At 41.6% G+C, this 72,089-nt stretch overlaps 1 pseudogene; it reads left to right on the top strand.

Annotated features, from left to right (window-relative positions):
- Nucleotides 1-39,901: 39,901 nt before the first annotated feature.
- On the top strand, nt 39,902-67,907 carry LOC133799795 (monocopper oxidase-like protein SKS2; annotated as a pseudogene).
- The last annotated feature ends 4,182 nt before the right edge of the window (nt 67,908-72,089 follow it).

The raw sequence follows: 72,089 nt of genomic DNA, 5'->3' as shown, positions 1-72,089 counted from the left end.
GACTTATATATCCTAGTACGAATATAAGCTATTATTGTTGACCTGCTATCACAAGAGAAAAATTGAATAGTAAGATTTGTGTTAATAAGAATTAAAGAGGATGGTTGATGAAATTGATTGCTCTAGTTCTTAATCCATTGAATTTTCTTAACGTTGTTTATTTTGTGTTCTTGAAGTTAATTTCAGGTTTTTGTGCTATAATTTTAGTTAATTCTTGTGACTCAATTATCGTAAGCCAAATTGAAATAGGAATTAAGTTTTGGTACTTAATATACAGTCCTAGTGGGAACGATCTCACTTATTCTTTATTACTTGTTACGATTATGTGCACTTGCGTATCGATTTTACACAACACTTGGCATATATCAAACAAGGAATGGATGAGTCTCTAAAGAATTGTATATAGAGATTCATGAGTGAAGCCCATTTAGCAACTGCTGTAGGAGACGAGGGGAAGATGGTTGCCATATCCTCTGGAATCACTTACCAGAGCCCTTTGTGGGATAGTATTCATAGAAATCTAATTTCAACACTTCAACAATTTGTTGACCAAGCGGACAAGTATATGAAATTTGATGATGCAATCGAGAAAGAGGAGAATTGCATAAATAATCCGAGCAGATCAGCTGACCCTCCTAAGAATGGTGGAAACGGTCAAAATGTGGAAAGAAACGTGGGAATAACGGGTCTGACCACCATGAAGAAAAGAGGGCTAAGGCAAGTTTAAATGAAAAGCCAACCAAGTATGAGCCTCAGATCACTAATTACACCACTCTCTCGGCCGATTGGGCGGAAATATATCTTGCTAGTCATGAAGAGGTTCCCTTCGAGAAACCTCCACCCATCAGGAAAGAGATGAGTAAGAGACACATGAATAAGTTTTGTCATTTCCATGGAGATTATGGTCACGATATGAATGAATGCAATCACCTCAAAGGCGAGATAGAATTTCTTCTCCGGTTGAGACAGTTAAAAAAGTACCGGGCGGAGAAACCCAAGGAGTAGGAGGCAACAACAATCCTGGGTTCAAACGACAGAGATCTCCACCCTTGCAACATGACTTGTGGATTTTACCTTAAACACTATATGTGGAGGTCCACACTTGGCTGGGGATAGTAACAAAGAAAGGGAGAGGTATGGCCAGACGCTTAGACATGAGCTGGAGTGCTAGGATGAGATTGGGTGAACGGAGCTTGATCAAGAACCACTGGAATGGCGAGCGTCTATGGATATATTATCACTAAATATCGCTTTCAGAATGGTAGCTTAACTTCAAGTTGTTTAACTTGTTATTTAAGTTTGGTTTATGATGTGGTTATTTGCTAACCAGTCATTTATTTTTAGAACAATTTTTGTTGTTTAAGACTCGTTATTAGACACGTTTTGTCCTTTTTTAATTTACGAGTAATAAAAGAGACTACGCGCAGCGTGGTCAATTCTTGCTACTAATAGACATGCGTGTTAATTTTTTGGATAGTGTTCAACTGGTCAATAAAATTAGATAGTGTTCAACTGCTCGGTACGTTCAAGCAGTGCTCAACTGCTCGAATATTTTCCATATATTCTATGTGTTTCACGAGTAATTAACTGCTCGAACAGATTCAGTCAAGTAGCAAGTGACCAAGGATCTTTCAACCCTCGATCACTTGGGGGGCACATGGGTTATACTAGTGTATAATTTAACACATGCAATAAGAGCACGAGTTAAGATATCAGTTTTTAGGCTGACATGTAAATTTTTGAAGTAAAAAAAGGCCATTAAGCTAACTTGTTTGACAAAGCTTAAGTAACTTGGAATTTTTCAAAATTTCAAGTTAGAAGCAAATATTTGTGTGACAATAAATATTATGCTCATAAAATGTTAGAGAAATAAGGGTGTGAGAAAGTACACGTAGTAGGGACTTATGAAATGTCTAGAATTTCTATGTTAGAAAACTAAGTACTCATGCGAAAATATAAGGCATACATCAGAGTGACTTTACTATTCACAAAAAACTTAAAATATTTTAAGTCTAAAAAGACTTAGAATGTTTCAAGTTAACAAAGAAAAGTAAAGTATAAATGCCAACAGCTTGGCCGTATGAGAAAAATATCAAAGCTGTTAAGCGACAATTGTCCTCACAGAAATATAAGAAAAAAGAGTAAACTACTGGCCAGGTACAAAGTTTAGCTAGTCATGTGCAAAGTTTTCCTGGTCGGGAGAGCAGATACAACTTCCTTGGTCGACTGAGCATGTATCAATGGTCGAGTAGGAAACTCTGTTGTTGAATAGGAATCTCTCAGGTCGGCTAAGAGTGTCTACTGTTCGGGTAAACTAGTCTCTTGCTGGTCAACACCATCGTCAACATCCAGGACCTCCTCTGGTCAGAATGATAGAGCAAGAGAGGCAGACACAGTGTTAGCTGGAAGAGCTACCTCCTCAGCGACCTTGGCTTCGTATTTGGCGAGTTCTTCGCCCTTGGATTCTTCAAAGAGAAATTCGAGGTTGAGAGCCTTGTTTGACTTCCCAATCTGATAGAAGCAGTTGAAGCAGATTTGTTCATAACAAGCCAGATCAGTTTCCTTCTTATGTTTCAGCTCTTCATTCTCTTGAGTCTTCTTCTTTAGCTGGTCAGTAAATGTATTATTGGTCTGGACTTGCTTGTTGTTCTCATCAACCAACTCCTTCAATGATCAATCTTAGTCAGCAATTGTTTTCTCAGCCTGTTCAACTTTTTCTTGGAGATCTTTCTCAGACTTAGTCAGACTTTCAATCTTTGCATGGGCTTCCACCAATTGATCATTCAAAGATCTTGACCAGCTCCTTATAGTTGAATGCTCGACGTTGAGCATGACTATTAGTGATGAGTCCCTGGAGTAAACCAAATAGAAAATGTGTCCAAAGCAAAAATATTCACTACACAGTGAAAACATTTCTTTGAGAAGAAAAATCAACTTACCCTAGATAAAGACATATTTTGAGAAAAAATAGTCATTTTGGGACATTGAAATAGATCATTTTGAATGTCAAAGGACTATGGCCTAAGGTGATGGCTGAGCATTCAGGTGTGCGTCCGAGCAGTTGGGCGCATGTCCGAGCAGACGAGCTGCGTGTCCTAGCAGCTTGAGAAGCACGCCGAGGGGATGCGTATCCAAGGAACTGGAGTGTCCAAGGAGACGCGTGTCCGAGCTGCTCGAGTAGCACGCTGAGGGGATGCACGTCCGAGAGGATGTGTGTCTGAGGAACTGTAGTGTTCGAGGAGATGCGCGCTCGAAGAGCTGGCACGTATGAGGAGTTGTTGTCCAAGGAGCTTTTTCCAGAAGAGCTTGCATTCCCCCGAGCTGGGCACGTTCAAAGAGCTGCTGTCGGAGGAGCTAGGCATGTCTAAAGGAGCTGGGCATGTCATAGGTGCAGGTAGGCGCGTGTTCCAAGCGGCTAATACTGTCTAAGTAATCCAATTACTCAAGTGGCTAGGAGGTATCCAAGTAGCTTGTAGATGTTTTGAAGGGCCAAGGTGATGTCCGATAGGCTAAGAATGTATCCGACCAGTTAACCATTTCTGAGGAAGTCAAGACAACTAAGTGGTTGGGGTGCATAGGCCGAGCAGCTTGGTGGGTTCCGAAGAACCAAGGCAGCCGAGAAGACCCGATCTGCTAATAGAGTCTGAGCTGCTAGGGCCCGAGGAAGCAAATCACCCGAGGGGCTAGTTGGGTACCGAGGAGCTATTTGGGTTCCAAGGCACAAGGGTTCTGAGGGCCAAAAGGAATCCGATCGATTAGGAATGGTAAAAGAAACAAGTTTGATGGGAAAAAGGGTATGGAGCATAGCGTGATGTATAAACATATTTTCTTAATCTTGGACTATGCAAATAAGATCAAGAAGGGAACATCAAGGGTTTCAAAAAGTTTCAAGAAAACTTCAAAGTTCATACAAACCCTTGAACCCGAAAGTGTGATGGAAGATGGGAAACTGATAACTACCATTTTCATGGACTGAAAAGTTCAATTGTGTGATTGCTTGAAAAAGCGGGAGAATATAGAAGGACATTTTTGGATTTTTAAGACACAATAATTATTAAATTTACTTCAGATCCTTCCAAGCAGTTAGAAGAAAAGTTTATCATATGAGAAAATCATATAACAAACTTGGGGGACAAATGTTATCCCCAAAATTTCGTTCAATGACGTGGCAATCGAATGGACAAGTGGCAGGGCATAGTCAATAAATTACACATTAATAGTATAAAAATGTGTTATTTAAAGAGGTGAAAAGGTTGAGAATTGACCTGAGGAGTTGTGATATTACTGGTCAGAAATAAGTTTAGCCGATCGGTGGTGTGCCAAGCCCGACAAGTGGTGTGATTTGCCATGCCCGACCAGTGGTGTGCCATGCCCGACCGGTGGTGTGCCATGCCTGACCAGTGGTGTGATTTGCCAAGCCCAACCAGTGGTGTGTCATGCTCTAACAGCAATGTGCCATGCCCGATCAGTGGTGTGCCATGCCCGACCGGTGGTGTGTCATGCCCGACCAGTGGTGTAAGTGCCATGCCTAACCAGCAGTGTGCCATGCCCGACTGGTGATATGCCATCAAGACCAGTGGTGTGATTTGACATGCCCAAACGGTGGTGTGCCATGCCCGACCAACAGTGTGCCATGCCCGACCAGTGGTGTGCCGTGCCCGACCAGTGGTGTGCCATGCCCGACTAGTAGTGTGATTCGGCCAACTGGTGAGTTGTCTTGGACGACCAGTCACTTCGGGGAATGGATTTGGTCGATTGACAGATCAGAATCTTAGTAAAAGCTTCAACCTGAATGCTCGTAACTATCGCACAAGTCTCTAATATATCCCAAAATAATTACTATATTGTTGTAATTTGAATTTATTTATTTATATTTTATTAATTAAAGTTGGTTGGAACAACCAAGGACCCCGTCAAACGGAATATTTCTCATGTACGATCCATGAGCCTATAAATAAATGGCTCATGGCATCATTGAGGGGGATCGATTGCTGAGAGACAAAAGAAATAAGGGGCATAGGAAACTTCTATGAAAGAGCTTTAGAATGCATCAGAGCAGAGGATGAACGTGACCGACTGAGGATATGCGCCTGAAAGGGAATACCAGGTAAACCTCCACTTTTGGTATGATGAATCACAAAAGTTACCCTAGTTAACCTCTCAACATAGTTGTGAGTCCTCCACTCAGAGGTAGCTACGAATTAAAGGGGTTACCTTGATCCCCTGGTACGAAGTAGGCACATTGTTGCCATCAATATCTATGTACTCTACTCATTTTTAATGAATATGTTTCTTATTGACGTGTCACCTTCCTCATTTACACAAGCACATATCTGCCCCTTGTGTACCCATCGCCAATTGAAATTAAAAACGCAGATTAGCAAAACGTTCAAAGTGCCCAACGAGATAAATCTCGCCAACCACTTGGGGGGCAGAGTATATAGCAAAGAAAGAAAATAAAACAAATATATATATATATACTTAAAGAAGAAAACCTTGCAAGGAACCTCTCGAGTTCATGAGGGTTAGCTACCCTTATGGATATCAAGGGAGCCAAAAGATCCTACGGGGATAACCTCACAACAAAGGCTAAACACCCCTGTGAGGGGTATGGTCTCAATAAGGACATCCGGTGATAAACTTGGAGAACTTCTTGGGTTCATAAGGATTAGCTACCCTCATGGATGTCAAGGGAGCCAAAAGGTCTCACGAGGATAATTCCCTAATAAGGGTTAACACCTCCACGAGGGGTAAAGCCTCAAGGGGGACACACATCAATAAGCCTAGACCAACCACCAAGCCGTCTAGACAAAAGGGTCGTAAAAGATACACTTGTGAAAAGAAGTCACATAGTTTCGTGAGAATAACCCCCTAATAAAGGTTGATACCTCCATGAGGGGAAAGGCCTCAGGGAGTTAATCCACCAATAAGCCTAGAGCGGCCACCAAGCTGTCTAGCCAAAAGGGGGTCCTAAAAGAGACCCTTGCTAAAATAGTACTATGCATAACCACCAATAATGTGTTACTAAAGTCAACTATCAGGTTAAGATTAAAATATTTTGATCATAAACGGTTAATTTTCATTAAACAAATGTTTGGTACATAGGATCTCAAAAAAACAAGGTATAAGTGATAATTTACATCCCTCAAAAGTTTAATACAATCAAAAGCCAATATAATGGCAAAATACAAGTTTTAGGGCTCTGTCCCTGTACATTCCCTCGGCCGCGGTGGACGAGCTACTGACTATGTACACCTCGCCCCTAGAGCTCTCCAATTCATGGTTAGTCAAGTTTTCCTTTGCCTTTACCTGCACCACGTAGCACCCGTGAGCCAACGCCCAGCAAGAAAACCATAAACACCAAGCACATATAACAGTAATAGTATAAAATCAATCTTTAAACAGTTATTCAGAAATCAAATAGATTATAAACATCAAGCTAATAATAGTAAACATGTATTTTCAAGAATATATTTTAACTAGTGATACAAATGCCCAGGGTCGGCAGCCTTAGGCTGAGCCCTTTATTTACTAAGCTGCTCGCTTAGGCCGAGTCCATAGTTTATTTAGCTGATCCAGACTCACAGTGGCAGAGCCGCGTCCGATGCACTAAACGTCAACCCCGACTCCCGTAGGCCATATTTTCACATTTCACATAATAAGAATAATAAAGTACAAAACACATATATCCAGATACAGGGAACCATAGTCCTAGACACAACCGCATGGGTGCAGATTTCTTACCTCGGATCCCGAGTGGGGAATGCAGAACGACCCTGAGCACGATCCTCACTCCTGAGCCTTGGCTATAACCCTAGTCACAGTACCCATGGGTAACCATCAATTTTTAATCCAAATAAATACTTAGGGAATAAATAATAGCCTCCACGACCTTGAATTCTAGTAAACTAGGTAGTAGAATTCGTCCTGAGCGCCTAGGTTTGAACTACCGAACCTTAAGCCCCATTTCCCCTTAATTCCCCATTTAGGGCCATGGCCCACCCCTTGGACAGAGGCCCAATCCTCCTTGACGGGGGTCACGGGCCGCAACCTGACCTCCTCCGAGTCACGGCACGCCTGGCGAATATACTCTGCCAACCTCAAAAACACACACGGGTTGCAATGCTTGAAGAACAGGGCTGGGACCCGAGCCCCTAAACCCATAAAAATTACCTTTTCTCAGCATTTTAGCCCAGCTAATTCCTAATAATTCAACCCTAATCACACTCTTGAACCCACACCAAGCCTAGCAATGAGTCTAGGACCCTTAGTCATGTATCTTAAGCATAATATATCCTAGAAAACTTTATTGAAACCACCAATCCAACCAAAAATAATTCACCACTAAAGGACCTAAGCCAATTGATCATAACACCCAAAATCTTACCTCAATGGCAGCTAAATCCTCAACTTCAAACCTTACTTTCTCGAGCTTAAATTCCCATGTTTTCCTGCTGAATTTCAGCAAAAATTCTCAGCTTGGTCTCCTTCTACTTCCTCAAATTCACTTGGGTTTTCTAGAGAGAGTGAGAGTGAGAACGTGAATGAGAGAGAAAGGGTTAGTTTTGAGAGACTTCTAGGATATTCTGATTACTCTTAGAGCCTTAGCTAACCTCACCCACAATTTAGAGAATGCCTAAAAATGCCCCCTAGTTAGCACATCCCTTCCTATTAGCTCCAAAGGCATAATGGTCATTTATTTTGATGCCCGCTAACTCCTTGAGTCATCCTACAAATTTCTAATTAATCCCGTCGTGTCCAAATAATTACCAAATACTTATTCATTACTCAATAATGCCAAAAATTTCTCTAAATTCCCAAAAATACCCCTGGCTCCCTCGAGCCGGGTATTTATACCCCGTTGTGATTATTTCGCTAATCCACTCACTAGGACAGCCTCGAGCCCTACACTGCAAATATATCCACATAATAATGTGGTCTCAACCATATATCCCATAAAATCACATTTATGTCCTTAACAGGCAGAAATTAAAAGTATGCTCTTATAAATAGAAAACAGCCCACGTGTATATTTAATACTCATAAACATGAAAATGGCATACTCACATAATCATATTAATCAGACATGCCACATAGTCACGTATTTAACAAATTAAACATACATATAAACCAATTATGACCTCCCGGCACGCTAATCAAGACACTAAGCCCTATTAGGAATTTTGGGTCATTACAACTATCTCCTCCTACTGAGAATTTCGTCCTCAAAATTTACCTAAATAACTAGGGCTACTGATCCCGCATAGTTGACTCAAGCTCCCAGGTTGGTTCCTCAACCTTTCTATTCCTCCATAACACTTTGACTAAAGGAATCGTCTTCTTCCGTAGAACATTGTATTTCCTGTCTAGGACCTAAACCGGTTTCTCCTCATTTGAAAAATCTGTCTGTAATTCCAAATCCTCATGCTTCAGCACATGAGTCATATCTGAGACGTACTTCTAAAGCATATAAATGTGGAATACGTCGTGAACCCCAGATAAAGATGGCGGTAGTACCAATCTATAGGGCACCTGTCCGATCCTCTCTAAGATCTCAAAAGTTCCAATGAATCTAGGGCTCAGCTTGCCCTTTTTACCAAACCTCCTCAGCCCTTGCAGTGGTGACACTCACAAAAACACGTGGTCCCATACCTGGAACTTCACGTCCCTACGCTTAGGATCAACATAGCTTTTTTGTCTGCTCTGCGAAGCGAGCATTTGAGCTCGAATCTTCTCAATACCTTTGTTAACTGATGTTTTAACCAATGACGTGGAGTCACCAAAACGATAAAGATTTATAAGCTGAATGCAAGAAATAAACAACACAAAGATTTGTACGGCTTCAACCCCAGAAATTGGTAATGACGTACATACACTTAGTGTTTTTATTGATGTACTCTGAAACCTGCGATCAGCAAACTAGGGTTCATTGAGTTTCACAAGCTCCAAAAAGGGATACAAAAGTCGTGTATAAAAAACACTAATTCTCTTTGAATACAAATTATTGCCTATTTATAGGCTCAAGGATGTACATACGGGCCGATGGGCCGTGTTTAAACTATGTTACAAGCACATTTGAATAATAATAGAAATCATAATCTTTACACATAAATAGAGTCAAATATCTCATAAATATCTGACTTATAACTGTATTTGAACTTTGGCTTCCTTATTACGATCGGACCATTTCGCATATGTCAACACATTTTCTATCGTACTGGTCACCATCTTTCTTCAATCCATTGAGCAACTTCTATTTTAATGAGATCAACATTTAATTAACTTACTCGACTAACAATCCATCTGACCTGTCACATCTGTCAGTACTTACTTTTTTGAAAAGGCAAGTAATCATGACCTTAACAGTTTTCCATAAATGTTTTGATGGTTAATGTATCAAAACCCTACTCCCGTCATTACCTTCTATTACTGCTCCGAGCATCAGAATGCCTCTTCGCCTTTCTTCATTTTTTACCCAAACCTTCTCTCTCTAGAACAACTTAGAAAAACCTTCAAGAAAATCCAGAGACTCTAGTGCAATTCGAGACATCTTCGAGCAACTCCAAGAAAAACTTCCATGATTTCTCATACAATCCGTACTTCAAGTAAGTTTTCTAATCCATCATCTTATCTTTGTAGAAATTTTCATGTATTCTGGTCTTGATTGACGAGTTTCCGTAACTGAGTTTCTACTAGTCTTGAGAAATTTTTTGGTAATGGGTTTAGGCAAACATACATAGAATAAGTATTCTAGAATAGGGATTTTAGGCAGTATAAAATACTAGACAATGCTTAAAAATAAATGTGGGGTATAGGTACACTGATTTTGGGTCTAAAATCGATGTGAAAATTCAATTTTGAGTATTTCAGAAAAACTGGGGTTTTCCCGCCTGTTTTCGAAGTTGAAAAGTTTTTTCAAAAAAAACTTTTCACATTCACTTTTTAATTTGTTTTTCCAACCTACGCTCATGTTTATTGTGTTTTTGTTAGGATGCTACTAGTCGTATAAAAGCTTACCTTTTATACACGAGAAACGTTATCCTTGCTTTTCACTTTCTTCTATCTGTTTGTCGTAGATTCTCAATTCCTCTTTGCTCTTCTCAGATATTCATGCATGATCCTTGGGGAGATGAGAGACCAATAGACAATGATCTTCTCGCTTTGCTATTCTAGGATCAAGAACCACCTTCTTTGTCTTTTTCTAAGCCTTCGGCTTCACACCCAAACCCTGCGGCCAACTCTTCTCTCAATCCATCACAGAACCAATCGAACATGGGTCGTATCAAATACATTGCTCGTAGAAAAAAGAAAACCACAGATTCACCTTCCAACCAACCTACAACTAATGCCAAGGGTCCTTCAAGCGATCCTCAACCTTTAAAATTTTCACCACCAGATATCTAGCCCAAAGCTCATCCCCGTGATGGCCCTTGAGCAGAGGTAGAATGGTACATTGCCCGTCCTACCATCATATCGACCAGGATGGTGGTAAAATGTCCCAAGAAGTATGGGCTTCCTAGGATTAATTTATATAAACCTACACCCAACCAGAGGGAAAATGTGCTTGGAGGCACCTACAGTGAATGGTCAAGGTATCACATAGAAGTAGAGTCAATCTTGCCCTTGCATGACTTTTTCCGAGGGGTGGCCAATTATTTCGAGGTCGCCCCTTTCCAAATAACACCCAATGGATATAGAGTACTTTCAGCACTCTTTATCATATACAACAACAAAAAATGGTCTGTGCTTACTCCGCATGAGATCAACTACCTGTTCGATCTTAAATCCAACCCCAATCAGAACAACACGGGGTTCTTCCATTTTTTACCACCAGGAATCTGCTCAGACATTCCTGAGTGATATTACCCACAAGTCTGATCTTGGAAGGTACTTCCCAGAGTACTTTCTTATAATCGACTTGATTGCCGACAACATGGCCTTCACATGAGAAGGTAAACTTTCAAACTCCGGTCAACATTTATCAATTATTTTTTTGTGTTTCCTTGTCCTTAGTTGTTTTGTGATGCATCTAGGCCCACGGTACTGACTAGACCCCACTCTAGAAATGGAGATAAGAGCCATAAATCTGGCAAGCATGACAAATATAGAAAAAAGTTTCAAGGAGCTGGTCACGGGGAGCAATTTAAGGCTGGTCGGCCTTTTAGAACCTCAACAAGAAGTGAGGGAATCCACCGCGGGAAGTACCACTAGAGAGGGCACTGAAGGACAAGAAATCCTCAAGCAGCAGCAAGATGTGTCACAACCCCAAAGGTGACAACCAACGGGAGTGACCATTCGAGAACCATCCCCTTGTACTCGAGCAGCTAATACCCCTACCCAACATGGGAGGGGAAAACAAAAACTATCAGAATACATTGGTCTTATACTCGAATCTGCAGGCGAGAACGGTATAGATTTCTCACTTCTAAATAACTTGCCCATCACTTGTCATTTATTTGATAGGGATGGAAACTTTAAATTTGTGACCAATAGTTTTAGTTTGGACTTCTTCGAGGCAGATAGTGAGTGTAGCAGTAGTTCTTTAGATTATGTAGCGACCAATAATAATAATTTGGGTATACTACTTAGAATTTCTCTTTATTTTGTTCCTTTATTGTGCCAAAATATTTCTTGACATATCTGCTCGTTTGTTCTTGTTTTGTAGTCATGCCATCCGATGATGCCTTTGATATCTATGCTTCCATAGATGCTCCACTGAGCATGAAGAAGTCGACCATAAAAAACCATTAAGAAGGCAGTGGGGAGCCTTCAAGAAAAAGAGCTCGACTAGAGGACCCTCCAAATCCCATTCCTTCTAAATTAGCTACTCCTCCTCCTCCTCCTCTTCCTCCTCCTTACACTAATCCTTCCATCGACCAGTCAGGAAGATCATTGGCTGCAGAATCGCTGAGCAATGATTTTAGATCAACAAATGACAAAATTTAGAGATTGTCTAAGCACCATCGCAGCCAGGAGGCCTTTTTCAGTCTCCCTTCATTGAAACAAAGCCAGGTCTTTGCTCACAAGCTCAATGAAATCCTTAGTGTATAAGTCTTTTTTGTATCGTGTTTTAGTCAAAAAAACATTTCCTTCGATGATATCTAAAAGCTTCACTCTTCCACTGTTCACAGGGTATCTTGACCACGAGCAATGGCTGGCGTTGCACTGAGGTGGTCGTTACAAAACATGCTGAGGAGATCATGGCATGGGAGGCCAAGGATAAAATGGCTGCCGTGGAGATCAAGACATGGGAGGCCAAGGTTAAGGTGGCTGAAGACAAAGTCACCAATTTAACCGAGGAGTTGAAGAGGAGCCAAGAAGATCTGGCCAAAGCCGTTGCTGCCAAGGAGAAGTTTAAGGAAGCCTCCGAGACTAACTACAAGGAAGCGGCCAAGCTCCAAGAGGATCTGGAGGCAAGAACGAAGGTGGCCACTGGTCTAGAGGAGCGAGTCAAGCTGCTTGAGGAGAAAAACTCTCGAAACATATTTTGGAAGAATAATCCCAAGGCAAACATTGACTATCTTCCCGAGGAGGTAAAACAAGCTAAAATTGCCAAGTGTGCTGCTCGAATAGAGGAGGAGAGAAATGCTCAAAATTCCTCGGATTCTCCTGAAATTTCCTTAGCGACAAGCATCGATGGTGCTAAAGAAGAACTTTGACCTTCAATCAACGAACAGCCTCAATAGGACACTCCTTTTGCTGCACAGTAAAATTTTTATTTATGTAATTAAAACATACGAACAGTTCACAACGATAAGACAATTAGCTAGATAATGTAGCTTTAATTTCCTTTTAACATTTTTAATAAAATCCGAGCAGCATTTACTCACAGTGTAAAGACATTTCATTGTGATATTATAATATATTCTCATTGCTATTATAACATCTCCTCATATGACCGAACTTAGCATAACATTTTATTAAGATTTCACAAAATTAACTAAATTTTTTGAAAAATACAAAGTGTCATAGTATGATTTCCCTTATTTTGCTCGTGTGTTTACATATGTCTATGTTGATATGCTTTGCTTGCTTAGTATCTTATATGCCCTCCAAGTGATCGAGGAGCTTAAGGTTCTCGTTCACTTGTCATGACCAATACCTACTCGAACATTACTGCTCACGTACTTATAAACAATCAATGATAATATAGCAACAGAACACACGTATTGAGCAAATACTTGTAATAAATACAATAATTGGAAAGAAATACTGGCTGCGCACAATTCCATTTATTTCTTGTAACGAAATGGACAAAATCGTGTCTGTACGAGTGATAAAAAATTGATCTTACAGTTATAAGCGACCAACCATCTAACTGGCCAGCCCTTGTTCACAAACTTGTAAAAAGTAAAATTAATACAAGCGTACCCTTTAAAAGGAATTGTTAACCGGTAATGCTTGCGTAGGTGTTCTCCTTTTCAATAGTGAAGAACGAGATCTCCATTTAAGCGAGCAAGTTTGTATGTGCCTAGTTGGAGGATTTCATCAACCTGATATGGCCCTTCCCTGTTCGGTTTGAGTACTCCAACAACCTAGTTGTGAGTGTTGAGAAAAACCCTTCTAAGTACAATATCTCCCACATCAAAATTTCTTTCCCATACTTTAGAGTTAAAATATCGAACGACCTTCTTTTGGTAAGTTGGAACTCGAAGTTGAGCCTGCTCACGCCTTTCATTGACCAAGTCGAAAGACTCCTTTCTATGCGATGGTGGATCTAACTCAATGGGTAACATTGCTTCATACCCATAGGCCAAGGAAAATGATGTATGGCCTATTGCTGTTCGGTGAGATGTTCTATATGACCAAAGTACTTCTGGCAATTTATCTGGCCACACTCCCTTTGCTTCTTCGAGTCTTTTCTTTAGTGTGTCTGTTGGCTTGTGGATGAGCAACTGGCAAAAAAATCATCGTGATACCATGTCGTTCGCATAAATCGGTGAAAAGGTCGCTGTCGAATTGTGTACCATTATCTGAGACAATTTTTTTGGCAATACTTTCTTGGTCGTGATTGTTGCGAGTGGCTCAACTTCGACCCACTTAGTAAAATATTCGACAACAACTACTACATACTTGACATTCCCTTTTCCTGTAGGAAAATAACCGATTAGGTCAATTCCCCAAACTGCGAATGGCCATGGGCTTTGAATCTGTTTAAGATCGTTTGGGGCTACTCGTGGTATCATGGAAAATCGTTGGCACTTATCACACTTCTTAATGAATTCCATTGAATCTTCGATCATGGTAGGCCAGAAATATCCTTGTTGGAGAATCTTCTTTGACAAACTTTGCCCCCCAGCATGATATCCACAGAAACCTTCGTGTACTTCTTGCATCAATTCCTTAGCGTTTTCCTTAGAGACACATCGTAATAAAGGCATTGAGTATCCTTGTCTATATAAGACTCCATCGATCAAAATAAACTGACTGATTGTCTTTGAAGCATGCTTGCCTTATTCTTATCTCGCTGGTAATAATCCTTGTTCGAGATATTGTATGATGGGAGTCATCAATGTGCCGGACACTATTATTATTAGCGAGGATTCTTCCGCTTGAATGCTTGGTGTCAATAAATGTTCGACCGGTACTATGCCCAAAGCATAAGCATCTTTGGCGCTTGCTAATTTTGCTAAGGCATTGGCATTTGAATTATGATCGCACGGTACTTGCTAGAGAGTATAGTTTTCAAAATGTGCTAGTAAATCATTCGCCTTGTTTAACTAAGCAACCATATTGAGACCCCTAGCCTGATGTTCCCCAATAATCTGATTAACTACTAGCTGGGAGTCACTATATATTTCTAGTGACTTTATGTTAATATCCTTGGCTAGTCTTAATCCTATGAGCAGAGCCTCATACTCGTCTTCATTGTTAGAGGTCGTAAAGTTGAATCTGCTGGCACAGTGAAACCAATGTCCCTCGGGTGTGATTAAGATTAGCCCTTCCCCTACATTGTTCTGATTGGATGAATCGTCTACGAACAGCTTCCAGGCAGGGGTTTGATTTTGATTATCGGTCTCTATCATTAGTTCGCTAGTAGGGACTTCGGTAAATTCTGCAACAAAATCCGCTATGGCTTGTCCCTTTATTGCTGCACATGGTGCATAGGAAATTTCAAACTGCCCCAACTCAACTGCCCATTTTAGTAGTTGACTAGCGGCTTCTGGTGTTTGTAAGACTAGTCGTAGCGGCTAGTCGGTAAGCACTATTATGGGGTGAGCCTGAAAGTAGGGTAATCGTTTTCTAGACGCCAATATCAAGCAATAAGCCAATTTCTCTATGGGCGGACATTGTAGCTCTTCTCCTACTAGCCTTTTCCTTATGTAATATACTGCTTTTTGAATGTCTTATTCCTCTCTGATTAAAACAACACTAGCAGCATACTCTGTTATGGCTAAGTAGATTTACAAAGTCTCTCTTTTGACCAACTTGGACAAAATAGGCGGTTGCGACATGTGGGATTTGAGCGCTTGAATAGCCTGTTCGTACTCCTCTGTGCATTCAAATTATTTGTTTCCTTTGAGAGATTAAAAAATGGGACACACTTGTCCGTTGACTTAGATATGAATCTACTTAGGGCAGCGATTCTTCTCGTCAGGCTTTGTACGTCTTTAACTTTGGCAGGTGACTGCATCTCGATCAGTGCTTGAATTTTTTCGGGATTAACTTTGATTCCTCCTGAGTTTACTATGAATCCTAAAAATTTCCAAGATCCAACACCAAAGGAAGACTTTAGAGGATTCAACTTCATCTAATATTTGTTCAAGATGTTGAAGCATTCCTTCAGTTCCTTGATGTGTTCTCCGGCCTTTCTCGACTTGACCAACATATCATTGACGTAGACTTCCATGTTATTGCCGCTCAACTCTTTGAACATGTGGTTGACTATTGCTGTTAAGTCACACCAGCATTTTTCAAACCGGAGGACATTACTTTATAGCATTAAAGTCCCATATCTATTCGAAAGTTAGTGTGATCTTCATCTGGTGGATGCATACTAATTTTATTATAACTGGAGTATGCATCCATGAATGATAAAACTTCATGTCCTGATGTAGCATTGACCACCTGGTCGATTTTTTGAAGTGGGAAACAATCTTTCGGGTAGGCTTTATTAAGGTCTATGAAATCCACGCACGTCCTCCACTTACCATTTGGCTTAGGAACTAGTACGGGATTAGAGACCGAAGATGGATAAAATGCTACCCTGATGAATCCATTTTTCTCCAGCTTCTTGACTTCTTCTTTTATAGCTTTAGATATATCTTTGTCGAGCAGCCTTCCTTTTTATTGTACAGGTGAATGATTTTTGTCTATATTCAAGACATGGATGATCAACGCTGGATCTATTCCAACCATATCATTATGCGACCAGGCACAGACCTCTTGGTGTCTCTTCAAAAACTCCACCAATTTGATTTTGATCGTTGTCTCTAAGTTTTTACTGACTTTCACAATCCTAGTTGGATCTTTCTCTTCAAGTTGGACCTCCTCGAGGTCCTCCATAGTCCCAATGTTTTCTTCGAAATCCCCAAAGCAAGGATCTAAGTCCCTATCCTCACTTTGGGCAACACCCTATTGGGTGACTTGTTCACCTGATTGGCCTTGCGTTTCATTTACTACCAGCAACCTTTTTTCGGCTCCACTTCCTCATTCGCCTTTTCTTGCCTTTGTGATTTAGGAATTGTAGCATTATCTAGCTTCTAGTTGGTTTCCTGAAATTCACCCAACTCCTGCATCAGTTGGAAACTTCATGGAAAGATGTCAGACAAAAGTTAAGGCTCACAGATCGACGAGTATGGGTCTTCCGATCACAACATTATATGCAGACGAACAATCAACTACTATAAAACTATCGATTAATGTCCTATTCACAGGTGCAGTTGCTACTATGATTGTCAGTCTGATGATCCTGTTAGTAATAGCCCTTCACTAGATAAACAATAGATGGTTTGGTTGCATGGTTATAAATCTTGCACTGATAATTTCATTCTTTCTAGTGAAGACTTATACAAAATATTGACTGAGCTTCCTGTATCTACCAACACTCATTTTACCCTCATGTTGGCGATCTGAACATATACGACCAGAGAATCTATGTGGGGAAATCAGACATGCTGTACGTCCAGCTCAGAGAAAGTTATTAATTCTTCCTCTGTTCGAGCTTTTTCTGGAGTTCGCTCCTCGACATTCAAAATTTCAATGTCCTGATCGTGACGCAGGGTTGTAGCATATCTCTCACTCACCTTACCACTGTCATTTGCTATATGTTGTCCTCCGAAGATGGACAACAATGTTCTAGCGACCAAAGCTAGCTGTAAAGGAGGCGAACATTGGCATACAAGCGCCTGCTCCTTGCCTCCATAAGTCTCTTGCTGAGAACCTCCACCAGCTCATACATATCTCCTCAAATGTCCTTGTTGAATAAGGAACTCGATCTTGTCCTTCAGCTGGTTACACTCGTTGGTATCATGGTCATAGTCGTTGTGAATACAAAAAAACATGGTCGTATCCCTTTTGGATATGTATTTTCTGATCAAGGCTTGTCACCTAAAGGGAACGGTGGTATGACTGGCCTGATACACTTCAGCTTGGCTATCGACTAGGATAGTGTAATTGGTGAACCTTGGTTCACATCTGTTTTGTTTGTGGCGCTTGCTATCAGATGTCGCTGGTTCACTGTTCGCCTTTTTCCCCCCTTCTTACCGTTACCTTTATCGTTGTCCTTGGGCTTACCAAACCCATTGGAGACTTTGGTTTGGTCTTCTTTCTTACACTGGTCATCCTTTGGAGACTTTCCTTCATTGGAAATGGCTCCTCGAGTTTGATATATTTGTCTGCTTAATCTAGAAATTCTTGAGTGCTCTTGACTCCATTTTTTCGCAGACTACTCCAAAGGGGAGAATGAAATCACACTCCAGCTATGCGTGCCATCATCTTTCCCTCGTCTCCAATAGTTTTGGCCCAAGTATTGAACTACTGGATACACTCCTTGAGAGTTTCTACTTCCTTCTGTCGAATGTCGACTAGTTTATTAGCCTCTGTTGGATGTATTCGACTAGCATAGAACTATCCATAAAACTCCTTCATGAACATCTCCCAGGAAACTATACTGGGCGGAGGGAACTTGAAATACCATTCCTGAGCAGATTCAGACAAAGTGGTAGGAAAAATCCTACACCGAGCATCTTTTGACACCTTCTGGATGTCCATTTGTATCTGAAACTTGTTCATGTGAGATACTGGATCTTCCCCTTTTGTGAAGTTGGGTAGAATTGGAATTTTGAATTTTCTTGGAACTTCTGCCACAACAATTCTATTAATAAATGGGATGCCCTTCCTTCTATCAAACTCTATGTGGGACATTTTATTCCCAACTAGCTACTTCACGACCTAATTCAAGGAATCTATCTAAGCCTGTACATCATCTGGTATTGCTGGAGCGGTTGGGGCTAGGGGGAAGTACTCATCATATCTTTCTCTTCGGTTATTGAGCACATCCCTTAGATCTTCATCCCTATGTCTTTGCTCGCTTGCACCTAGTCGATAAAAGACATTGGGTTGTTTAGGCTGCCCGCCAGCATTTTTGCTTTTCGGTCGGTTCTCCAATGGCAGAGGATTTTGCTGTTCGCCTCTCTCCTGCTGCTGCTGACCATGGTTCCTCCTGCCAGAGTCCACCTCATTATTATCATGGCCATCTCTGAACTGCGACCTATAAGTGTGCGACTTGCTGTACGCATTGTTCCCCTCACTTCCTATGGGTACGTCTTGATAAACAGGGGGAGGCCTGCATTGGTCGTTAGGTCCTCTAAAATTACTATGCCGTGGGGAATCTTGGACTGCAGAGCATGTGTCCACCTTCCTTTTGCTTCGAGAGGGGCGTTGTCCCCTGCCAGGAGGGTTTCGCTCCCCAGCTGTCTGGCGTCTAGGGCTTCTGGGATGCTACTCGACCCCATTCTGCTTGTCCTGTTGAACGTTATACCAACCAAATTGAGAGGGTGGTTGCTGCTCATTGTTTCATTCAGGATTTTGGGCTGGTCTTTCCTATTGAGCAGCGGGAGGTTGCTCTGCTCCTTGAGGAGTCGCTGGGTGTGGTGGATTGTGATGATACTGGGGACGCTCTGACTGGGATTTTGTTGAGGGTGAGAGGTTGGTGGCTGATCTGGTTGAGAGGTAGGAGAAGGTTGTCCCCGAACCAACTGAATGGCCACTTCTAAAGCTACTAGGGCATCTCTCTACCGTCGATCCATGTCAGCTTGCCGCTCATTCAGTTCTCGACGCTGCTAGTCAATCTCCCTTTCCGCAACACCATTATTTTAGCCACATTATCTTGATTAGCTCTCAGAGTAGCTAATTCCTTTTGCAATATAATCAAAGTAGTTCACAAGGGTTCAACATCCATCTCTTCCTCTTCTAGTTCCACCTGTGGCTCGTCCTCCGCTACATCTTGTGGAGGAGGTTGATTTGGCATACTTTCAGATGTCTGCTCTGTCTGACCCGCTTTCCTGGAGGTTTTCGCCATTGTTTATCTTCAAGGTCTTGAGTTCAGCTCTTAATGACAGCACCAAAATTTTGAATGATGATTTAGCCAACGACACGAAGTCACCAAAACGATAAATATTTGTAAGTGGTATGCAAGAAATAAACAACACAAAGATTTATAGTGGTTCGGCCCCAGATATTGGTAATGACTTACGTCCACTTAGTGTTTTTATTGATGTACTCTAAAACTTGCGATCAGCAAACTAGGGTTCACTGAGTTTCACAAGCTTCAAAAAGGGATACAAAAGACGTGTATAAAAAGCACTAATTCTCTCTTAATACAATTTATTCCCTATCTTTAAATGTGTCCCATGAGTCTTATTTATAGACTCAAGGATGTACATATGGGTTGATGGGTTGTGTTTAAAATTTGTTACAAGTATATTTGAATAATAACAGAAATCATAATCTTCACACATAAATTGAGTCAAATATCTGACTTATAACAGTATTTGAACTTTGGCTTTGTTACTACGATCAGACCTGGTCGCATATGTGAGCACATTTTTTGTCGTACTGGTCAACATCTTTCTTAAATCTATCATGCAACTTCTATTCTAGTCGTAGGTTGATCAGACTATCATCACTAAATAGTCAAGCGCTACCCATGTGCACCCTGATTGTGCCACGTCAGCAAGTAAATATTTTTTGGGTCAACAAGCTTCATTAGTCTTCTGGACCATCTACGTTCCCAAATACTTCCTATCACCCATCACATCCCAATGAATGGAAGATCTACATCTCCTTCCATACAACATCTCATATGGTGCCATTCCAATCGTCGATTGATAACTATTGTTGTATGAAAACTCAATCAATGGGAGGTACTTACTCCAAGACCCCTCGAAGTCCAATACACACGCTTTAAGCATGACTTCCATTACCTGAATTGTCCTCTCAGAGTGTCCATCTATCTGAGGATGAAAGGTTGTACTGAGCTTCAACTGAGTCCCCATAGCCTTCTGCAATCCACCCCAAAACATGGAGGTAAATATGGGATCTCGGGCTTATACTACATATTTGGGAACACCATGTAGACGTACAATCTCCGTCACATATAACTCCGCATATTGATCCACATTGTAGGTCATCCTCACTGGTAGAAAGTTAGTTGATTTGGTGTATCTGATGACTATCACCCACACCAAGTCATGTTGCCCCACTATCCTGGGTAAACCTCCCATAAAATCCATAGTAATTTCTTCCCATTTCCACCCGATAATACCGAAAGGCTGTAGGAACCCCGCTGGTTGCTGATGCTCAGCCTTAACTTGCTAGCACGTTAAGCACTTGGCCACATACTCTACTACATCCTTCTTCATCCAGGACACCAATATAGAGTTCGTAAATTTTTATACATCTTCGTGGTGCCAGAATTGAGTGAGTATGGTGTGGTATGGGATTTATCAAGTATCTCTCGTCTAATACCAACATCTGTCGGGACACAAATTTGACCCTTATGCCATAGTAACCCAGTCTCTGAAATGGAATAGTCCTTAGCCACTCTGGCTAGGACATTCCCTCTAACTTCTTGCAACTGTGTGTCGCCCATCTGACCCTCTCTTATCCTCTCTAGAAGGGTCAACTATAAGGTAATATTGGCCAACCGGCCTGGAACCAGCTTTATCCTTGCTCTAGCCATCTCCTCTACCAACTCCTTTGATATTTGTGTAGAGCTGAATAATTGACCCGGGCCCCTCTGGAACAATGCGTCTACACTACATTAGCTTTCCCCTAGTGGTAAAGGATATCACAATCATAGTCCTTTACTAACTCCAGCCAAATTCTCTGCCTCATACTCAGGTCCTTCTGGGTGATGTAATACTTCAACCTCTTATGGGTGTATATCTCGTACTTCTCCCCATACAAATATTGTTGCCAAACTTTCAGTGCAAACATCATCACTGCCAATTCTAAATCATAGGCAGGGTACCACTACTCATATTCCTTCAAGTTTCGTGAAGCCTAAGCAATAATTTTATCATTCTGCATCAACAAGCATCCAAATCCCAATCTCGATGAGTCACAATATACCACAAACTTCCCTCCCTTCGAAGGAAGACTCAACACAGGAGCAGTAATCAGTTGTTGCTTTAGTACCTGGATGCTATTCTCACTCTTGTTTGACCAGAGGAACTTCAAATTTTTCTGCGTCAATTCTGTCATCGGTGCAACAATCTTCGAGAAACCTTCCATGAAATGCCTGTAATATCCCGCTAATTCAAGGAAACTTCTATCATCTGAGGCGTTCCTTGGCCTCGGCCAATCTCTCACTGCCTCTACCTTTGCAGGATCTACCTCAATCCCAAATTCACCAATAATATTTCCAAGGAATGTAACTTCTGGTAGCCAGAACTCACACTTCTGAAACTTCGCATACAACCGATGCTCTCTCAATCTCTTTAATACTAGTCAGAGATGCCGCTCATGCTCTGCCTCTGAACTGGAGTAAATCAAAATGTCGTCGATGAAGACAATCACAAACTAATCCAGAAAGTCCTTGAACACCCGGTTCATCATATCAATGAATGTTGTTGGGGCATTGGTCAAACCAAACAACATGACCAGAAACTCATAATGCCCATACCTCATTTGGAAGGTCATCTTCGGAATATCCTTGTCGTTGATCCTTAGCTTGTGATAACCAGATCGAAGATCAATCTTTGCAAATACTGTCTTTCCCTGCAGTTGATCGAACAGGTCATCGATCCTTGGTAAGGGTTATCTATACTTGATGATCAACTTGTTCAACTCCCTGTAGACTATACACATTCTCAAAGTCCCGTCCTTCTTCTTCACGAACAAAACCGGGGCGCCCCATGGCAAGAAGCTAGGTCTGATAAACCCCAAATTTAGAAGCTTCTGCAACTGTATCTTCATCTCCTTCAATTACCGCCGGAGCCATCCTATATGGTGCTCTCGACACTGGCTCTGTACCCGGTGCTAACTCAATGATGAACTGAATCTCCCTATGCTGCGACAGTCTTTCTAAATCCTTAGGAAACACATCCAAGAACTCACATGCCAATCTGGTCTCCCCTGGCCCTACTGACATAACTCTATTGGTCTCCACCACACTAGCTAGGAAACCTATACAACGTACCTGTAATAGGTCCCTAGCTCTCTATGCTAATATCATGGGTATGCGGGGTCCATGCACAGCACCCACGAAAATAAAGGGATCCTCACCCTCAGGCATAAAGGTCACCATCTTCTTCCTGCAGTCTATAGTACCTCCATATCTTACCAACCAATCCATCCCCAAGATCATATCAAAGTCATCCATACTCAACTTGATCAAATCCAAAGATAGTTCCCTACTATCTACCATCACTGGCAATGCTCTAATGCATCTCCTAGAAATGACAAATTCCCCTGTAGGTAGTATAGTCCCAAACCCCGCGGTATTATACTCACTAGGTCCACACAATCTATCAATTACCTAACTAGAAACAAACAAATGTGTAGCACCAGAGTCAGCCATTACAGTATAAGAAGGACCAGTGCTAGAAAGTTGTCATGTCACTACCGAGGGACTAGCCTTGGCCTCCACCTGCGTCACGGTGAACACTCGAGTTGGAGTCAAGCTGTCCACCTACCTTGGTTCCTCTTTCTTCAGTATCGGGCAATCAGTCTTGAGAGGTTTAACAATCCCACACAAGTAAAAATATTTTGCTCGACATTCGTCCATATGGTGCTTCATGAATCTCGTGCACTCTGGAAAACTTCTCCATGTCTCATCGCCTCCTTGTCGGCCACCCTAAGCACCCCGACCCCTCCTATCAGGACCAGCAGTGGTCGAAGTGTCAGGGGTATTCTTCTTCAAATCGTTGGGGCCTCCACCCCTGCCAGACCCTGTGTATGGAGGCACCGCCCTACGAACATCCCGTCTTGCACTGTTCTCCCTTCAGATCTTATTCTTTGCCTCTTCAGCGGTAAGAGCCTTCTCAACAGCCTGGGCATAAGTTGTTCCCCCAGGTACTGTTGTGATCCTCACATCTTAGGCTATCATAGCATTAAGCCCTCGAATAAACCTATCCTATCTAGCTGCATTTGTAGGCACTAAATCTTGTGTGAACTTCCCAAGCCTGCCAAATTTAAGGGCATACTCAGTAACTATCATACTGCCCTGCACCAACCCAACAAATTCATTCACCTTTGCTGCCCTGACAACAATGTTATAATATTTTTGGCTGAACAGATCCTTGAACCCATCCCTGCTCAAAGTAGAAACATCTCAGATCTGTGATGCCACCTCCCACCAAATATGGGCATCCTCTCAAAGCATATAGGTGACGCAGGCCACCCTGTCATTAACTTCCACCCTCATGAAATTTAGGATGGAGGTAATTATACTCATCAATTGTTCAACCTTCAGTGGATCTTGTCCTCCCTATCGGGTTGGAGGATGCTATCTCCTGAACCATTCATATAGTGGTTCACACCTGCTCCTAACCTCAGGCGACAATACAATTGGTGCCACAGCAGGTGGCATAATAGGTGCAGCACTCCCTGACGGAGCCTGTTGTCTTAGAAACGAATATCTCTTCCTAAGTTTGTAGTCGAGCTTGCTTATCACCAAGTATCTGCTACAAGTTCTCAAGGATGGGCACAGAGTTCTAGCCCTGTTCATCTTCTTTGGCCTCGGACCCTGTGCCAGCTAGACGTATTGATCGCCTTAGATGCATAGCTATCAAAGTTTATCTACAATCAACGACTCGATAGTTAGGCAATGATGACAGGTTAATAGTCTTTCCATAGTCCACCTTAGAAATTCACCTAGCCAAAAGCAATCAAGATGCAAACAAGCATTTCAACATTCATTCACACGCAGCAGCAATGCTAATAAGGACATCTCATTATAATCACACAGCAGTCAAGGGCCAGGGCCTACAATGTGTTTCTAAAGTCAACTATCATGTTAGGGTTTAAAGATTTTGATCATAAACGGTTAATTTTCATTAAACAGATGTTCAGTACATGGGATCCTAAAAAAATACAAGATATAAGTGATAATTTACAACCCTCAAAAGTTTAATAAAAGCAAAAGCCATTCTAATGGAAAAATACAAGTTTTAGGGCTCTGTCCCTATACTTTCCCTCGGCCGTGGCGGGCGAGTAGTTGACTATGTACACCTCACCCCCAGAGCTCTCAAATTCATTGTTAGTTAAGTTTTCCATGGCCTTTACCTGCACCACGTAGCACCTGTGAGCAAAGGCCCAGCAAGAAAATCAAAATCAGCAAACACATATAGGAACAATAGTATAAAATCAATCTTTAAATAGTCATTCAGAAATTCAAAAAAATTATAAGCATCAAGCTAATAACAGTTGACATGTATTTTGAAACATATATTATAACCAGTGATATTTGTCAAGCCGCGTCCCATGCGCTATTCGTCATCCCCGGCTCTCTTAGGCTGTACATTCGCATTTCACATAGTAATATTACAGTACCATAACATATATATCCAGATAAAGGGAACCATAGTCCCAGATACAACCACATGGGTGCAATTTTCTTACCTCGGATCTCGAGCGGGGAAAACAGAACTGTCCCAAGCACGACCCTCAGTCCTGAGCTTTGGCGATAACCCTAGTCCCAAGCACGACACATGGTTTTGTTTGTGAAGAAGAAGGATGAGACTCTGAAAATGTGTAGAGACTAAAGGGAGTTGAACAAGTTGACCATTAAGAACAAGTAACCCTTACCAAGGATCGATGACCTGTTTGACTAGTTGTGGGGAAAGACAGTATTCTTTAAAATTGATCTTCGATCTGATTATCACTATTAGAGGATCGAGGATGAGGATATTCCGAAGACAGCCTTCCAAATGAGGTACGGGTATTATGGGTTCTTAGTAATGTCATTTGGTTTGACTAATGCCCTAGCAACATTTATGGATTTGATTAACAAGGTCTTCAAGGACTTTTTTCATCAGTTTGTGATTGTCTTCATCGGCGACATTTTGGTTTACTCCAGTTCAGAGGCAGAGCATAAGCAGCATCTCCTATAGGTATTGCAGAGATTGAGAGAGCGTCAGTTGTATGCCAAGTTTAAGAAGTGCGAGTTCTGGCTACCAGATGTGACATTCCTTGGACACATTGCTGGTGGAGATGGGATTAAGGTGGATCAAGCTAAGGTAGAGGCGATTAGAGATTGGCCGAGGCCAAGGAATGCCTTAGAGGTTAGGAGTTTACTTAGGTTAACGGGATATTATTGGCAGTTTGTGGAAGGGTTTTCCTTAAGGTCGCGGCCCTTATGGGCAAGTTGCGGCCCTAAATGGGAAATTGATGGAAAACAATGTTTTAGGCTGGGGAGGCTCGGGGGTTCAAACCTAGGTGCTTGGGACGTATTCTACAACCTAGTTTAGTAGAATTCTAGGTCCCGGAGGCTAATATTTGTTCCCTAAATATTTATTTGGATTAGAGATAGATAGTTACGCATTGTTTTTTTTACTAAGATTATCGCTAAGGATCGGTACTGAGGATCGTGCTTGGGACCGCTCTTTGTTCATCACTCGGGATTCGAGGTAAGAAAAATTTGCCATTGTGGTTGTGAACGGGACTAAGGTTCCCAATAATTGAATATATGTACTATTTGATTGTACAGTTGTTATGTAATATGAGAATGTATGGCTAAAGGGTGTCGAGGCTGATGATTAGCGTAATGAACGTAGCTCGGCCTAAGCGAGCTAAGAGTACCAACCCTAACCATTTGTATAACTGGTTAAGATATGTGCTTGAGAATATATGTTTACAATTGTTTAGTTTAATGCTTATACTCTGCTGAATAACTTAATTAGTTGGACTAAAGCTGATTGGCTGCTTCTATTGCTATATGTGTTTGTTGTTTATGGTTTTCTTGTTGGGACTTGGCTCATGGGTGCTATGTGGAGCAGGTAAAGGCAAAGGAAAATTGGACCACCAATGACTTGGAGAGCTCTAGGGGCAGAGGTATATTGCCAGCTGCTCGATCACCACAGCCGAGGGAAAGTTACAGGAATAGAGCTCTAAACTGTATTTTTCCATTAGACTGGCTTTTATTGTATCAATTTTTGGGAATTGTATTTACCTCTTATACCCTGTTTTTCTGGGATCACATGTACCAAACATTTTTTTTAATGAAAATTAATCATTTATGATCAAAATATTTTAACCCTAACCTGATAGTTGGCTTTAGGATCACATTTATGTTCAAACTACTTGATTAGAATGTCTTGCACTATTTTTAAAATACAAAGTGTAATAGTCTTGGTTATCCAAGGCGTTACACAATGCCTCTTCTAAGAAGTGTCTGGCCTGAGCAAGCACAAGTTATCCTCAGAGAGATTCACAAGGGGTTTTACGAAGACCACGTTGTAGGGCAAATCTTGGCCCTAAATGTGCTAAGACAAGGCTATTTTTGGCCCATACTAAAAAAAGGATTTGGCCTCCTATGTCCTAAAGTGTGACAAATGCTAACGCTTTGTAACCATCTCTCGAGCTACACCCATGGTGTTGACCATAATCTCCTCTCCCTGGCCATTTGATGTATGGGGGATTGACCTAATCAGGTCGTTGCCAACTAGAAAGGGTGGAGTCCATTACATAGTTGTCACAATTGACTATTTCACAAAGTGGGTTGAGGCCGAACCACTGGCAATCATAACCTCAAAGAGGATACCGTATTTTGTGGTAAAAAAATATAATATGTAAATTTGGACTCCCAAAGAAGATTGTGTCGGACAGTGGAACTCAATTTGACAACGACATGTTCACAACCTTCTGTGAAAAATACGACATAATTAAGAGTTTCTCTTCAGTTGCATACCCTTAGGCCAATGGGCAAGTCGAGGCTGTAAATAAAAACCTCAAGGAAAATCTAAACAAAAGACTAGAGGATGCTAAAGGGCTATGTCCTAAATAACTTCCACAAGTTCTTTAGGCCTACAGGACCTCACATCACACTTGCACTGGGCAAACTCCCTTCTCCCTAACTTTTGGAAGTGAAGCAATGCTCCTAGTTGAGGCTTTGGTAAAGTCACACAGGCAGAAGACCTTTGACCAGTATCAGAATCACAACCTGCTTAATGCATGCCTGGATTTAATTGAAGAGAGATGAGAAAAATCTCAGCTACAGCTTGCCCATAATGAGCAAAGGATGACACGCTACTTCAACTCAAAGCTCAAAGAATGAAGACTCGAACTAGGAGATTTGGTGCTACGAAGGGTATTCCAAGCTAACAAAGACCCTAGAGATGGTGTACTAGGAATGACCCTGGAGAACCAGCAACAACTCCACTTCTAGAAATAGTTTTCTTCAAGATCCTTGCCCTCCTTACGGTAAGGCCAATGCTGAAGATGTCCTTGAGGCTCGTAATTTCTTCTGCAAGGATGACCATAAAAGTTAGTACATAGTTTTATAATTGTTACTATACAAGCAAGAGGCAGTAACAGAACAAGAACCCTACCCTCTGAACTAGAGGACGAAACTACTACGATCAATTCTGGATTACGAACTAGGGTAGATACAACCTCTAGCTCTTGGATTATTAGGCATGGGGGAGATTCTAAAATTACTACTTCATGGGACCTACTAGCATTGAGCTCCTGATCTGGACTAGGATCATATTCGGCCTACCTAATAGTCGGGGTAAAGGAACAATGACACAAGGAATGCCATGACAGATGGTTTGAACCATACTTTTAAAAAATGATGGACCTAAAATGTAAGGCATTTTCTACTGTTACATTATATTTAGGGTGGGAAAAATCATGGAGTACGACCAATGGGTGAACGCATTGATGTAAGGTCACATTTAGGGTCGGGTGTATAGGATGTTGGCTCACAAGTTGCCTCAGATGCAATTGGGATGCTGCAAAACTACCAGCATCCCAGTTTATTTCCTTATATTTATTACCATGGTTTGAGGTGCCAGCTGCTGCTCCTGATTTGGCACAACCTTTGTCAGAATCCTAGCCGCCTTTAGTGTTCTTTCTTTTACGCACCAACGATGCGACCTCCTCTTCTTCCTCGACCTCCTCAACGATTGGAGGTAGCCCCTTTGAAAGATTTTGAGGCTTGAAGGCCAATGTCTAATCTTCCCTTATCAGCTTGCAGGGTACCATGATGGCATCATTCACCACCGCCCTGAACTCTTTCTCCTCAGTGGGAGCATTGGCCAAAGTATTGTCTTAACTCCAAGGGTCTTAGATCGCGCTGCTCTCTTATAGATAAAAACTCAATCTGAATAAATAACACTTAATAAAAGCTAAGAATTTAGATGGAATAAAAAAGCAAATATACTTACGAGGCCGGTTTAAATAACAGTAATCATAGTTCTGGAATCCTTTAGACATAAAGAACTGGTCTTTGAAGTCATTCGTATGGCTGGGGAGGTTGATGATGCTGGCAGACTTGGGAAACTAGGGAGGTAGTAGAAAGCATCACCTCGAGTTTTAGTGTATGGATTGGTCTTCATACATAAAAATACAAAATTTCCTTTAGGGTGGGGACCTCCCACTCCTTCTTGAGGGATAGATATTTTAACCTCGCGTCGAAGAGATAAGAATTTGGTGGGAGCTGGATTAAAGCTCGCAAAATATATGTCTAGGGAAAGGATGGCACCGACCTTCAGGTGTTCATCACTCCATGCTCTGAAGTCATCCTCCAATGAGGTACAGCTCCGTTTATCTTCCAAGGGAGATTGAGCATATAAGTTAGGATTCATCTCGATCCCGTGACATAGCATTATTTTATTTACTTTGGGTTGAGAAGTAATTCGAGACACAATCCTCTCGACCCCAAAGAAGTTGTCAGGTCCTACCACGATCTCCTTATCCACCACTAGACCAAACTGGGGAATGGGGGTCTCGGGGGTGATATGCTTATCCTTGCCTTGAGAAGAGGAGCATATCACAGTCTTTTTCTTTTGAGAGGCCATGATGATTGTTTTAGTTTGCCTGATTACAAAATGACTCATTGAAGGCGACCTAGGGATGTAACCTAGTTCTAATAATGGAAGAAATAGAGACCTAAAATTCTAAGGCATTACAACTCAAACTAAAGCATTTACAAGTCAAGTGCAGACTTAATACCCTGATGCATGGTCCCACGCTCGTCTCTAATTCATGCGCCCGAATCACGGGAAGGTGCTGAAATTTTGAGATTCGTGTGTCAGACACAATGGTTTTGAAAAGAGGTTTCATGCAAAACCATCCTAATATCGTCTCCCCTAAGCTACCTGGATTTGAGCCTATACCCTTCACCTCCATGCCAAAAAAGGTTTTCACATTTTACCTTTAAACAAAGAAAAAACCCAAAAAAATTACCTCTTTTATGTACTAAATTTAACTGTTGCTAATCGTATTTGTTTTGGCCAGTAGAACTGATACAGAACCTGTATGTAATCAAAATTAGGCAACACATACTAGAAAAATTCATGAACTTGAAAAGATAAAGTGAAAAAGAAATATAAACTAGAGTGAAGATGTACTCACAAATTGATTCTGGATCGAGGTTGTAAAAGAGGCCAAGAACGACGAAGGTTGTAGAAATTGGGAGGTAACCGTTGGAGGGATTTCTGAGAGAGAAGAAACTGGGAATGGTTCTGTAAAATTTTGGAGATAAGAAAGAAAGGAAATTTGAATGTAAAAGGTGGTGAACGATGGGTCTTGTTTTCCTATTTATACGTAAAATTGTTGGTTTTTGATCATGTGATTGACAGTGCAGCGGTAGCATGCTATAAAATTTCAATGTAATAATAATAATTATTAAAGAATGGGATCGAATCACTCTAGGAACCATAACTAGAATTGTATCTTTCTCATGCGACATGGATCTGAATAAAACAAACATTACAATTACCTTTTCTAGATGTAGAACACGTGTAGATCAAATAGCGTCTTTGCCTCTTAACCCACCATCTTCCATACTATGGCTCACAAAAAGAGAAGGCGACAAGTGGATGTCTATGCTATTTGGTAGGATACATAAGAATACACTTTTCAATCTCAACACATTAGAAAGTGTTCTTCTCACAATTCAAAGAGAACTAAAATTCTTTATTTTTCTCTCTTTACAAAATATAACGTGAAAATGCATCTGATGTCTTTTTTTCATGATCTTATATTCTATTAATATAACAATAAAAAGAAGACCTAGCCATAATCACATTAAGCTTCTGCATGGCCAATAGTCCCTTTCGACTGCAGTTGGTGCCAACTACAGGGCTTTGGTCCCAGTGGTATTTTATCTCTATGAAATGCTATTTGCTGAGCATTAGACATATTATTTTATGTAGTATACAATTATACCACAAAATTATCAATATAATTTTATTTGCCATTAAATATTATTTCATAAATAATATTTTGAATATTCTTTAACAAATAATATTATTTTGTGAGATTAAAAGTTATACTTTATTGTTTTAAATTAATTCATTTTAATACCAAAGTCCTACCTATGTGTTATCAAGCTAGTACGAGGATGGTATGGACCCGTAGTTCTATGCTCCAATAACTTAATTAATTTCACTAACTCTTAGTTCCATTAATTAATTTATGAAATATGAATTATTACACTAGAAGTTCATAGTTGAACTCTCAAAATTAAAATGTTATATTATTAGAAACTATAACTATAAAGCGTCTATTGATTTTGTCATTTCATGAGTTATGACCCTCTGCTAGTTGTTCATAGTTAAAGGTAGGTCTATGTCTTTATCAATCAGTTTCGTTGATCCTCTCATGAACAATATTCTATACATTTAATTACATAATGAATTTTTTGTTCCCTAACAGATATTGAGCACTCTATGTTCAGGTCCTAAATCAACACTAAAAGGAACAACTAATCTTCTTTCATTTAAGTAAGGAGCAGATTCCTGTCTGTGTAGTATGTTCCCAACAACTTGTAGAAATTCGGTCGTAGGAATATTCATCCTTACCCAATAAGTCAAAAGTCATAAAAGCACAAATAGGAGTTCATTACTCACTTCAAGATTGAGGTGAAGCCTCAAACGGTCATCCATTGAAAAATGTTGAACTTCTATATTTAACAAAGATTATCAAAAGGTTTTTCTTTCATCGTGTCCCAATACAATACAATCCATATTGTATATGGTACATCTATCTCTTTGTGTTGCTACACTCAAAAGTTAGGATAAACTGCCTTGTCTAAAACAGACAATAGAAAGTACTCATAATCCATATTAAATAAAGCACCCACTTTCTTTAGCTATTACAGACAATTTTTATATTATTATCATGAATTAAATATTCTTGTATATATATCATTATACATATACTTAATTCAAGACCACACCAATAATATTGGATCTTCATGATAAATGGCATGTATAATTAAATACAAATATGAGTGCAAAATATTCATTTTATTTAAAGAAAAGTAATCATTCTTACAGAAATACGCTTTAAGGGCACAAATACCAATGCAAATATGAGGACAAATTTGAGCAGCATGATTAAAGAATGAAGAGATCCGAGGGTTAGAATTAAATAAACCAAACGGCAGAAAAGATTGACAAGACAACTGTCACAGTACACAAAACCCGAATAGACACGTGTAACAAGTAGACATGTGTCCCGTACTACACTGAGTTGGTGGGCATGTTTTTTTAGAATATTAGCAGAAAAGCCCCAACTATGTGTGAGATAGTTCAACGATGCACGTGGAAAAAACCCTACAGACTCGGATGCTCGATATGCACAATAAATGCACCACCCAATCGTTATCCACATTTATTGACTGATGTAAATGACAATAGGCTTAGTTTAGATAATTACATATCCATTAATTTGGGTAGCTTCCCAAATATTGTATGTTATCATTTATAGTACGGTTATCCAATATTGTCCATATTAATTCCTTATAAATATAAGGGGAATTGACAGAAAAAATGACCGACGTCTTCTATGCAAAAGCTCTACCGAAATTGTCATAAACAACTTCTTCACGAGACCCAAAACAAGAATAAGAGTGACTTGTGGACTAGGTTCATTTGAACCACTGAACCACATAAAAGTTTCATGAGTTTATATTTATGATTTATTATAAAGTTTAATCCCTCTAATCGGATTTCTTAATCCCCTATTGGCGAAAAAGTGCATCAACAGTGACAACTAGGTTAAGGAAAAAGAAAATAGAAATTAGAATTGAGTTTTTTTTGTAAGAAGACTAGGTCATCCAGTCTCCCATGCACATACTCACACATCCCATGCAAACACCCACACACTACACACTTGACCAAACAAAGAAAAAGAAAAAGAAAAGGAAACAAACTATCCTTTATTTTAAAAAAAAAATAATCAAATCAAACAAATAAAAGATCATTAAAAAAGTAAAATCAAAACCACGAAAAGAAAGTAACTCAATTATTGTCACTCTCACATCTTAATTAAATATATCATACAGTAAAAATTATTTAAGTAATCACAATTAATACACATTTTTATGAAATAAAAATTAATTAAATATTTTGGTCATTACATAATAACAAGAGTAGAGAAATTCATTGAAGACATTTATCCGTCTAACACAAAATGAATGGCTAAGAATATTATCATAGAAAAAACAATGCCTTGATCTGTCTATTATGATGCTAAAAAAATACCAATATTTAGTACTATGTAATATACAGGTCTATTAAATAATTTATTTATTTTATAAAATATTTTATTTATTTCTATTTCTTAACATTGTAGCACTCTTTTATGCAACAATTTAATTTATTTTTATAGGGTACACGAATGCAAGCAACCATCTATCACAATGACATTAAAAACTCAAGGACACTCCGAACGTTTTCAAAAAAATAAGATATAGCAAACAAACATGTAAAATACATTTACCTCAATATCAAGTAGTATAGAATCATAATAAATGGGTGCTCAATAAAACACTATAATTGAAGATATGGAAGGTAACTATTGATGCAACAAATTTGCCTTTCTATATTTGGAGGTATTTTCCGACGATAACTGATTCTCTGATCCCGTTCTGATGACGAAGATCGCTTATACAGTCGTTGATCCGTCAGGGGTACCTGCAAGAAAGACACTCCGATGCCTAAGTCAAAATTTTTTCGATCCCATTATTTGAATAAGAGTTTAGTATTTATAGAAAAAATGCAAGGAGGTTAGTTGGTTAAACTAACTCCAAGATTGGTGGGGGAAATAACTGAATTTCCCTCCAAAAAGTATGCCTATTCATTCGAGACTTGGGCCAACTCTTCAGTGCCAAAGTTTTCGTCCAAAGCCATCACATCCCGTAAATCGAGGCTACCTGCAGGCGCACGATCACATAGACTCCTGTCATTTGTCATTCAGAATTGAATGCAAGCCCAACTATCGAGTACTACTCTTGATTTAGACATTTCGTTTCCCACTTAATCGGTCTGGTTCAAACATTCTCATTTCAAACTTTTTGAAACTCCATTTTAGATTTCCAGAGAATAACTAAGAGAGAAAAAACCCTAAAACTGATTGTTCTTCTATTCTTACAGCAAACCTCCAAATTTTCCTGACCATGTCTTCTCGTTCATCTCCTGAGCCTGTGGATTGTGAAGGATACAAAGTCGCATACGAATGCATATCTAAGTCGTTTGATACTCTAGACAATGTCACAGTTCGAATGCTCACGGATTCTGAACTAAAGTAATGGTGATTCAGAGATGTGGTCAAACCCAGCGAAATCGTTATGAGTCTGAGGCACATTGAATGGCTTCGTTTTCCTCTCCTTGCTCCGTTAGTGTAAATAATTTCAAATTCTGGAGCTCACATTTCTCAATTCCTCTCGAACGCTATCCAATCCATAGTCAGGGCTCAGATGATTGGAGCCCTTAGGAATGTCAAAATCCAATCAGACGACATCTATGCATCCTTTACCAAGTCGACTAATAAAGCAATAGACGGTAAACCTTGGAAGACCTTCTATCTTTCCCCCAAAAAAGACCGAACAATCTTCACTGACTTCGACAGTTCTCATATGAATTGGGACAAGTACTTCTTCGCAATTGGAGGTGCGTGGTATCCTGAATTTCTGCCACAATAAAGTTTCCCCTTGGCCAGGGTTTTCATCAAAGGTGAGTTCTACCATTGCTTTGCTCTTTTTCTCTTTTCGTGCAAGCATATTGTGTTTAAATGATCATCCATTAACCTAGTCCTATACATCGCTATTTTGTTTCATGCACCAGATTTCGCGTGGCCTCAGAAGGGCGACATATTCCTTGCCAGAATCACAGCCACTTGCGCGAAGAAGTTGGGAGTTGTTTTTAAAAAATCCCCCCCCCCCCCCCCCCCGCTTCTTCGACTTTGACATTATCAAAGACCGAGTATGTAACGCCCTGGATAGCCAGGACCGCTACAACTTGGTATCAGAGTGTCCTAGGTTTAATGGTTCTTGGAGACAGGCTGGATATGTACATTCGCTGCTAGAGACAAGCTCAAATCAGGGTTTGATGATGTGATAAATGTGCTTATGTGCCTGAACTGAATTATGAACGCTGTTGTTTACTGGATTATTAGGAAGCATGGGATACTGATAGGGCCTGGACCTTGACTATTGTGTGAGAATATTGGGGCATGTTTATTAGCATTGCCGTGCATGTAAATGAATATTTGGATGAGTATGTATATCGTGCATGTATGAATGCCTGTTTTATAGCTATTGTGTAATGAGATTGGAGGTGTGCTTATTAGCAGCCAGTGCATGAGAATGGATGCTTAGATGTTGATTGTTTGTGATTGGTTATGATCTATTGATGGATCTTGGAGAAGATTTTACCCTGTCATCATTGTCTGACTGTCGAGTCGTTATTTGCAGATTGACTTAAATAGCTATGCGTCCAAGAAAATCTACACGACTAGCCGGCACTAGGTTCGGGACCGGGGGTGATGACCAGGGCCAGAATCCTCCGCCAGTCCCTGAGAACTGGCAGCAGTTAATGGAAAAAATGCAGGCTCGATTGCAGAGTCAGGATGAGCATATTCGTATTCTGCGACAGCAGGCTCCATCAGGGAGTGCTGCCCCTATTGTACCACCCGCAGTGGTACCAGTTATGCAGGCAGGGGAGGTTTGTAATAGATGGGAGCCATTATACGAGCAGTTTAGGAAGCAGCAACCCCCAATCTTTGAGGGTGGACCAGATCCATTGAAAACCAAGCAGTGGCTAACTATGATTACAATAATTCTGGATTTTATGAGGATAGAAGGGCATGATAGAGTGGCCTGTGCCACTTATATGTTGAGGGAGGATTCCCACATATGGTGGGAAGTGGCATCGCAGACTAGGGATGTTACCATTTTGACTTGGGAAGGTTTCAAAGGTTTGTTTAGCCAGAAGTATTACAATGTTGCTGTCAGAGCAGCAAAGGTTAATGACTTTGTGAGTCTGGTGTAGGGCAATATGACTATTACAGGATATGCCCTGAAATTTGATAGGCTTGCGAAGTTTGTACCAGATCTTGTGCCTACTGACGCTGCTAGGCAAGATTGTTTTATCAGGGGGCTTATTGCTATGATAGCCCGGGATGTCAGGATCACAACGGTACCTGGAGGAACAACTTATGCCCAGGCCGTTGAGAAGGCTCTTACCGCTGAGGAAGTGGAGAATAAGATATGGAGAGACAATGCAGCGAGAAGGTAGGGTCGCAGAGCGGTACCTCCATATTCTGGATTTGGTAGGGGCCGAGGCCCCAGTGACTTCAAGAGGAAGTCTCCTGACACTTCAACCGCTCCTGGTCCTGATAGGAGGGGTCGGGGTGGTCAGGGTGGCCGTCAAGGTGGCGGTGAGGCATGGCGGACTTATCCGGAGTGCCCAAGGTGTAGAAGACGCCATCTGGGCGAGTGGCGGTGATTCTGGTGCTACACATTCTTTTATTTCTAGTAGAGTGATTGATAGATTGTGTAGACCTAGTGAGTTTCGGACTGTAGGGTTTGGGAATTTATTGCCTACCGGGGAACTGGTAGTTTCTAGGAGATGGATTAGGGCATTGCCAGTGATGGTTGATAGTAGGGAACTTTCGGTGGATCTGATTGAGTTAGACATGGAGGATTTTGATATGATTTTGGGGATGGATTAGTTGGTCAGGTATGGAGCAACGATTGACTGTAGGAAGAAAATGGTTACTTTTGAGCCTAAGGGCGAGGACCCTTTTGTCTTCATGGGTGCGGTGTCTCGACCCCACGTACCCATGATTTCAGCATTAATATCCAGAGACTTGTTGCAGGGGGGATGCATAGGTTTTCTGGCCAGTGTAGTGGATATTGCAAGAGTTATGCCAACAGGGCAGGGAGAGACCAGATTGGTGTGTGAGTTCTTAGATGTATTTCCTGAGGATCTGCCAAGGTTGCCGCCGCACAGGGAGATTCAGTTTGAGATTGAGTTAGCACCGAGGACAAAACCAGTATCAAGGACATCGTACAGAATGGCACCAGTAGAACTGAAAGAGTTGAAGATACAGTTGCAAGAACTTCTGGATTTGGGATTCATTAGGCCTAGTTATTCTCCATGGGGCGCTCCAGTGTCGTTTGTTAAGAAGAAGGATGGGAATTTGAGGATGTCTATAGATTATAGAGAATTGAACAAGTTGACTATCAAGAATAAGTATCCTTTACCAAGGATTGATGACTTGTTCGATCAGCTGCAGGGAAAGACGGTGTTCTCAAAGATTGATCTTCGATCTGGTTATCACCAGCTGAGGATCAAAGATGAGGACATACCGAAGACGACCTTCCGGACACGGTATGGCCATTATGAGTTCTTGGTCATGTATTTCGGTCTGACCAATGCCCCAGCAGCTTTTATGGATATGATGAACAGGGTGTTCAAGGACTTTTTGGATCAGTTCATTATTGTCTTCATCGACGACATTTTAGTATACTACAGTTCAGAGGCAGAGCATGACTAGCATCTTTGACAGGTTTTACAGAGGTTGAGGGAGCATCAGTTGTACGCCAAGTTTAAGAAGTGTGAGTTTTGGTTGCCAGAGGTGACTTTCCTTGGACACATAGTTGGGGCAGAAGGGATTATGGTGGATCCGTCCAAGGTAGAAGCAGTAAGGGATTGGTCGAGGCCAAGGAACGCCTCGGAGGTGCGGAGTTTCCTTGGGTTGGCAGGTTATTATAGACGGTTCGTAGAAGGGTTCTCGAAGATTTCTTCACCAATGACAGAGTTGATGAGAAAGAATCAAAAGTTTGTTTAGATTGAGAAGTTTGAGAACAGTTTCCGAGAGCTGAAGCGACGGCTTATTTCTGCACCTGTGTTGAGTCTTCCTTCGGAGAAAGGAAAGTTTGTCGTCTATTGTGATGCTCGAGGATAGGTTTAGGCTGCATGCTGATAATCTAAAGAAACTCCCCCTCAATGTTCAGAGGGCATGCCAAAGCTGAACCACAATTACTGGGATGAAGAAGGTTGCTTCTTCTTCTTGCGATGCTTGAGGGTTCCCGGCAGCACAACAAACTCCCCCTGAGAGGCAGAGACAACAGGCACGGAGTGGGTGTCAGCAGGCCGAGAACTAGTGGCAGTAGGACTAGGGATTTCCTCCCCCTGAGATGGTGATGCTTCCCCAAAAGAGTGATCAACAGCAGAGGACGGGACTGAGTGTGCAGGCAAACCAAGGTGACTAAGAACTGCAGACGGAAGTGCATGATTCTGAGCTTCGGCTAATCTAAACTCAGATTTGAAGGACTCAAACTCAGTGCTAAGAGAATGAATCCAGTCAAACAAGCGATACTTCCATGAGGATTGTTTGACACAAAAGGAAGAGGCAGCCATAGGATCCTGAACTGAGGGACCTCTCTTCTTAGCTCTGGACCTAGTGGAGGCCAAGTTTATGACCTTGAGAGAGATGTGGGTGTCCAAGCTTTTGGAAGGGACAACATAGAAACAATGAGCGACACGTTGAATCAGACAAGGCAGGGGCAAAATCCTAGAGACTCCAGGCCACAAGGCAGCCTCCAATATAACCTTAAAAAGATAGTGAGGTAAACTGATAGACTCGCGAGTACCCACAGCAAAGAGAAAGCTAGCCAGATCAGCCCCGACTGTGGAATTGTGAGCAGTGGGCTGCCAATTGAGGATAGAGACAGCGTGCAAAACGTGGTAGAGAGGGGTGAGGTCAGTAGCAAGAACCGCATTGCAAATGGGCCAAGTCTATGAAGGATTGCCAGTGAGAGTGCGAGCAACCTCATCCATGTCTGGATGAAACTCAGCAGAGAAGGTAGGCTCATCAAGCAGGGGCAGGTGTAAACATTTTGCAATAACCGATGGAGTGAACAGAATCCAATTTCCACGCAAAAATACTTTCCCAAAATTTTCATGAACCAGATCAATAACATCATCAGAAAGGTTAGAATAAAATTCATGGACCAAAGATGGATAGGGCACACGCAGAGCAGACACATACTCTTTCTACCCATGAAACTCAATAATGTCATACAAGCCCAAAGAAGTAAACTCTGAGTAATCCAACAATCACTCGGGCAGTAATTTTCGCAAAGAAATAGTCTCAGTGAACCGATTTTTACAGGTTGCATTCAAAAAGACGTTACCTCTAAATGATGAGGAGGCAGATGCCTTGCCTTTGCAAAACCAAGAGGAAGACGGGGCCTTTGGTGCAGGTGGGGGCATGACCTTGGGCTTCTTGGCAGGACGCACTGGAGGTGGAGAGTCCGGGGTGGACTCAGGCACAACAACAGTAGAGTGCTTACGTTTGCGAGCCAATGTCTTGACCTGACTAGAAGGCTTAGATGGAACAGAGGGAAGGGTAGGGATTTGGTGGCAGGTGCGAGTGCGAGAGGCTATGCCAGTGGGTTTAGACGGTGGAGGAGGGGAGGGGCACTACACCCAGTACCCATTTCCATAACAAATCAATATAATACTAATAGAAAAGTATTATTGTAGAGTATTATATTGGGCTACTTTTTATGTAAAAAGGGCGGTAATATATTCACATCCCACCACTTAGAAACTTTTTTTCATTTCTGAGACTTGAGAATCCTGAGACACCCATCTCCTTTCTCTTCCCCATTTTTGAGACCCGATACCCCCATTTCTGAGCTTTCCTTCAACATTTCTGCCCATTTCCTTCAACATATCGACACAAAGAAGAGACCCATTTCTTCGGCTTGGTCGTACGGTCTCCGAACTCTTCACTCTCTCTCTCTCTCTCTCGTCTTTCTCTATCTCTCTGTCAACCTTCGATTTCCAGTCGTAGGGCTTCTCAAATTTGTTATTCTCTTCAGGCTTGGCAAGCCAAGTAAGTAATTAGTTGTAGATGTTAGATTTATCAGCTTGAATCTCATAGAATCCGTAAAATATGTGGTTTTCAAAATTAATTTTCGATTTTGCATATGTGTTTCCGGCAACTTGATTATGTGTACTTTTTTTTAAAGAGTACGAGAAATCAATCTGGCATTTTACTTCATTTTGAGCAGCATTACCTTTTAAGTCTCTGTTTATCTCCTTTTGCTTTAGTATTTTACTGTGTAAGACTTAAACATTTGAGGCAATTGATAAAATGACATTGGCTATTTCATTATTCTAAGTTATTGGGAAAAAGGGGCAGTTTCCCGGACCGATTTCAACGTCACTACCAACTGGAATGTTGTTGTTAATGTCAAGAATAACCTCGATGAGCCATTTCTTATTACATGGTATAATGTCTATGTGCCATTAACATATGAGAGTTGTTTTTAATGTTGACGAATTCAAATGTATACTTTTTTTTTTTGCATGATGTTTAAATGCATGAATGGAATACAGCACAAGAAAAACTCTTGGCAAGATGGCATGAAAGATCAGATAGGGGGTTTCTTTTACTTCCCTTCCTTGAACTTTCAAAGAGCTGCAGGAGGGTATGGGGGGGTCATTATAAGCAACAGAGCAGTTATTCCACTACCTTTTCTGGTGCCAGATGGAGATATTACACTCTTTATTAGTGACTGGTATACAAAGAGTCATAAAGTGAGTTTATGTCTTGTTACTACATCTATTACTGAATTCTTTCTCTTGACTTTATTGGGTATGAGACTGATGTTTATCGGGTAACAGGAACTGAGAAAAGATGTTGAAAATGGAATTGCCCTTGGAGTTCCTGACAGAATTACTATAAGTGGACATGGTCCCTTTCAATATGATGAGGCACTTGTTCCAGCAGGAAATCCTTTCCTTCTAGTAAATGTTGAACCAGGTAAAAAGTAAATAATATGCCTCTTTTTTCGTTTATCTTTTTGGCTACGTAAGGTTTAGTTATGATTGTTAAATTGAATTATGAGGTAGGATGTTAATCTCATTGTAACTTTGTCTTGAACAGGAAAAACATACCGTCTACGGGTGCATAATGTCGGTATCTCAACTAGTTTGAATTTCAGGATACAAAACCACAACTTACTTCTTGTTGAGACTGAAGGATCATATACAGTTCAGCAAAACTACTCAAACATGGACATACATGTGGGTCAGTCATATTCATTCTTGGTAACAATGGATAAAAATGCCAGCAGTGGGGTGAGCTTTCGCTTTTGTTTTTTTTTTCGTTTGCATTTTTTCTTGTTTTGAAATTGCAAAAGTCAGGAACACGAGTTGGACAGTTTCTCTTTTTTACTGTAGTATGGATTTTGGAGTATGGAAAGAAAACAGCAGAAACACTTATAACAAATGGGACAGGGTTGCTCGCAGCACCACACAGGTACTCCTATCTTGTAACTATAACCAAATTTAATAGTTTGATCAGCAAAACCTCCATTTGATTCTTGTCGTGACAATGAAATGATGTTTCCTGGGATCGGTAAAATAGTGCATGGACCAGTTTTTTTTCTCAGCTTTCATGGTGCCTAAATTGAACTCATTAAAGAGAGTTAGTAAAGAGCTTTATTTATATAGAGAATGAGTAGTACAGAGGGGGTAGTTATGAAACTAACTACCATATAACAAACACTTCAGCAGAAAAACTAACATAACTAAATAATATTAACAACTAGTGCTTTCAGAAGTGAATCATGTCTTGTTAACAGAATGATTTTTCACTGGTTACAGGTCTTTCCCAGAGCTTGGACAACAATTTTGATTTCTCTAGACAATAGTGGCATGTGGAACCTTCGAATAGACAATCTAAACTCATGGTATCTAGGCCAGGAAACGTACATTAGTGTCATAGACTCTATGTTTGTGAGAAGAATTGCAGAAGCAGCAGAAAGTAAGTTCAATTCAATTTTGTTTTCTGGTTTTAGATATGCAACATGCATTTTATTGATTTTTCCTCTTTTTTACTTCTATTTAATGTGATAAACATTTCCAAGTCTATACTTACTTTACATTTATTCAATAAGACCAAATAAGAAAAGAAGAAGAAAGAAAAAAGTCTACTGTTCTTAAAGATTATAAAAATATGAAATCATCAATTGCTGAAGTCTACATATTTTATATTTATTGCACTCTTTGTTTCAAGGATGGAATCATAAAACTATACATATAATGAATTATGTTTGTGTAAAAATTATTTATATAAATATACAATTAATTTTAGTCACATTATTTTACAAGTGGTTTGAATCATATTCAGATTGAAAAGAGAGAATAAAAAAGATAAGTGAAGGGACTAAACTATAAGTTGTAATCAACATGAATTGGAAATTAGAAATGCCACAAAGAATAAGACAATAAAATTTTTACATTATGAAAAGAAAAATATCCGCGTATAGTCTAGCCAAAAGAGCAAAAAATTCTTCATAAATGGCTTATTTAGTCCTATTATAATCGTGCCATTGGTTTCTGTTGTGGGTCTTGGGCTCTTTGCAAGGGGATTCCCACCCAGAAAACTCTGTTACTTTAGCTTTTTTTATAACCTAAAGCTATTACATTTTGCTTTGATTTTCCCTGAAAAAGATGCGATTTTTACCTGTGTTTTGGGGGTAACAGAAATGTTTGTTCATTAGTAACAAGGTTTTAGTCGCTGGCATAGTCTGGTGGCCATATATTTTCCCAATGTCCCCACTCAAGGGCCTTAAAAATAGAAAGAGGTCTTAGATCACTATCGGGTTCCATGACTAATGAGTTGATTGAGTAATCAAGATAATGATTTAGACAAAAGATGTAACACCCTACTACCTTAGAGCCGTTACTAAGTGAGTTTGAAACGGAAATTGTGCAACTAACTGACTCTACGAGGTTTCTAAAACCAAAAGTGTGACTAAACCAGAGTTTAAGGCTGTACTCATTGAAAATGTTTAGTTTCATTGAAAACATTAAGTATCAAACATCTGGGATCCCAAAAATAAGGTTTACAAAATATTTACAACTCAAAAATGGATTTACACCAGGTTAACTATCAAAAGAATAAGTTAATACAGCCATAAACAAAATGCCCCCAACCAAAGCAGTCGGGCAGGCCGAACATGTACGCGCTGCCCCCACGCTCTCCATACTCAAGGCCGGTTGACTGACTCCTTGCTTTTACCTGCCACACAGAGCACCTGTGAGCCGAAGCCCAGCAAGAAAACTCATACAGTATATAACATATGCATAGAATATAGCTGACATATAATCCACTGATAAATAGGAAAACCATCAGACTGAACAAGCATGGCCATGCCGCCCCAGAGGCCTTACCAAAGCCTGGGGTCTCGGTCCTTACCGTAAGGATAACTCATGTATCCCTTGGGTCCCACCCTGGCTATAAGCACTCCATGTGCTAAGTGTTACTTCCGGCCCCAAGGCCGTTCTCGGCCTTAGCTGTTCATTTCATTATATTCATACATATAGTACATTTCGAAATAATCATTCAAACATATAATAATTCATTTAAGGTTATACATTTGCACATAATACAATCTAGGGCCGTGCCCTGCAATATCACTTTGGGCCCATGCCCTGTTCTCGGGTGTTACGGTTTTCTTACCTTTCAATTCGATAGCCTTGATCACCTGACTCCTCGAGCACGATCCTACTCGAGCCCTAGCGCTCACCTAAGCAAAATCCATAAGTCAAATTCATTACCAAACCTCAAGCACAAAACCTAGCCTCGGGACCAATCCCGAGCCCCCGGGAAGTCCTAGATCCCCAAAACAAAGTGGTGGAATCGAGCCCCGAACCCTTGGTCAAAATCTCCCAACAAAAGCCCAAAAATCCCTTTCTGTGAATAGTGCAGCGCTACAGCGCTCTAAAGAGGGCGCTGTAGCACTACAAGCAAAACCACAACTCCCCAGAAACAGGGCCTAGCGCTACAACGCCCAAAGACTAGCGCTGTAGCGCTAGTTGCAGACCAGCAATACCCAAAATCGCTTCCTGCGATTTCCTTCTACCATTTCAACCCCAAACTTGTCCAAATCTTTCCCAAACCCAAAAAAAAACTTATCAACACCTCACACTCATCCCAAGCATCCCAAGAACCCATAACCCAATCTCAAGCAACCCAAAACTCAAGATCTACCATAATGAACCCTAAAACCAGAAATTCATTCAAACATCAAAGATAAGGTCTTAGAAATCATACCGTGGATGGAAATTCGACCTTGAGTTGAACCATAGACCTCCTTAGCTTGCTCCTTCTCAATCTTGGCCTGATTTCCCAAAAATCTCCATCTAATTAGCTTAAATACACAGCTCAAACCAGTCAAACCCTAAAACTGAAATCTCCAAGAACTTACCTCAAATTTCTGATGTGTTCTTGCTAATCCCTTGCCAATCCTCAAGTCTAGCTTAGGATCCTTGATGCTCAGCCTATCCTAGCTCACCACTGAGCTAAACTCCAAGAAAAATGAAGTGAAATGGTGGGAGTACCACAAACCGTTCCTTTGAAGCCAAACCCCTCTGTTTTCTCTCTTTTCCTTTTTCTTCCTTCTTTCTTTCTTTTTCTCAGCCTTACAATTCTTTTCTACCAATTCCACTAAGTTTAAAGCTTCATTTAACTTATCTCTAAAAAGCCTAATGACTAAAATGCCCTCCTCACTAATTCTAAACCTTTTTGTCCATGTAAGGCCCTTTTAGTCATTTTACCCAAATTCCCACTAATTCCTCAAGTGTTCCTAATAATTCCCGCTCGCTACCCAATACCTGATTAATCACCAAATATATATTCCTCATCATCAAGAATAACCTCAATATATTTCCAAATTCCCATTTAAAATCCCCAGGCTTAACCCCAAGCCGGGTATAAATTCCTGCTTTGACTTTTCCGCTAACCCGCTCATTCTAGGATTGTCTTGAGTCACAGATCACAGATATCAACACAGTCATGCCCAAAATGGCCAAATTACAATTATGCTCTTTCTAAGATAATCTGGTCTACATGCATACTAATTCACATAGTCATGCATCTCAAATAATCAAATAGCCATATAACATGCATTAAATCATAATCATGCATTAAACTCATTAAAGTCACACACAAAATCCCATTATGCCCTCCAGGCACACTAATCAAGGCCCTTATGCCTTATTAGCGAATTTGGGTCGTTACAAAAGATTTGGTTTTTTTTAATCAATTGGGGCTCACTTTTGTGTTTGGTGTTCATTAGGGTTATAATATACTTTTCTTTCATCCTTTTTATTTATCTTTTATAAGGTAATCTAATTTGTGTGCTGTATGTAGTATTTGATGTTGAATTGGTCCACCGTTAAGAGTGCAAGTTCTTACTTAGACTGAGATTGGCTATAGTGCATGCTTAGATTCAGGACATACCGCCTGGAAATTTGGTACCTAATAGACTTTGGAGTCCTATGCCCCAGTTGATGCTAATATTGGAAATCTAGTACTAGTTGGATAAAATGGGATTATTGGCTACACATAGGGTTAGGGACTCAATGGGATGCAACAGACTTATTTATTTGTTTTTTTTATAACCAATTTGTTTTATGAGTACGTAGTATGATCATATTATTTTTAAGTTGCTGAAATATTGTTTATTTTAGTATTTTAGTAGCTGAATTTAAGATAGAATGAGCGGAAATGATGATGATTATGAAACTGATGATTTTTTTGAACATTTGAGTTGGAATATGTTTCTTTATGTTAAGTTTGAACCATTAATGAATATAGTTTATGATTTTAAATTTCTTTCCTTAATTGCAAGAAATAAACTAAAGCTTCGAATGTGTTTTTGGTCCCCTTTCTAAAATTGTTTGGTTTTAGTTGTTTACTCTTTCTTTGGAAAGATTATCTGATATGCGATTGCATATCATTTTGTCCAATGACCGAAATTTAGATTGTTGTTTTGTAACCTTTGAGACTGTTTTTAATTGTATTAATGTGCTGCTAGTTGGTAAGATTATGGGTTTTCAATCCCGTGCTCTTAAATTTCTAAAAAATTTAGGGTGGTTTCCTTTTTGATTTGTAAGTTCTGGAAGATGAATTCTGGGTTTGTTCTACAATTGAAATCATATCCATTTTTTTCTTTGGTGGAAAACAGGATTACGCGCCAACTGTTTTCGACAATTTCAGTGCAAATGTTGTTGTGAATGGAAGCACTGTTAACTTGGGATTACGGGATACAGCCGGTAACTATGCATGATTACAATTTAATTTAAGCAGTTGTGTTATACAGATTTTGTTGCAAATTGCTGTGCCAACTAGAACAGATGTTCCAGAGTGTATACTTCTGTCTAAATTTGCATTGCTTCTTCTTGTGTTTGCCAGATTTGCAAATAGTTTTATTCTTTATGTTTCATGATTTCTTTTTGTTTCCTTGATTAATTAAAGCCCTGGCAGAAGGATTAGCGTCTGTTGCATTTTAGGAATTCTTCTTCTTTAGTAAGGAGAGAAAAACTCATTGGAATGTCTAAATTTAAGTTGAATTCCTTGTGCTAGATCCTTTAGTAGTTTAATGTGTTTCTATGTCTGAATTTGAGCTATAAGCTTTATGTTTTGAGTTCTAGGTTACATCTGATTGTAGCTTGGGGTTGATGCAGAATAGTGTTCTATTTTGTCTCTCCATCTTATTAAAATAGGACCTTGAGAGTGTTAAGCTTGGTGTAGATAACATCAGTGACCCATCTATGTGGTATCTTGATGAGTAGGTCACATCATTGTGCCCCATCTTTGTTTTTTTCTTGAATTGAACCTCAGTTTCTCATGCCAGTGCGTCAACTAAATGTCTAAACATAAAAGCTAATAAGCTATATGTATTTTCATTCATATGATATTTATACACTCCAATTTTGCTATGATTATTTCATTCATCTATTTATGGTAAGAGTCTCTATCCTTACTTCATTCATCTATTAATGTAATATTTTAGCTGAGTAATATTTTGACCTTGCAAATTCAAGAAGTATATGGTCTATAAATAAATTGACAAGGTTTTATTCTAACAAAGTAACAATTGCCATTGAGGGTTAGCCAACATTCATGGCATAACATTAAAATTCATTTGAAATCGAGTAGAACTTAAAGAAAATACTGATTTTGAAGACACATACAATATAGATATTTTTAAGCATACCTGACAATTTTGAACAGAATAGATGCATTGTTCTTGTGAATATATTTTAGAATCGACCATAAGACATGGTTTGTGTGAATTGGATGGGAATTTTTTAACATGCACATACAGAGCATTTTTCTTGATATGTGTATATAACTGGTGTTATCATGTCATTTGTTGTTGCTTTATTGGTATTCTATAAATATGAAAGAGATCAATGCTCTAAATCTGAGTTTGAATGTTTACTATTTGTGTACTGTGTAAGTTTATTCATTTTTTTTCTTTCACTTTTGTCTGCTTCCTTGTTTATAATATATGGTCAAATTTGTTAAAATTCCATTTAGATAGATATCCATGTAAAGTATTTGTTGAATACAGAAGTAATATTCCGTCATTAATAACTCTACATGATACCTTTGAATATAACTATTAATCATAGACCAATAAGGACTCTACTCCTAGCAAAACCTCAAGGATTGGCACTGTTTTTGTAGCCTGATCTGATATTTATTACAAACTTTGTATTTAACAATAACAATTTTTGAGTTTTTTTTTAGGAGAAGATAAGAAATGAATTTTCCCATGTTGGGAATGGTCATTTTGGGTCATTGGGATTAAAGAGTGTTGATCAATCTAATCTGTAAAGTGTGTGGAAGGTTTCTATGAGGTAGAAATAAAATTTTGAAGAGAAAGAGAAAGATATCTTGGGGTTTATATAATCTTGTAATTAATGATATTTTTCTAATTTACTATCTAGAATGAAATTTTGAGGAGACTTGATTTATTTTAAAGTAAAGTAATAAAGGTTATAGGCACATCGTAGTAAAAATAACTTGATCTATCATGGCCCAAACTAGTACTATTTGTGACATGGTACTTTAATTCAAGAGAAGTAAAAATTTAATACTTTTCCATGAAAACATGAATAAGTGCCATCAACAGTGAAGAAGAAGAGGTTTAGTCTATAGTTAATTAATATGATCATATTTTGATTGCTATTTTGAACTGTTCTTGAGACTAGATACTTTGATTGATTTTTCGCTCTGAAATATACTGGTATAAATGTTGGGAAAGTTGGATTAGATCAGAGAGGCTTTAGTAGTTGCAATATAATATTCTCTAATTGTTCTCAGATTGCTTTCAAGATCATATCTTTAGTTGATTTTGTGGGGTCCATTGTCACCTAAACGATCACTGATCATCTTTTGTTTTGCATACTCTGATATTTTGGTCTCCTATCACCATAGAAAACATGTTTAGACAACTTAGCTTACTTGGAATTAGAATGGAATCAAATTATTTCCATGTTGTTTTTTTGGCATGTTTTGAATTGAGCCAAGAATTTCTAGCAGCCCTAGTTGGAAAGGAAAAGAATAAAAATGAAAGATGCTTGTTGCTTGTTCCAATGTATATAATCTATATGATAAAATGTATTTGATATAGATTGAAAAATTATGGACAATCTTATCGATATAACCCATGCTGTGACTATGAGGACCACCACACTTGTTGTTTTGCTTATCTTTCTACTTTCTCTTAATTCCTTCCTGTAATGAAAAAACTGTCCTGCAGACTTGGAGAGTCTTTCTACTTTCTCTTAACTCTTATTATTAATATCATAAAAATGTTAGAGGAGTTTGAATATCTTAAATATTCATCCATAGAGAAGTAGGTTATGAGATTAAAATTGTGTGCTGCAGTGATAACGGAAGGTTAAAAACTTATGTGTATTAGAGAAGTAGGTTCTGGAAAATTTGTTTGTGTGCTGCGGTGATATAAGGAAGAAAATTTATTGTGTGTTGTTTGAATTTTTTGACTTGGTATTGATAGATGGTTAGGTAAGCTTTTATATGTATAGATTAGATTTTTCATTATATGTATAGATTAGATTTTTCATTTAGTCATATTGTTTTTGTTGACGCGGTTCTTCGCCAGGAATTTGTTCATCAGGGATGGCAATATGGTGGGCCTCCTGCCCATCCTGATGCTCTGTCTCGTTGCCATGCCTGGATCGAGTGGTCACCATAGTTGGATGTTTGTGGCAGCACTAATTGATTTTGCTCTCAATGAAAGCACCAAACTGTTGACGCGGTTCTTCGCCAACAGGTTATTAAGAGAGGGAGAGAAAGGGATTAGTGCTGAAAGTAGAACCGTAACAGATAGGAAATCTTAAAGGATGAACTAGGTGACTCAAGAAACGTTTTTAAGTGGTTCAAAGGTTAAAATCCTTCTACTCCACTAGTCAATATTATTGATCTATTCCGGATATTTGGTTACAAGGTGTATCTCTTCAGAGACTATTTTTTCCAACCCCCTATCAACTCCCAGGGTTTCCATATTTATAGGAGAAGGCACTTGGAAGTTGGTAAGGAGGTCATCCCGTGACCTTCTTATTTGTCATATCAACTTTGTGACATTCATGATTAATTCCTAAACCTGACACATAAGTATGGTCAAATCGATAGATAAGGAGATAATGGGCCGCACGGCCCAACCCAGCCGTGGGTGTCTGAATACGCACGTTCCTGCTGCGTGTCCGAGAAGTCAGGGAGATATCGGACACGTGATGTCAGATATAGGCACGTTTATCTTGCGTGTGTTGACTTTACAAAGGGTCAGAGATCCACGAGCAGATCGTACCACGAGCTGCTTCCCTGACCTGACCTTCGGCCTTCAGGCTCCTTCTCCCAGTCTTGGGTAGCCTGGGCAAGTCCTTGAGGATACCTCGAGCTAAGGGGGTACGACCTTGAAAACAGGAGCTCCGGCCTGGGGAAATTTACGGACTAACCATGATTAGTTCGAGGCTCAACCTGCTAACCAGCCCGTGGGAAAACCAGGGCGTACATCTGCCCCCCAAGCTCCTGCTCGTGGTATATGACGTCATATATCGAAGACCACAGTAGGGGCTTTTAGACTTCCCCACAACCCTTCACATTCCACTTTTTGTGCAGGCGTCTGATACGTGGAACGTCGTGGGTGGTGATGGTACGTTTTACGAGAACCGCATTTAATGGTCTAGTCTATGCTCAGCCGTCGCTTCGTATTTCGAGGGGAAGGCCTCGGATCCCCCACTAGGGTCACCCGAGAGCCTTATACACGTGATTCTTCGTGTATATAAAAAGGGGGTGGCCACCCTACGCACGAGCCATCCCTTCATTCAAAATTTCCCAAATCTTTTTCCTTCTTCCCGCTCTAACTTTCAAAAGAACGAAACCCTCGACTCAGTTGCTGCCATTTTCATTGTTCAAGAAGCTTAGGCGCACGAGTTTCTCCGAAGCTTTGGAGGCTATTTCACCGACGAAGCTCCTATCAACGCAGCATTCTCTTCAACCTTCCAGCGATATATTGTACGTTTCCTGACCCTGTTTACTTTGAAAACATGCTACTGTAGCTTAGGTAAATTTTTTTATTTTTTTTTACTTTAGCCGCATGCAAGGGTTTTCTGGGTTGCGTGGACATGGAGGGTGACAGCCCTTTTTAGGTTAGGACATACTTGTTGTAGGAAATCGCCTTAGAGTATGGGTTTCAGGATGCTTTTTCTAGGACAATTTATGGGTAGAAGTTTTGGGAATTTTTGGTGCAAAACCGGGTAGCTTAGGGAACACGCCTCATGGGCGGTTTTGCCGTTCTTGCCTATTGAAACTTTCCTCCCAAGGAAAATTTTACTCTGAACCCCCTGACACGCGAATTCCGAGTAATCTGGGATCTGTTAGGAGTACACGCGCGTGTTCACTGAACCGCGTGGTTCCATCTCCCACGAGCTGGGCTTACCTCAGCTCGTGCAAATAATAATTATTCTACCTCCTGCTTGGGTCGCCCTTTCTAAAATGTTTTCTCGTGTTCACTAGGCGACAAGATGGCTCCAAAAAAGAACCTCCCTCAGAAGAACGTTGGAAGCTCGGCCTCCTGGAAAGAGAAGGGAAAGGCGGTGATGCCCAGCTCGCCGATCCCCCACTTCGGGCCGGCCGTGGAGAAACAGGTCGAGGTGGCCCCCGACGCATTTTTTGAGGCGGAGAGAATCGTTTTGAAGGTAACTGACCAGACGAAGATCAACAAACTCTTCCTCACCCACAACATTCCACTGGGGAAAGCCTCAGTTATAGCCCGACCTACTGCGGAGAACGAGCGGAGCTGCACTCTGCTCGACGAATCGTTTGCGGCCTGGAGTGGTGAACACTTCAAGGCAGGGGCCTTCCTTCCCCTGGATCAGTATTTCGCTGATTTCGTGAACTATGTGGGGTTGGCCCCATTCCAGCTCCCCCCCAACTCCTACCGTCTGCTGGCAGGGTTGAGGTACTTATTCAAGAAGGAGGAGTGGGAGGTCCCCACTCCTGCAGATATTTTATACTTCTTTTGTCTAAAAGCCAGCCTGGACTAGAGGGGGAGAGGTGACGGGTTCTACTACTTAACCCATTTTCCTAATACGGCGGCAGTCATCGAGCTGCCAAGCCATCCAAATGACTTTAAGGACCAGTTCTTCATGTCAACTGGGTTCTGGAACTGCAAGCACCATTACTTCAACCGCCCTCGTAAGTGAACCCTGATCTTAGCTCGCCTTTTAAGTGTTATTTTATTTTAGCTCCTCTCATATTCCACTCTTATTCCGGCCAATTTTGCAGCCATCTACGCGAGGACCGAAAAGTCTGTGACCCTCGGGGGTCAATACGAAACACTGGCGGGCTTGCCCCTCAGTGAAAAGGACTATCGCGTGCTCGTGACGGACGAGATGATGGTGTTCTGCAAACTGATTTTCCCAAATCAGACTCTGAACCTGAAGAGGCCCCAGGGGCCGCCCCTAGCCCGCGAAAACAGACAAATCATTGTTGAGGAGGTCGCGGCAGAGGAAGACGAGGAGGACGAGACGGCTGAAGTTCCGCTCGTGAGGAATACGAAGAGGAACTTGGAGGTCGCCCAGGGAATGGACGAGGAGAGGATCCAATCCGGAGCAGCCGCGGGTCCTTCCGGCCAAGGTAACCCTTTCCTGCTTAGGAATGTAGATAGGGCCACTGCGGACCCCCGGCTGGTTAGGTTCAATCCTAGGCAGATCGTCCATCGTCATCGACGGGACCCGGACCTGAACACACTCCTGCTCCACTGTGTTGATCGGCTCGTGCTGGATCACCAAGAGAGCTGGCCTAGGGGTACCGTAGTAGTAGATAACACCCTAGCCTTTAGGTTGATCATTTTTTAGGAGTATGGGACCAACTTACGCACGTGGCCATCACTGCAGAGGGGCATCTATGCTCCGGTGCTTAGGCAGTATGTAGAAGAGTCTAGCCCCGAGTCAGAATCGGACCCAGAACTTGCGCCTGTTCGGGAAATAATCGTCTTAGGTTCTTCCAGCTCATGGGGTAGGGCTCCCTTAGTATTCATATACTGTTTGCCTTTAACCTTTTGCTTATATTTCTCCCCTATTGCTAACTTGTAATAACCACGTTTTTTGTTTTTCCAGAAGAGATGTCTCAGCCCGAGGATAGTTTACGGGGCATAGACTTCGGGGGGAATCCCCCAGCAAGGCCAAGATTGAAAAGGCTCCGTGGGTCCAAGAGCACGGCTGGGGGCTCCACCAAATCTCCGGCAAAGGAGAAGGAAAAAACCCCACCATCGCAGGTCGGGGGGGCGACTCTTCTGGCTGGCGGAGCAGGACACATGCCTCCGCCGCCCCAGTGATCTCCATCAGCCACCCAGGACATGGGAATGGAGGTCGGGCCCCCGGCTGCAGTGGCCCCTGGCGTACGCATCACGGTCGACCCCCAGGCCCTGGAAAAGATCCCAGAAGCCTTCCGGGGGACGGTGTATGAGTCGGCGAGCTATGCCGTCAACCATTTCTACAATTTCAAAGAGAAGGAGCTCCAGGCTATTGAGACACTGAGCCCGGTCCACGTAATAGAGTCATCGATGGACATGACCCTAACGGTAGGCTGCCCCATTCTTTTAAGGCTTTACCCCTCACACACCACCTTATTTTTCTACTTAGCCAATTTGTCTTTCCATTCTCGCAGGGCATCGCTGCTGTACACCGAGGCATCACCACGACCAGACTCAGCTCGAGGAGATGAGGGCTGGTCACCAGGCCGCCCTTCAGGAGGCTCAGGCGGCGAAAGATGTGCTGCCGACCTCGAAGGCCGAGTTAGAGAGGACCCGCTCGAAGGTCAAAGAGCTTGAGACATCCCTTGCCACCTCGCGAACAGACCTCGAGGCAGCGAAGACCGAGGCCCAGGCTGCCCTTGAAGCTGAACGGGCCGCCTCAGAACAGTCTATGCAGGAACTGTTCTACCGGTGCTGGGCCCACAACCCGGAGGTTGACTTCTCCTTCATGCCGTCGAGTCTCTGGGAGCGCTTGTTGGTGAAGTTCCAAGCCCGCTTTAACAAAGAGGTGCCGCCTTCGGAGACTGGGGAAGCCTCTGGTGCGGCGGAGCTGGATGAGACTGCGACCTCCAAGGGGCCGACTGACGGGGCTTAGGGCGTTTTTTTTTCTCCTCGAGACAATTTGCCTTGCAATTTTAACTTGTGTATTTCTTCATGCTTTTGGCTACAATACACATATTTTTTTTTTTGATAAACTTAGTCCATGTTAACCGTTATTTATATCCCGAGCCCCTTTTAAGAAGGACCATGATCCATAATTTTAAGTTAACTTCTAAGTTTTATGACTCGGTTAAAACCATGAGCTTATTTTGAAAACTTAGTTCGTGTCAACTTTTATCCATATCTCGAGTTCTTTAAAAAGAACCACGATCAATAAATTTAAGTTAACTTCTAAGTTTTATGACCCAGTTAAAACCAGGAGCTTATTTTGAAAACTTAGTTCGTGTCAACTTGTATCCATATCTCGAGTTCTTTAAAAAGAACAACGATCAATAAATTTAAGTTAACTTCTAAGTTTTATGACCCGGTTAAAACCAGGAGCTTATTTTGAAAAATTAGTTCATGTCAACTTTTATCCATATCTCGAGTTCATTAAAAAGAACCATGATCAATAAATTTAAGTTAACTTCTAAGTTTTATGACTCGGTTAAAACCAGGATATGACTTAGTTGGCGTTAACCCTTATCCATATCTCGAGCCCTTTAAGAAGACCAATGATCCATAGATAAGGATCAACCACTAAGTCGTTAAGGAGACCTGGTTATATCCAGGTACTATATGCCCCCCAAGTAACTGGGAAAGGGTCTTTCATGGTTACTTTAAGATTACACTTGCAAATAAAAAGAAAAACTTGATTTTTATTAATACATAAAAAGTGGCCTTCCAGGCCTTACAAGTGGATCATTGATAATATTTCTTCAAGTGGATGGCGTTCCAAGTCCTTGGGACTGCCCCTCCATCAAGTCGAGCTAACTTATAAGTTCCTTCCTTGATGACTTCAATGACCTGATATGGTCCTTCCTAGTTCGGTCCCAAGACTCCATCCTTGGGATCTTTTCTGGCCAGGAAAACTCTCCTTAGGACCAAGTCGCCAACGCTAAAGGTACATTTTTTGACTTTAGTGTTATAGTAGCGAGTGATCTTTTGCTGGTAATTTGTGAGCTGGAGTTGCGAATCCTCTCGCCTTTCATCGATAAGGTCTAGGGAATGGCATAGGAGCTCATGGTTCCTATATTGGTCGTAGGACTGAACCCTATGAGACAGAACTTTAACTTCCACGGGGAGGATTGCTTCACTCCCAAAGGTTAGGGAGAAAGGAGTGTGACCCGTAGGAGTTCGATGCGAGGTCCGGTATGCCCAAAGGACCTGGGGGAGCTGTTCTGGCCAGACCCCCTTTGCCTCATCTAGCCTCTTCTTGAGGCTCGCCTTTAGAGTCTTGTTGACAGCCTCGACCTGGCCGTTTGCTTGAGGATAGGCCACAGAGGAGAAGCTTTTCACAATTCCGTGCCTTTCACAAAACTCGGTGAACAGGTCGCTGTCGAACTGAGTGCCATTGTCGGAGACAATTTTCTTCGGCAGGCCGAACCGACAGATGATGCTTTTAACCACAAAGTCGAGTACCTTCTTCGATGTTATTGTTTCCAGTGGCTCTGCCTCGGCCCACTTTGTAAAGTAGTCGATGGCTACCACGGCGTAACGGACCCCGCCCTTTCTGGTAGGCAGGGCGCCTACTAAATCTATCCCCCAAACGACGAATGGCCAAGGGGCCGAGATCATTTTCAGTTCGACAGGAGGAGCTCGGGCAACCGCGGCGAAACGCTGGCACTTGTCACACTTTTTCACATACAAGACCGAGTCTCTTGATAGAGTCGGCCATTAATAACCTTGCCTGAGAACTTTTAAGGCCAGGCTTTGCCCCCCAGCATGGTCTCCGCAGAATCCTTCGTGAATGTCCTGCAGGATGGCCTGTGCCTCACCTGGATGAACGCACCGGAGGAGAGATAGGGAATGTCCACGTCGGTACAACACACCATCGACCAGCGTGTACCTCGGAGCTTGATACAAGATTCGCCGTGCATCGTTACGCTCTTCAGGCAGCTTGCCCTCGACGAGATACTCAAGAATGGGGGTCATCCAGGTCGGCTTGGCATCAATCATCTCGACCTCTGCCCGATCTTCTTCTATACTTGGTTCTTTCAAGAATTCTATTGGCACCAATCCCAGGGTTTCTGTCTCTCCCGAGGTGGCGAGTTTGGCGAGAGCATCTGCGTTGGCGTTCTGTTCCTGAGGTATCTGTTCGATCGATCCTCGCTCAAATGCGGACAGCTCAGTTTTTACCTTCGCCAAATAGGCAGCCATCTTGGGTCCCCGCCCTGATATTCGCCCAGAACCTGGTTTACCATGAGCTGGGAGTCACTGAAGCACTGGACAGAGCTCGCCTTTAACTCCTGAGCTACCCTTAGCCCAGCTAACAAAGCTTCGTACTCTGCCTCATTGTTGGACGCCTTGAACCCGAACCTTAGCGCCGAGTGGAACCTATGTCCTTCGGGGGATATTAGAATGATTCCAGCCCTGGAGCCGCTTTTGTTAGATGAACCGTCAATGAAGATCTTCCACGACGAACGCGGCGGGGCGACTTGAAGTAGGCCTTCTGATGGATCCTCCTATAATCCCGTGCACTCCGTCACGAAGTCAGCCAACACCTGACTTTTTATGGAAGTTCGTGGAGTATAGAAAATCTCGAACTGACTGAGTTCGACCGCCCACTTTAACGAATGTCCCGATGCTTCAGGCTTTTGTAAAACCTACCATAGAGGCTGATCGGTCATGACATGTACCGAGTGGGACTGGAAATACGGTCTGAGCTTTCGTGAGGCTGTGATTAGGTAAAACGCCAATTTTTCCATCAGTGGGTACCGTGACTCTGCTCCGAGGAGTCTCTTGCTGATGTAGTAGATTGGCTTTTGAACTTGGTCCTCTTCTCGTACTAGCACGGCGCTAGCTGCATCCTCATTGACGGCCATGTAGAGGAAAAGAGGCTCTCCTGCCTTGGGCTTGGACTGCACGGGCGGTTCAGCCAGATGCGCCTTCAGATCGAGGAATGCGCTTTCGCACTCTACTGTCCACTCAAACTTCTTGTTTCCCCGGAGCAAGTTGTAGAAGGGAAAACACTTGTCGGTTGACTTGGAAATGAACTGGTTCAGTGCTGCCACCCTTCCTGTGAGGCCTTGGACATCTTTCCGCGACCTGGGGGAAGGAAGCTCGAGCAGTGACCTGATTTTGTCGGGGTTCGCCTCGATTCCTCGGGTATTGACTATGAACCCCAGGAATTTCCCCAATGCGACACCGAACGTGCATTTCTAAGGATTGAGCCGCATGCCGTATTCCCGTAGTATTTTAAAACATTCTTCCAGGTCGGAAACATGGTTGTCGGCAGTCTTTGACTTGACGAGCATGTCATCAACATACACCTCCATGTTCTTTCCGATCTGGGCCATGAACATTCTGTTTACTAGCCTCTGGTAGGTAGCTCCGGCATTCTTCAGGCCAAACGGCATGACCTTATAGCAATAGACATTCGTTGGGGTCATGAAGCTGGTATGCTCCTGGTCTGCTGGGTTCATCGCGATCTGATTGTAGCCTGAGTACGCGTCCATGAAGGACATGAGCTCGTGCCCCGCCGTGGCGTCCACCAGCTGATCGATCCTAGGCAATGGAAAGCAATCCTTGGGGAAGGCTTTATTCACGTCGGAGAAGTCAATGCAGGTCCGCCATTTCCCGTTGGGCTTTGGAACTAGCACGGGGTTGGCGACCCAAATTGGAAATTTGGCTTCTTCTTCTAGGGCTTTAGCTCGGGTTGTTCCTAAACGCCTTTGCTTTTGAGACTTGGCAGGAACGCTTTTATCCAGATGGAGCGTGTGCATGATGACGCTCGGGCTGATCCCCACCATGTCCTCGTGAGACCATGCGAATACGTCCAAGCTATTCTTCAGAAACGTAATCAGTTCCGCCTTCTTCTGGTCGCAGAGGTTCTTCCCAATCTTAACCGTCCGTGATGGATTTTGTTTATCAATGTTCACCTCCTCGAGCTCCTCAATATCCTGGAGCTCGAATCTGTCCTCGCCTACTCGGGGGTCAATGTCCTCACTCAAGGCGATCTTTACCTCTTCGGGATTCGGAGGTTTTTCAATCTCAGGAGTAGCCAAGGGTCCCTCAGATTCCTCCTCGCTCTGAATGGCCATTGCCAACTGCCCGGGTTTAGACTTTCCCTTCATGGAAATGCTATAGCATTCCCTGGCAGCGAGCTGATCGCCCTTGACGGTGCAGATTCCTGTTGAAGTAGGGAATTTCATGGCGAGGTGTCGGATGGAAGTGACGGCCTCGAAAGCTATGAGTGTAGGTCGGCCTAAGATGGCGTTGTAGGCAGCGGAGCAGTCAATGACCATGAAATCAAGCAGCTTGGAGACTGTCCGAGACTCTTCTCCCAGGGTGATCACCAGCTCGATCGTTCCTATCGCTGCCGATCCTTCTCCCGAAAAACCGTACAGCATCATGGAGGTCGCCTTTAGCTCGGCGACGGTTAGACCCATCTTTTCTAATGTGGATCGGAATAGGAGGTTCACCGAGCTTCCGTTGTCCACCAACACTCTCCTCACTTTTCGGTTAGCGAGCTGGACTGCTACGACCAAGGGATCATTATGGGGGAATTGGACATGGCCTGCGTCTTCCTCCGTAAAAGTAATCGGTTGCTTCTCTAACCGCTGCTGTTTTGAATGACGCTGCTCCGGGACGAACTCCGCTCCGTTGTGTGCCTTTAATTCATTCACATACCTCTTCTGGGCGCCTCTGCTCGTGCCAGCCATGTGCGGCCCTCAGGAGATGGTGGATATTTCTCCCTTTACCACGGGGGGAGGGACGTCCTGATCTACCCGAGGCCCGGGCTGACTGACCGGGACTTCTGGAGCGGGTCGACTCGCTGGGACCCTGTTTCGCGAGTACTGCGCCAAGGGGCCTGCTCGGATGAGAGTCTCGATTTCGTCTTTTAGATGCCTGCAATCGTCGGTATTGTGGCCGACGTCGTTATGGAAATGACAGAATTTTGAAGTATCTCTCTTTCCATTGTGGTGTTTCAATGGCTCCGGCCTCTTCCAGGGGACCAGAGCATCGTTGGCCAGGAAAATACTTTCCCTGGACTGGGTGAGCTCGGTATATGTCGTGAACACAGGCTTCAATTTATCCATAGACTTATTCTTCTTTTGACCGTGCTGGCTATTTTCACCATTTCCCTTTCTTTTGCCACCACCGGGCTGGTTGTTCTGCACGACCTCGGGGATCGCCACCACGATCTCTGTCCCTGCGCCAGCGGGCTTCTCGGGAACCTGGTTGGTCCCTGCGGCTGAAGCTTCAGCCTCTTCTAAGTTTATCCACTCTTGGGCTCTGTTAAGGAATCCGTTAACCGAGCTGACTCCCTTCCTCTGAATATCTTTCCACAGGTCTCCCCCGACCAGGATTCCGGTTCTCATGGCCATGAGCTTTGAGCTATCATCTGCGTCCCTCGCTCGAGCAGCGACATTCGCGAATCTGCTCAAGTAGGCTTTCAGCGTCTCCCCGGGCTGCTGTCTCACGTTAGCTAGGGAATCGGCTTGGACTCGGGCGGCCTGGGAGGCGCGGAACGCCCTTTTGAAATCAGCTGAAAAGGTCTTCCAGGAGCTGATTGACTGCCTTTTACTCTGCTTGAACCACTGTCTGGCAGGTCCAGTCAGTGTGGAAGGAAAGATCAAGCAACGAAGCTCCGGGCCAATGTTATGGGCCATCATTAGGGTGTTGAACATCCCTAAATGGTCCGACGGGTCCCCGTCCCCGTTGAACTTTGACAAGTGAGGCATACGGAAGCCAGATGGGTATGTCGTCGCTGCTATGCTGGGGGCGAAGAGTTCCATTTCGTCACCCGAATCATATTCGTCTTTTTCTTTTTCTGATAGGAGCTTTCTCATCAGTTCTTCCATCTGAGTTAGGCGCTCGAGGGTTTGGTCCTAAGATCCTGGGTTATTCTGGGACTGTTCAACAGCTCCGGACCCATTGTACATATTAGGTGGGTTGTTGCCCCTCCTGTCTTGAGATAGTTTATTTGGGACATTCCCTCCGTTATGTACTTCGGATCGGACTCCCGCCGAGCGGGCCGGGCTACCATCTCTAGCTCGATCCTCCCTGTGAGACTTGAGGCGATCTCGAAGGTCGCCCCCCTGGGTGGTCTGGTGACTTTGCGCTGAACTCAGTTGCTGACGCAAGTCTCCTCCGGAGAGATCACTCCGGCGGCTGTCGGTCCAATGACTCCTGCTGGACAGGCTCGGAGTGCGTCTGTGGTGGTGAGGACTTGAGCTTTCTCCAAGCGCCCTGCTACGTCGGAAAGGTCCTACTGATGGTGGGTTTCTCCTACTACTCCCGTAAGCTGGGATGTCTCGGACGGGCTGAGGAGACGGATATCTGATTGGAGAAGGAGGATGCTTGACTGGGAAGGCGATCCTAGTTCCGTCTGGACGGATCAAATTTGGTGGGGGCTTTTCGGCCCTGCCAGCTTTCTGGTCTCGCTCTGGGAGAGCTGGACGAGGCGCAGGACGGGCTGACGTCCCTGGCCCTCCCCGGATCTCCTTCGAGAATTTCCTCGAGCTCTCCTGGGCGTTCTCGAGGAACGTTGAGAACTAGGAGTTGACGTCCTGACCGAACGGCTGTATTGCTGTTGTCCGGTTCTAGGCATTTCCATGAAGTTTGTCTCTTGACGGTGCGATGAAGGGGTGGAGTTGGCTGCAGGAAGTCTATCCGAACGGGTACGCCTGGGCCGACTACCCCGGTGAGACTTAGGAGCCTCACCTTGCCTCTCTCCAACGTTAACGTTGGTTGTGAGAGGGGGTAGTCGGGCCAGAATATCTTGGATTTGCCGACTAGCAGTTACTAACTGGCTCCTCAGCTGAGCGTTCTCCATCTCCACCGCAGTATAATAACACGGGTTCGGATTAGGTGGCCGGGGCGCCGAACTACCAGTATCGTCTTGGCCCGCCGGCTGCTTCCCTGGCCTCTGTTGGACTTCAGGAATTTGTTCATCAGGGATGGCAATATGGTGGACCTCCTGCCCATCCTGATGTTCTGTCTCGTTGCCATGCCTGGATCGAGTGGTCACCATAGTTGGATGTTTGTGGCAGCACTAATTGAATTTGCTCTCAATGAAAGCACCAAACTGTTGACGCGGTTCTTCGCCAACAGGTAATTAAGAGAGGGAGAGAAAGGGATTAGTGCTGAAAGTAGAACCGTAACAGATAGGAAATCTTAGAGGATGAACTAGGTGACTCAAGACACGTTTTTAAGTGGTTCAAAGTTTAAAATCCTTCTACTCCACTAGTCAATATTATTGATCTATTCTGGATATTTGGTTACAAGGTGTATCTCTTCAGAGACTATTTTTTCCAACCCCCTATCAACTCCCAGGGTTTCCATATTTATATGAGAAGGCACCTGGAAGTTGGTAAGGAGGTCATCCCGTGACCTTCTTATTTGTCATATCAACTTTGTGACATTCATGATTAATTCCTAAACCTGACACATAAGTATGGTCAAATCGATAGATAAGGAGATAATGGGCCGCACGGCCCAACCCTGCCGTGGGTGTCTGAATACTCACGTTCCTGCTGCGTGTCCGAGAAGTCAGGGAGATATCGGACACGTGATGTCAGATATAGGCACGTTTATCTTGCGTGTGTTGACTTTACAAAGGGTCAGAGATCCACGAGTAGATCGTACCACGAGCTGCTTCCCTGACCCGACGTTCGGCCTTCAGGCTCCTTCTCCCAGTCTTTGGCAGCCTGGGCGAGTCCTTGAGGATACCTCGAGCTAAGGGGGTACGACCTTGAAAACAGGTGCTCCGACCTGGGGAAATTTATGGACTAACCATGATTAGTCCGAGGCTCGACCTGCTAACCAGCCCGTGGGAAAACCAGGGCATACAGTTTTCATTATTTCCCTATTTATAGATTAGATTTCTCAGCCATAAATATTGATGAAAAATAACTCAAATAACAATTATATGTATAATCAAAGATAAAAACAAGTTATACTAATATATAACCAGCCAAAATTATTCCTTAGTGCAAAACCAATTGGGATGCTACTATAATTTTTTAAATTATATTTTAAGAGAATCAAGGCTTAAATGCCACTGTAGACTTAACTGCCACAAATAAATAAGCAATTAATAATATATAAATATATGTTTCATGATGTTAGTTGATTATATATGAAAATATTTCTATCAAGATAGGATATACATAAAGGAAATGACCAAGAGACTACTTGGCCAAGGAAATGTTAAGAATCCAGCATGTATAATTATTAATTAGAACATATTAAATATGGTGAAACAGAAGCATGTATAATTGGAAAATATTAAATTTGGCGAAAATAAGTGATTAATGAAGGAACTAGACTAGCATAATCAAACCTTCTCTTGATTTCCAATTGTTGAATTTGTCGAATAAAATATTTATTAGAAAATAGAATAAATTAATCAAGTGTAGCAAAATTTGATTTACAGTAACAAAATTCTATTTACAGATATATAGAGAATAACAATTGTTGACTGCGTTTTTAGCCAACGACGTGAGAACGTCAATAACGACAAGCCTTCAAGAGAATTTAAACGACACAGACGGTTTAATCAAGAAAAGTAAATAACACAAGAGATTTTTATAGTGGTTCAGCCCCGATTGTCGGTAATAGCCTAATCCACTTAGAGTTGAGATTTATAGATCTGTACTCAAGATCAGATGGACTAAGCCAACTGAGTTTCTTCAGTACAGATTGCAAAAATACAAGAATTCACTCAAATGACAACACTTTCTCTCTCTAGAATACTCAGACCCAAATTTCTCTCTCTAGAATACTCAGACCCAAATTTTCTCTCTCTAGAAAGAAGAAGCCCTCTCTAATCCCATAAGCCCTCTATTTATAGGCTTAGGGTCATACATACGGTATCCCCTAGAACCGGGATATTTTATTATATTTATTACATTTAAATTACAAAGAAACATTCAAAATTCAAAATGTAACAAACCCCCCATTTGTGGGAAGAATGAGAGAGTCCCGCATATCTTGTTGAAGTTGTTTCTGGGAATCTTGACTTAGTCTCCTCTAGCTAGTTGATCCACCTCCTACTGACCACCCATGCAAGTGCTGGTCGAACATGTGCATGGTGGTAGGACAAACATTTGTTGGTCGGACATGCATGGTGGTAGGACATGCATGGTGGTAGGACATGCACTTCTCTCCTCTAACATGGCACTCTCCTCTAGCATGCCATGTTTTTCCTCGGACCAAATCCTTGGGGTCTCCTAGGACCACCCTCTTGGGGTTTCCTAGGACCACTCTCTTGAGTTCTCCTCGGATGCACTCTCCTTAGCTCTCCTAGGATGTACTCTCCTTAGCTCTCCTAGGATGCATTCTCCTTAGCCTCCTAGGATGCACTCTCCATAGCTCTCCTAGGATGCATTCTCCTTAGCCTCCTAGGATGCACTCTCCTTAGCTCTCCTAGGATGCATTTTCCTTAGCCTCCTAGGATGCACTTTCCTTAGCTTTCCTCGGACCAAGGTGCACTTGGCTTGGTTATGACATCTTTCAAGCAGTCCAAATTCTTCGTCAGTCTACCAGGTCACTTTATCACAACTCTGAGGAGTCAATGTATTTATTGACTATTTAATGTGTCTTTTACGGACCATGTACTGCCATTTGTCACCTCTATTGCCACGTCATTGATCTCCAATTTTTGGGTATAACAACAATAATTACAAATCATTGCTCCCAACACTCCTTAGTACATAATTTAATGAGTTTATAGTCTTCTTTTTAACGAGCCTAAGGAGACCGAACAACACAACAAAAAAGTATTGAAATAAGAACAAGCACCACTTAAGTAGAAAAAAAAAACAGCTAAGAAAAGTACCAAGTCACACATTTGAAAATATTTATAATGTTTTTGTTTCTTCTTTTCCTTATACATATATAAATTAAAGCTAAAAAATACTTATATGCATAGGAGACTCAAAAATAAGGGAATCATTAAAGTATGAAAAATTAATGAATCATAACTACTATATGCGAAAAAATGGATACCTAATGTTACAGACGCAAACAGAACAAGTTCTAGCAATAGTTCTACATGATATGCAATCAGAACAATATCCGAGAACCATGAATAGTATTAAAGAAATACCAAAGTCATCTAAAATATTAATGTGCTTACTTAAATACTGTTTATCTTTGATAGTCATGGTTAGTGTTGTTTAATGATCTTGGTTCACCTCTTCATAACATAGTACATAGCGAGATCATTTTTCAAATTTGCTAAATTATAACTGAACTAGAATGAAATATTATTCATACAACAACAAACCAATCATTTTAATAAATTAAGAGCAAGATCAAACTAAAGTATATAAAAATGCCAAAACTTACATTCTGCTTTTATCTATTACCATAATTAGAGCTTTTGGAGGTGGAATGTGATAATTTTAACTTTATTGACACAAATATATAATGCAAAAAACTTAGAGGGCCTTCTTCGTGGCTACAAATGACAACTATATAACCACATTGAGTGAAAAGTTAGGTTTAAGCACCTTACTTAAACTAAAGGTCCTTTTGACTCTTACTGGTACCAATGACCCATTTCTCTAAACTTCACTTTATCCCAAAATAAAAAAATCTAATAACCATAAGCTTTATAAATCTTTTTAAAAACAGAAAGGAAAACAAGCCTAATTTTCAGAAAATATTAATGGTATTATAAAACACCATAAGAAAATATTATTCCTCCCTAACATAGTAGCGTTGTGTAAACCATCATTTCCAATTTTTTATTATCTTCTATTTTCACACTCAACTCCTTGTACTATTAGTTTCTAGTTTCTAGTTTCAGTGTTCAATGAATATACTACTATGAACACTTAGAACAAAGTAATAGTCATCCACGTGATTATTCTATTCAACAGAAACTAAACAGCCAAACACAAGTTCAACAAAAATTAAGCCATACACACGCAACTTTGAGTTAAAAAATCAATTTATCAAATTTAACTGAAGAAAAGGATCTTTTTAAGCTTCAAAATGGTTACAAATGAAAAACAAACATACAATTTCTCATTTCCTGTATTTTAATTCTTAAACAATAATGAAAGGGATACACACATATATATACACACCCTCTTCCTTAAGAAAAAACAACAAATAAAAAGGAAGAATCAAATAAACTCAATATGAAACACACTGTGACCACATGAAAGAACTACTTCCTTTAGAACTACCATATGTGATTATTACAATATGCATGTCCATCAAAACCTGTATCAGGAGGCATCATAATCAATAGAAAATCTAACCAGACCAAATATCATGCTCATCAAAGGGAAAATATAAAAGATGCTGAAATGGAAATCAAGTCAGTGCTCACCCAGCAAAAACAGAAGAAAAAAAAAGACGTAGTTATTATACTTCTATTCAAATGGTGAAAGCTCTCCGTTACAACTTCAATTAGCAGCTAGTTGTATGGGAATCCTGGGGAACAATTCAGATTGAGCCAAATAAGAAAATCATTAAATTACAAAAAATAGAAAGCCATAATTTAAAATAAAACCAAGAAATGAAATGCTTTTATTTATTCAAGAGAGTAATTAGCTCGTAGAGGGAAAACTGCCAAGACTAGTGGGAAAAAAAAACTAGTAAGAATAAAAATTTTACCACCCAAATGCAAATCCTCCTCGCCATCACCAGGAACAACAAACCTACGCTGCCCTGATGAAGAGGCAGCCATTGGAAAAAATGGATGAAAGGAGAAGCCATTGACAGTATCTGAGGTCTCACACATACAAAAATACGTATAAAGGAAAGCTCAAGTCATCTCTAATACGAATTTTTCCACATTCTAGTGGACCAGAGTATACCTAATGCAGCTTGAAAGCTTGATACCCATTGCCTAGTTTTTAGATCATATATATGAACAGAACCATCCTGAAACCAAAACATTAAATTAATAGAAGAAAAAATGCAGGATTGTTTTGTTTAGGGAAACATGCATTCATCTCATTTGGTTTCAACTATCATCTAAAATTGTGCTTCGGCCTATGCCTTGCAACAGCCACAATAAGAAATTAACCTAATATAAAATTATATTTAAACTACTTTAGATATTTAATTAAATCATTTTGCAACACACAAAAGTATTAATGTGAAGAGGCTTTCCACTGTTTGAAATTTGGATGGGTGCACTATGGGTTTGCATATATTTCAGATTACTACTAAGACTCATTTGGCGATAGATTGAGGGAAATTGGGAATAGGCATGCTAAAAAAATGTCAACCCAAAGCAACTTGAGAGGACACATGGAAAGAAGAAGTGGAGAGGAAACATGGAAAGAAACAACAAGAAAGAAAGATAGGTGTGGTCAGAAGAGTAGATAGAAAACTATACTAATGGGCACTTTTAGGGAAAATTTGCTGTAATAAAAATAAAACTTACTTTAAAATTTTAATAAAAGTGTAATATCCATCAACTTAATTATACTTAATATAATATTCTCAATGTAAAAAGTTATGGGACGAATCCTATGAAATATAATCCATGAGTATCTAATTTCACTGAACCATTATGGGCAGCGGGTACTTACTTGGGACAGCTCCAATCTCTTTTCTTTATTTCAAACTCAATTTTGCCAACACTTTTAGGACCATCATTCTTTCATTTTAGGCAATGTAAATTTTTGGAGAAGTTCATAAAATTGCAACTAAAAAATAAAAATGAAGGCTAGAAAAAATATATAATGGTCTCCAAAAATTCACGCCAATCTCGATCACTACCAGTGCCTAAGAGTACCCTAAGCATTTAGTCACTCCCATGATCAGTAGAGATTCACTTGAAAGAAAAAACAAAAAACCCCAACTCCATAACTAGTATTATACACACTATAGCTTAATGTATGGGGTAAGTGAATAGAACATAAACCAATGCTAACAGTTTTTCTTTCATAATTACAGTTTTTCTAAATCGAGTTTCAGCTTGAAAAGCATAATATGCATATAGATAACCAAAAGATCTGTCCATTCCTAAAACTATGGTGGGGTGATGCCCACTAAGTATTAATAAAAATAAATTGCATCCAAAGCATAAGCTAATAATTTAGTGTTTGGTTTCTTTGTTTGCTTTGGTGTAGTTTTGAATTCATTATTTTGTATGTGGTGTCCTTTCTTGGATATAATTTCCATAGCATTTTTCTTGAAGTAATTTGTGATGCTAGATAATAACAATAAAATATTTCTTTGTTTATTTTGCAGATGTGACAAGTGAAGTAGAAAAGGATACTTAATTTTGAAGGCTTTGTGTTGGGCAGCTGTAGAATATTTTGTGTTGAAAGTAGTAACTTTTCACTATGTTGAATATTTAAGACTCCTTGAATACTTAAAGAACATTTTGTTGTTGATGACAGTGTTGAATGTTTTAAACTAATTTGTGAATTGTTAATACAATGTTGAATGTTTTTACTTTTTGTTATTTGATGATGCTAGTATATATTAGAAAGCTAATTATAATTATATAAAAAAAATTAAAATATAATAGAATAAATTAGTGTTATATAAATGAAATATATAATGAGAATTTAAACTTATCTAAATATTAAAATAATACGAAAATTGTGTTATGCAAACTTCATTATATAACACAAATAATGTGTTATTCTAAAGTGTGGTATAATACAAATAATGTGTTATACTAAAGTGTAGTATAACAAAAAAAATGTGTTATACTAAAGTATAATATAACACAAAAAATGTGTTATACTAAAGTGTAGTATAACACAAAAAAAGTGTTATACTAAAGTGTAGTATAACACAAATTTATAAGTATTGAAATGTGTTATATAATCGACTATAAATAACATATTTAAACACTTATCTATATATTAAAATAACACAGAAAGTGTGTTATCGTTGACAGTATAATAACACATCTGTATAACACTGATAAAGTGTTATGTAAAGTACCCTGACCTACGATAACATAGTCGGTCTTAACACATCAAAAAGTGTTATGGTATGTTTTGATAACACATTTTTGGTGTTTTTAAAAGCATTTTTTCTTGTAGTGGGGGCACGAGTTGGTGGAGAAGGATCACAGCGTGGTTCACGTTGTGGAGGGGAGGGTTCATTGGGTGGTGGGGAGGGTGCATGGGATGGAGGGGAGGGTTCACGAGGAGGAGAAGGGACATCTGAAAGTGGGGAGGAAGAGGGGTTGGTGGGGGCAGAGAGCACGATGTCGGTGAGGGAGGATTCGAGATTTACAGGTGGAGGAAGTTGGGTTTTAGGGAGGATGGGGTCTAGGTTAGTGAGGGTGGGGCGGAGAAGTCAGAAGTTTCAGTGGACGAGGTGGGGAGGCGATTACAATGGTGAAAAGCATAGAGGCGGTTGGCATTGGGAATCGGCATCAGAGAAGAAGAAAGGGAACAATATGGGTTTGTGGAGAGGGAAAAAAAACTGATACCCAAAAAAAAATGTTGAATTGCTTTTGTGACATTTTTTATGTAAATTTTTGTTTTTGATTTTTTAAAAAAAAAACGACAGAGAAGGGACAGAAATGACAAAACTAATGACTCACAAGACACATATTTTTTATTTTTTATATTATCTATATATATATTGTTGACGCGGTTCTTCGGCAACAGATAATTAATAGAACGAGGAGAGGGATTAGTGCTAAATAATGAACCGTAATAGATGAATGATCTCTTAGTAAAATGATAACACGAATACTTTTTTATATGGTTCAAAGGTTAAAATCCTTCTAGTCCACCAGCCAATATTATTGATATCTCTCTGATATTCTTTACAGGGTATTTCTTTACAAATTAGGATCCAACCTTTTGCAACCCCCAGGGTCTCCATATTTATAAGGAGAGGACACCTGTGTGTTGGCAAGGGAGGTCATCCCATGACCTTCTTACCCATCATGTCACTTCTGTGACATTCATGATTAATTCCTAAAACCTGACATTGAAGTGTGGTCTAATCAATAGGTAAGGGGGATAATGGGCCGCACGGCCCAACCCAGCCATGGGTGCCTGAACACGCACGTTTATGCTGCATGTCCGAGAATTTAGGGATGGATCAGACACATGATGTCTGATATATGCACGTTTACATTGCGTGGTTGACTTTATAAAAGGTCAGAGGTGCCAACTCAAGCTCGTATCTAGAGCTTGATGTAGTCTCAGCTCATGGTGTCCATACTTCTGACCCGACTCCTTAGTAATCTCATTAAGCCCTTGGTCACCTCGAGCTAAAGAGGTAGGACCTTGTCACAGCAGCTCCGGTTACGTGGCTTCCACATGGCTGATATAATTATGCCCTTTCTCAGCTCGCTAATACCCCATGGATATTTAGGGCGTACATTTTCCCCCCAAGCCCCTGCTCGTGGCATATGACGTCACCTGGGGCCACAGTGGGGGATTTTAGGCTTCTTTGTGGATTCTTCACATTTTGCCCATTACGCTGGTATCGAATAAGTGGAGCATCGTGGTTGGTGACGGTCCGTCTTCCGAGAACCGCATTAAATGGCCTAGCCTATCTTCAGCCGTCGTTTCGTCTTTCGAGTAGTGATCCTCGTATCCTACATCAAGGCGATCCAATGGCCCTCATCCTTTGGCCATTATGTATATAAAAGGGCTGGCCACCTTTCGCATGGGCTACCCTTTCGTTTGAAAATTTTCTCATCTTCTTCTTTCTTCTCAGTCTCAAAACCCTTTCTTTCTTCAGACACGAGAGCTCCTTTGAGATTTCGGTACCAGCGATCCCAACAGGATTTCAACCCAGACGACCCTTTCAGTCTCTTCATAGCAAAACATTTCTGTAAGTCCTCCGTTTGTGCATGTTTTAAATATTTTCCTTCACTGTTAATTAGGTAAACTTTCTCTTTAGTCGCATGCAGTAGGTTTCTTGTCTTCTGCTCTTTTTTGAAAGTATTTTATGCGTAGGTTTTAATCCTAGCGGTATCGACCGTAGGAAAAACCACTTAGGAGCATGACTCATAGGATACGAATTCTGGGGTGATTTTCTGGGTAAAATTTTTTTATGCCTGTTAGTTTAGGGGACACGCTTCACAAGTGGTTTTGCCTACTGTTCCCTACTGAAACCTTCATTCAAAGGCAAACATTTACTCTAACCCTCCTGACACACAGATTTCGAGTAATCGAGGACCCGTTGGGAGAACAGGCACGTGTTCATAGAACCGCGTGGTCTCACTCATCACAGGCTGAGATTACCTTAGCCCATGTAAAGGAAACCCTTCGCACTAGATTCTTTCTTATGCTTAGGTCGCCTTTTCTAAATTTTCTTCTTTGTTCGTTAGGCGACCAGATGGGACCAAAGAAGAGCGCACCAAAGAAGAGTGTTGGTAGCTCATCTTCCCAGCAAACCAACAAAGGGAAGGAGGTGGCCACGGACTCCCTGATCCCCAACTTCGGTCCAACCGTGGAGAAGGAGGTCGAGGTGGGGACCGACGCCTTTTTCGAGGACGAGAGGATCACCTCGAAGGTCACCACCTAGGGGAAAGTGAATAAAATTATGCTTTCCCATAACATTGAGAAAGGGAGGGGCACCCTGGAAGGCGAGCAGAGCTGCGCGCCGCTCAACGAGGAGTACGCCGCCTGGAGCGACGAGCATCTCAAGGTTGGGGCCTTCCTTCCATTGGACCAGTACTTCATGGATTTCTTAAATTACGTGAAGCTGGCCCCCTTCCAGCTCCCCCTTAACTCATACCGTCTGTTAGCAGGTTGAAGTATCTATTCCTGAATTAGGAATGGGAGGTCCCCACGCCGGTGGACATCCTCTACTTCTTCTGCCTCAAAGCCAGCCCGAAGCAGCGGGGGCGAGGCGACGGGTTCTACTACCTGACCCGTTTGCCACATTTGGCTGCGGTCATCGAGCTACCTAGCCACCCCAACGACTTTAAGGACCAGTTCTTTATGTCAAAGGGGTTTCACAACTGCGAGCACCATTATTTCAACCGTCCTCGTAAGTACCTTCTACTCTCAGCTCGTAAGTTGATTGTTGATTAACCTCTTTTAATTCGTTCCTGACTTAGAAACTATAATGCAGCTATTTTTATGAGGACGACCAAGTCAGTGACCCTTGGGGGTCAATATGAGACCTTGGCGAAGCTCCCCCCAAGTGAAAAGGATTATCGCCAGCTCGTGTCCGACGAGACGATGCTGGCATGTAAGTTAATCTCTCCGGGCCAGACTCTAGCCTTGAGGAGACCGCCGACCCTCCCCCCTGCTCGAGAGATGGCGCCCATCCCCAAGGAGGAGGCCACGGGGAAGGATGAGGATGAGGAGGACGAGGTGCCCCTCGTGCGGCGGAAGGGGGCTCTGGAGGTCACCCAAGAAGTAAATGTGGAGACGGCCCAGTCCGGGGCAGCAGCCGGCCCTCTGGCCAAGGTAACCCTTATTTATTTAGGGATTTAGATAGGGCCACTGCCGACCTACGGCTTACTAGGTTTAACCCCAGCCAACCCGTTCATGGCCACCAAAATGACCCAGACCGCGATATCACCCTACTCCAATGCGTCGACCAGCTCGTGCTGTGTTATGACATGAGCTGCCCTAGGGGTACTATAGCTGTAGATAATACCTTGGCCTTTAGGTTGGCCTTTTTTGAGGAGTACGGGACCAATCTTAGGTCGTGGACCTCCCTTCCGGAGGGTGTAGTAGCTCAGGGTCTTAGGCAGTACGTAGAAGAGTCCAGTCCCGAGGCAGATCCGGACCCAGAGCCTCCTCTAGCTCATGAAGTCGTTATCTTAGACTCCCCCGCTGAAGCTCCGGGGCCGGAGGTCATGACCATAGATTCCTCTTCTAGCTCGAAGGGTAGGACCCCTTTCAATACATACTTAAGCTCTGCTTTCTTTTTCTGTTGTTTTGCACAAATATTTTTACATGTGTATTAATGCTTTGTTTTCTTTGTTTCAATAAAAGAGATGTCAAAGTTCAGAAACAATGATCTGCGAGCTATGTTCCCTGGAGGAAACCCTTCCTACGGGTGTTCCGGGCCCATGGTGAAGAGGCTTCGAATGGCGACGAAATCCATCAGGAATACCTCTAAGTCTCCTGCAAAGGGGAAAAACCAAGCCCCGGCTGCTCTGGAGAAAGTGCCTCCACCCTCTCCTGCCATAGAGAAGATACCCCTGCCTCCTCAGTGAGTTCCCGCCTCTATAGGGGAACCGGAGGCGTCCACTGAGACCTTGGCTTCTCTGACCCCCGGAGTTCACATCCCGGTCAACCCCCAGGCCCTGGAGAAGGTCCCCGAGGACTTCGGGGGGATGGTCTACAAGACCGCGACCTACATGGTGGATCATTGCTACAATGCCACCTCGAGGGATCTGTGGGAGATCGAGACAAGGAGCCCTAAGAATGTGATGGAGTCTTCATTGGGGATGACCCTCACGGTAAGTTGGCTTTGCCACTGGTACTCCTTGTTCGTTTGTATCATATATTTTTTTTCTAAGGCACTAGCCTTATTATCTTTTGGTCTTGCAGGCGGCTCTGGACCTCCACCGGAGCATATCTCGGTCCAAGGATAGGATCGAGAACATCAAGCGTGAGCACCAAGTCGCTCAGGTCTCCCTCGTGACTGCTCAACAACAGGAAAGGGACGCCAAGGCAGCCCT

This window comes from Humulus lupulus, chromosome 9 (genome assembly GCF_963169125.1).
Source record: "Humulus lupulus chromosome 9, drHumLupu1.1, whole genome shotgun sequence".
Taxonomy (NCBI): Eukaryota; Viridiplantae; Streptophyta; class Magnoliopsida; order Rosales; family Cannabaceae; genus Humulus; species Humulus lupulus.
The sequence above is the reverse complement of the archived record's forward strand: the minus strand, read 5'-3'. Positions and strand labels throughout refer to the sequence as shown.